This window comes from Perna viridis, chromosome 1 (genome assembly GCF_037379345.1).
Source record: "Perna viridis isolate PV_CMFRI_1.1 ecotype Kerala chromosome 1, ASM3737934v1, whole genome shotgun sequence".
Lineage (NCBI taxonomy): Eukaryota > Metazoa > Mollusca > Bivalvia > Mytilida > Mytilidae > Perna > Perna viridis.
The window spans coordinates 42454861-42526621 of record NC_142445.1 but is presented as its reverse complement, the minus strand read 5'-3'; the positions used below and the strand labels follow the sequence as shown (position 1 = coordinate 42526621).

General features: G+C 32.1%; 1 protein-coding gene across 1 annotated transcript; it reads left to right on the top strand.

The window, feature by feature from the left end:
• The first annotated feature begins 14711 nt into the window (after positions 1–14711).
• On the top strand, positions 14712–45213 carry LOC148628842 (uncharacterized). Its single transcript, XM_088595471.1, has 14 exons — positions 14712–15342; positions 28350–28491; positions 29285–29352; positions 31528–31608; positions 33719–33898; positions 36861–36967; positions 38287–38395; positions 39196–39466; positions 39766–39830; positions 40122–40196; positions 42335–42493; positions 43065–43162; positions 43580–43685; positions 44057–45213. Exons 1-14 carry the CDS (start codon positions 15282–15284, stop codon positions 44254–44256), a joined length of 1722 nt encoding a protein of 573 aa, XP_088451597.1. The 5' UTR covers positions 14712–15281; the 3' UTR covers positions 44257–45213.
• The last annotated feature ends 26548 nt before the right edge of the window (positions 45214–71761 follow it).

The following is a 71761-nucleotide window of genomic DNA, read 5'->3' as shown; positions in this document are numbered from 1 at the left end:
GTCCGCCTGGCCTGTTATTAGATAACAAAAGACGACTTACTTGAGGGCGGCCCTTGATTAAGTGTAGGTTTCCTCTGTCATGTCATACGACAGTGATCCTTTCGATCAAATACAGTCTAGACAAGGTTATGTTGGCACAAATGCGATGTTATCATGTTACATACCATTCCTTGAACAAAGAACAGAGAACATAGCACTCAATATCATACTATTACTGTTGGTTACGTCTCTGGTAAGATATGAAAAGGTCGTCTTGATGTTGGAGTCTACTAGAAGCTTAAGCTTAAGATGGATAATTATCCAAAGTTTGAACACTCGAAAACAAACCCTTATCCTAACTGTGTCTAACCTAATGCGCTATAGACGGCACATTGACAAACATGTCGCACTAGAAGCCTACAATGTACGGCGCAAAATGCATACTGACAAGCAGGATACGGCGCAATATACGCATTGATAATTAGGATACGCAAACCGTACACTGACAGCAAAATAGACATGTCTGGGTGTACAGTGACGTCCAGGTGGGCATGTAAATAGCGAATTAGAAGCATTGAGAGGGAGAGCTCGATCCTGGGCGTTTCATGCTTTTTAATTGATATATTTCTAATCATTAATAGGTTCGTAAGGAAACTTGTGTTCAAATGATATCAAACCCAAAAACGAATTGAACAATCAATGTGAACAAAAGCAAACACATCGAAGAAGGCAAGACAAATATGACTATATTTAGACAAAAATGAGAAGGATATAACCTGAGTAAAAAGGAAATCGGCGTTTTTTTTCGGGAATGAAATGGCTTCCATGTTTACAGACGGATAAAATCAGAAAGAAGATATACAAAAGCAAAAGAAAAACAAACAACAACAAAACAAGCTAAAAAAACAAAACAAAACAAACAAAAAAACCAAAATAAACCGGAGAGACCAAAACAAAAGAAAAAAATTGGAAAGAGGAAGGATTTTAAGAAGACAAAGAAAAAAATAATAAGTGTTAGAGCTGATTATAATGAATACTGTGCGATATCATGGTTACTTGTCCATCAATAGACTTCCATACAATCACATATGGAGTCATTCAAAAGTGTTTTGTTGTCCTGAGATCGCTAACATACCGGAACTTTGTAAGGCAGTGAAATCGCCATATGAATGGCGTAAACGGTCGCCGTTTGTACGACAGTGAAATCATTATAAAACTCACCTAAACGCTCATTCTACATGTGTAACGACCTCATTGTCTTACCAAGAATGATCATTACTTATAATATTGGTTCAGTGATAACAAGAGAAAAAGTATTTGTCATCTAAATAGATATTTGATTATTTTCTGGATGTATTGAATTTATCTGAGGCATGAAATACTAAACTGAGATTAATGGTGTGCATTGCATGATTCTTGCACAGAACGGTGCTTAAAAGTATTTTTAAAATGCAATGATAGTACAACTGCCTGTGTGATCCATTTATTGTCTGTAGATAAACGAATTTGTCAGCCAGCTAACGTTTGTGAATATGCGAACATGAGCCATCCACCTATGCCATCAATTTTAAACATTTCCATTTCAATCACGTGAGATGTCTAATTATGTTCATGGTGCCTTCTTCGGGGTACCGTATCCATCTATATATTCGTCTTCTGTGTCGACTTTTAGCTGTATTTCAAAGAACAAAAAATATAATATTTAATTGATTGCTGGATGCTATTTCAAACCACAGAAATGTAAGAAAACGTCTTTTCCTTCTCAAAAGTATTGCAACGAATAAGGAAGTTTATAGTTAAGCAGAAATACATTTACATGTGAACTAATCTCCGGAAGACTAATATTTCAAGAATCAAGGCAATTTATTAGGAAAACAGTATTTCCGTGAACATATAAACTTACTTAGTCGGGAAACATAACACGAGTTCAAAATCAGGGCGAAACAACAAACACATTCTTCATATGAAAGAAATTAATTTGATTAATGTTGTTATGTGAACGAAAATCTAAAAAAAAAACCAACTACTGGCTATTTCCTCATAAATTCAGAAGACGTTTGTTAAGTGCTGTTGACGAGTTTTTTAGGGAGGGCACGCTGGCATCTTTGCAAGTATATAATTAAAATATAAGAAATACAGAAATGTTCGAAGCAGTGTGGATCAGTAGATTTTGAAAGGGATGAAGGTCATTATTTGCTTAATTTTGCCTAAATTTTGCACGAAAGTAAAAAAAATTCCAACAAAAATGGGAAAGGGGGGCGGTGGGTTTCTTACCCCAGAACCATGCCATGATGCGGCATTGCAAAGTCAATTCTTATCTAAGTGATGCTTACTTAGGTATATCTTTCTTATAAGATAAGATTACTTTTGATGATATGTGAATTTACATTTATGTCACAAAGGCGATATACGAGATAAAAATAAAAGTATGTAATGCACTTAAACTATCAAATACATATTCTGCAATATATAACACTTTAAGTACCATCATGTGTAAGAATCAGGCAACGGTTGGCACATCATTGATCCCAATTTGGTCTTTTATGACTAAAATATATTCAATTTATCTAGAAGGCTGATTATACAGGGAAAAATTGCGGGAAAAGTCATTTTTCCATAGTATATATCAACTAAATTCGACCTATCGATATCCTAAAAAGGCTAAGTATACAAACACTTTGATGGTTATTTGCGGGGGGGGGGGGTTGAGGTATAAATACTTGGATGATATAATGAAATATCTGCGCTCATATTATTCATGTGCCAAACTTTAAATACGCACATTTTGCCTTATTCTTAGTCAGAGAAGTATTTTTGTACTTTAAAAGAGTCTATTATACCATATGATATAGTAATCTTCAATAATAACAAACGAAATGTCATTATTTTGTAAAAATTTAATCGAACATGGAATTATTTTCGCAAAATAAAAATGACTTGAATATCAACAATGTCGTTTATTTACAATTTTTTCCTCAGAGGATGTTGGAAAAGGTGTGGCTTTCTGTTAGTTTTATGAAAAGAAATATTGATGACATCTAATCTTGCGGCTAAGACCTGAAAACAAAGTTAGAGCTAAAATACTGAAAGCACCAGATTTAACTGTGTGTGTTTTTGGTGAATTTATATTAAAAAAGTACAAATAAAAACGATTCATCTTGCGGAACAAAATTAAGATTTCAAAAAGTGACAACCTATACATTTATCATTATTCATACCGTGAATAATCTGAAACCGAGAGTATTCTCTTTCAAGATACTTACGTTCCGTAAAAGACTTTCAATAGGATCAATTTAAATGAGCAAACATGATCCTCCATTAAGGTACCGAAGAAGACTCGATGACTGACATTTCAAGAAATTGATGCATTAGGATATAATAAAGGCATATGAATTTAAACTTGATTAATGGAAGTTAGATGAAAAATCATATCTACAAGACAAATTAAAATTTGCAGTTTTCGAAAATTCTATATCAAGCATTTATTTAACCATGATGTTTTAAACCAGTAGAAATATTTCTAGACCATTTACCATGCATGCGGAAAACAGAAGTTTTCATTTTCACTTATATTAGACGCAATAAGATCAGAATCATACACAATAAAGAAGCATTTCAGTATGCTTCAAAACAATTCTATAGAAATTCCTGGAAATTATTAGGATTGTGTTTTAATATTCCTACAGTCACTATCTGCAAGTTGTCGGTCAATATATGGCCTTCTACATCATTTTGTTTTTGACGTTCGAAATTTATTCTGGACGCAGCAGACCAACCTCTGAAAAACGTCTGACGTTCGAAATTCACAATAGCCGCAGCAGCCAGTCCTCTAAAAAAATGTTACAATCCTGCAAAGTCGGGGAAAAAGTGAATGATTTTACCCGATTGTTTAGCGACGTTTGATTTGAATAATGTTCGAGAATTTCGAAAGGCCTGTCTGCAGTGGTTTGTCAGAGAGGAAACAGCGTACAACTGCAGCTGCGTGAATCTTGGGGTTTTGAATCTTATTTTATACATGCACTCCAATGGTTTTATTTTTTCTTTCAACCGGTTGGAAAACAGTTTGATTTGAAGTGTACTAGATTAAGATCCTAATTTACCGTTAAAAATTAAAAAGTTATTCTATGCCTCAACGAACGTTGACGTCATAATATAGACTAATACATCAACCAAAAATTAGCACCTACTTGTAAAATACATTTTTACCACAAATGAGGCATATATTTTAAAATTAATTTCACCCTTCATACGTTAAAGTGAACTGTTTTGGAAAATTTTTGTAATCCCGCCAGCGATGTAGAATAGCCAATTAATGTTGAAACTGATGAAACGTTCTTGCCGTTAATTTTTATGGAAATGATTAAAGTTTGAGTACTTACATTCTTTGCAAGTTATGCACAATTACTGATATAGTAGACCGATTTGCATTTTAAAAAAATTTCGTCGATCCTCTTTACAGTATTTGGAATTTACTTTTAATCGGGTGAATATTGTTTATGAATAATGAACGATCGTCTGAACTTTAAATATTTATATCCTTTGGTTACATATTATGCGAATTCTGGAACAAAAACATCAGCATCACAAATCCGTTCACTCAAAACCCTGGGTATTTTCTCGATATAGATCTAAGTACTCAATCACAAACAAGGTTTCATTGGCACACGAATATTTATCACCTTGAATTTTTATTTTGTGAAGCCTTGTAGATCAGGGACAAAGCGGCTATGAATGGTTTAGAATAACAATAAAATGTCTGAGAAATACAAAGAGTATTGATACAACGATACATCAAATTCAACTACGCTGTTCATAACATGATATACACAAAGTGAACTAAGACGAGTCCAGGTTAGTATAACATTTACGAAATAGAATGTCGCAGGAAAAGCGGTGTAAAAAGAGCCAGTTAATTTACCAAGTTCGGACATCAAATCAATCATTCAACATGCCAAACTCAGGTATCAAACACCTTTCGATATATTTCACCCAGTTTTCCAAATAACATTCAACATACTACACTAAGACGCCAACAAAACAAGCCTTTAATGCACAACTCTCAGGTTTTAAAGCAACCCAATATATAACATTCAGGTATTAAACAAACAAACAAAAATACAAAATAGTAAAAACTTTATAAGATCTTGAATAGGTCGTCAACAAGTGTAAACAAACCTTAAAGTAAGCTTTTACAGGGCATGGAAACAAATGTTTTAAAATCCACCATTCTTCGAAATCAAACTCAAAAGTAATACAACGACACAACCAACATCTTGAGTTTGGACAGGCGCATGAAATCTGCGGTGCGGTGGGGTTAAATTTGTTTTATAAGACCTTAACCATCACCATTTAAGGAGGTAGACCTAGGGTAAGAGACATAACCCTTGAAATCAGTGATATGCTTGTATCATATTGAATTCACCAAAGCCTTTCAAGCTTTCATTTGAAACAGAATGAAATGAATCCACGTCACTTTGATGCTTAAATGAGATTGATGTAAAATGCTGGATACAAACGTTCCATTGATTTGTAAGAGTTGTGTCCCTTACCCTAGGTCCATCTCCATAATGTAATGTAAAAAATGAACCGAAACGTAAAATTCATCAAAAAACATTCAATTCTCTCCAAGAGTATCTCAACGGAAGATAATGCTAATTTTTGGTAATCTATAATTTTGTCTTTCGAAAGCGTTGTAGATGTATATATTTTGTATTGCCTAATGACGTTCCAATTTCCAGTTCCTCCATCGTCTCTTGTTTGGTCCATTTTAGCCGTCATTTGTTACTCAAGTAAATAGTACATTTTTACCTCAGTGTTGATAATTGCATTATGTTATTTACATCAGTGTGTTAAAGTAAATAGTTATGTGGCTCAAATAGTGTCGAGCATGAATCGTTGTATATTATACTTTAGTGTCGTAAATTGAATGAATTCTTTTTGAAATATGTATGGTATGTTGCATGGTTGTATTGATATTTGGATCCAATAGTGACGTGATCTGAATCGTTATTTTTATACCTAAGTGTCGTAAATTGAATGATTTTTTTCATCTACGTATGGTATGTTGCATGGTTGTTTTGAAATTTGTGTATGGTATTTTGCATGGTTTTGACATCTGTGTATGGCATGTTGCATGGTTGTTTTAACATTTGTGTAAGGAATGTGACATAGTCGTTTTGACATCTGTGTATGGTATGTTGCCTGGTTGTTTTAAGATCTGTGTATGGTATGTTGCATGGTTGTTTTAACATTTGTGTATGGAATGTGACATGGTTGTTTTGACATCTGTGTATGGAATGTGACATGGTTGTTTTGACATCTGTGAATGGTATGTTGCCTGGTTGTTTTGACATCTGTGTATGGTATGTTGCCTGGTTGTTTTGACATATGTGTATGGTATGTTGCATGGTTATTTCACTTTAACCTGGGTTCCCTTGATTACTCTTTAACATTTGTGTATGGAATGTGACATGGTTGTTTTGACATCTGTGTATGGTATGTTGCATGGTTGTTTTGACATCTGTGTATGGTATGTTGCATGGTTGTTTTGACATCTGTGTATGGTATGTTGCCTGGTTGTTTGGACATATGTGTATGGTATGTTGCATGGTTGTTTTGACATCTGTGTATGTATGTTGCATGGTTATTTCACTTTAACCTTGGTTCCCTTGATTACTCTTTAACATTTGTGTATGGAATGTGACATGGTTGTTTTGACATCTGTGTATGGTATGTTGCATGGTTGTTTTGACATCTGTGTATGGTATGTTGCATGGTTGTTTTGACATCTGTGTATGGTATGTTGCCTGGTTGTTTGGACATATGTGTATGGTATGTTGCATGGTTGTTTTGACATCTGTGTATGTATGTTGCATGGTTATTTCACTTTAACCTTGGTTCCCTTGATTACTCTTTAACATTTGTGTATGGAATGTGACATGGTTGTTTTGACATCTGTGTATGGTATGTTGCATGGTTGTTTTGACATCTGTGTATGGTATGTTGCATGGTTGTTTTGACATCTGTGTATGGTATGTTGCCTGGTTGTTTGGACATATGTGTATGGTATGTTGCATGGTTGTTTTGACATCTGTGTATGTATGTTGCATGGTTGTTTTGACATCTGTGTATGGTATGTTGCATGGTTGTTTTGACATCTGTGTATGTTATGTTTCATGGTTGTTTTAACATTTGTGTATGGAATGTGACACGGTTGTTTTGACATCTATGTATGGTATGTTGCCTGGTTGTTTTGACATCTGTGAATGGTATGTTGCCTGGTTGTTTTGACATCTGTGAATGGTATGTTGCCTGGTTGTTTTGACATCTGTGAATGGTATGTTGCCTGGTTGTTTTGACATCTGTGAATGGTATGTTGCCTGGTTGTTTTAACATTTGTGTATGGAATGTGACATGGTTGTTTTGACATCTGTGTGTGGAATGAGACATGGTTGTTTTGACATCTGTGAATGGTATGTTGCATGGTTGTTTTGACATCTGTGTATGTTATGTTGCCTGGTTGTTTTGACAATTGTGTATGGTATGTTGCCTGGTTGTTTTGATTCATATGATTATTAAAATTGACGTTTATATGGATACTTAAGTGAGGTATATTGAATGATTGGTCGTTTTGATACCTGAGTCTGGTATGGCGCATTATCATTTAGATACCTGAATGTGTATATTGAGTATATTGAGTAGTTGTTTGATAACTTAAAGTGAAAAAATGGACTACAAAATTATTGTCTGTATGAAAAGGAGACAGTTTTTTTTTCACTGGATCATCAGTAGCATTATAGAAACATTTTCATTTAGATGTCACCATGTAAAATCGGTAGAACATTTTCCCTGAGTATTATGAGACCAATTTGAATAATTAGAAATTATGTATTTTAGGAAAAATACAACAAGATACACAACCAAAAGAACCATACATGATAATCATATGATAATTTACATATGATAGTCATATGATTATTATAAGATTCTAATATGCTAATTTTGGTTTAATCACATGCAAATTGAATCATATCATAATCAAGGCATTCTCGTTCCTTATGACAAAAATGGACTACAAAATTATTGTCTGTATGAAAAGGGGACAGGTTTTCTCAATGGATCATCCGTAGTATCATAGAAACATGTCGTTCATTTAGATGTCATCATGTAAACTCGATAAACGTTTTCACTGAGTATTATGAGACCACTTTGAATGATCAGAATTTACGTTACTCGGTAAAATTGAGAAGTTAAAGCATTGTGTTTGTAAGCAACCACGCTTCGCATAATCTGTGCAAATGTAGAATCATCACTTTTCACTTTCCTAAGACCTATGATTCTTTGCTATGTGCTGAAAGACATTAAAAGTAAACAAAGGGCAAAAGAATACCAAAGCATCAAAACAGAACTACAATTCAGACACCAAATCCAAGCTTGAAATAAGTGAAAACAGGAAATGGAAACAATCTTCATATATAATGTAGACAACATAATAAATCACAACTACATATAAATCCGGCAATTAGAAAAAAAAACAAGACAGCACACAAAAACCTAATTCATTCGCTATATAAATTCCAAAAATAAACCGAGAGAGACATCAGGTCTTCCTAAATGGTAAACATGTCTTATTTTTACCAGCAGCACTTTTTACAATTTATAAAATCCTGAAAAAAACATGTTTTCTATATGCTTCAAAACATATGGTAATATATGTTAAGACGAGTATGATAAATATATGTTTTTGTCCGTTTGAAAATAATTAATTTCATGTATTTTCGAACATCCTATCAAAACCATACTTTTTTCATATACGAAAACCTTTTTAAAACAAATAAATACCTTATGATTTTTATTTACCCATTTTTTAGTCAGAATCATATGTTTTACATATTTTTATGTTGATCCTAAACATATGAAAAACATATGATAAACATGTGCTTTTTTCATGTGTTTTTGAAACATATGAAAACATGTTGCATTTTTTCATGTGTATTCAACAACAGAGCGTTAAAAAAATACCATCTTTTACATAATTTGGGTACCTCAATATTACATAATCAAGAAATAAACTGTAAAAAAATCCCAAAAATAGTTACAGTACATTCGTATGAAAACATAGTATGTAGTGTTAAATAAAGCGTAGTGAGATATGTCGATTCACCCCTTATATTTTAATAAAGTTATGCAAAGTTATGATAGTGTCTTTACCACCAAGGCTTAGTTTAATATACTATTCACATTCTGCTATGCTCAAAATACATTTTTATGACTCCCACAAAATACATCACTTCCCTTCATCTGCAAAACATTGTGTAATAAGACAAACATTATTTGATCATTTTGGGGAGTTTTGTACTCATTACCACTATAATGTATGATTATTCCGAACATTAACCATACGCATTACGCAATATTATCATAACTAACGCATATATTACTCTTACGTTATCACACAACGCTACATTTGACTCGAAAACATTCATTTTGGATCAGATAGCTTAAATTTTTTTTAAAATAATTTAGACTAGTACATATAAGTTTATTTCATTCTACAAGAGAGTAATCAAGGGAACCAAGATTCTAGAGAAAATCAAAAGAATGTAATCTAGGGAGAAAAGCCAGACATGGAAAACAGACGACAACAAAGTACATATTATAAATAAAGTAATACATACAAAGTAACAAAAGTAAATGAGCAACTTGGACTCCACTAAAAACTGGAAGCATGGACCAAGTGCGCCGGTAGGATAAGCTTTCTCTACTTTTCTAGAAACAACCGCCAAGTTACTCATAAAAACTCACGTCTGGGATAGACGAAGGGGAAAGGAAAACAATGACACGTTGTATAAATCAATTTTCATGGTGCAGATGGATACACCGTAATGATCAACGAATTCATGATGACGACCATTAAGTTTCTGTAGAGATGACTTCAATCTTATAGCAACAGTAAAAAATGTTTAAAGCAAAATGAAGTATTGAAAGTCTATAAATGCTAAAAAATCATTGAGCCGAAACTGACACCAATTCTTTCTCTTAAAGGTTATCTCTGATTTATTGTGTGTTAATACGGAAGTAAATTTTGCAATTTCGATGTATTTTAGGAAAAAATACAACGAGATACACAACAAAATGAGCCACACATGATTATTATATGGTAATTGTCCAATAATCCTATGATGATTTAATTATGATAGTCATATAATTATCATATGATCCTGATATGTTAATTTTGGTTTAATCATATGCAACATATTATTATCAAATTATGCTCGTTCCATATGATAATCATACGTTGCAAACCATATGATTGCCTGAGTATAATATTCTATTTTGCATTTTCTTCTTACAACTAATCCCACTCAAGTTACATTGAGCTGCATTAAGAATAAAAATACAATTACAATTAGTTTTGTATGTTGTTGCATGTTTTACATACACGTTTTTAACAGTATTCCACGTGGTTTTGGCAATATTTGACCTCATGTCTTTTCGGCGGATGAATATTATAAGTATGTCCCTGTTCATGAATACTTTCACCATTACGTACATTTAAAGGATACATTTTTAGCAAACGAATACATAAGAGGCTGTAAAGTACTCTATAAGTGACATCAGTTGCAATCTTTAGCTACTTGCGTCATCATTTAATAATCAGTTTCCATAAACGTCACCTAGAATCATCTACATCATTACCAGGAAATAGCAGTATTGAGTATACTTTAGTATTTGTATATATATAGTAGTTTTTGATAAGTAATAATTCGACATCCCTCCCGATTTTAAAGTCCATAGAATGTTTAATACCATAGAATTTTCTCTTCTGTTTAAAGTATGAATCATCATCTCGAGGTTTGTCGTCAGGATGAAAATTCCGCTTGACAACAGCGATACCCACTTATTTAAATGCAAATCTTCTAAATGAATCGGAAACTCTACAAAGACCATGACAGCAATTATTACCTGAGGTATCAAGTTTTAGTACAGCGTGATAATCATAAAGTCGGGTTTCATAGAACTCTGGGATGATGAGTACAAGTTCTTTCAGAACAAATCTGGCATAAACAGGCTCAAAAGAAAACGAATTTTAATGAAATTAGAGATACAAATATAATCTTGCAAAATGTAATGAGAGGAAAAGAAACGCAATTTTATCTTTTGTAAAATCCAATCAAATGTAAGTTTATACTGGATGTATCATGTTCTGTAATCAGTGCAGATACAGTTTGTTCTCAGAATTAAACTGTATGATGTGCAGCATTTTTTTTCCATTTCGAATTATTTGCATGAGAACGTAAAACGTAACACTCGATGTAAGGTAAGACAAACAATACCATTTTGGAGATTAAGACTGATTAAAAAGATTCGAAGAGGAACATGGAAGAAATCTTCAAAAAACTAAAAAAAAAACAAAGATATCCATTAGACACTTAAATAAACTAATAAAAGGCAAAATAATAAACAATAGATGTGGTTAAAAGCTATAACTAAATACATTTATATCGGAAAATTACTGGAGCATGAAAACAGAAGCTCAGGACATTTCAGAAACCTTAGAATCAAAAGACAAGGCCAAAAAACAATGTAGGCATCCAAAATAAAATAAAATTACATGTAAATACTGGAAATAAAGAAAACAAGACAGCATTCAAATATAGTAAAGCACAAATTAAAACACGGAATGCCATCAAGTGCTCCGGAAAGGTAATCATGCCCTGTTCGGCCATCGGAACCTGTGTCATTGCAAATTAGTAAAAACAACATTGCTGGTTTGTCAATCCGATTAGACGAGAAATCCCAGTGAAAATATATTTTGTCTTTCTTAAACGGCCTAAATGATTTTATTTTGTCTAGATGAAACGACGGGCTCACCTTTCTAGTCACCGTACGTTTTTTCATTCGTACAATACCGAACACTTTATTGGGTATGTTCGCCATTAAGGTTCTTCTCTACGTTTTTTACTCAATTGTCTGTACTTTCATCATAGAAGATTCGTTCTATATCTATGCCTTGGTTTTCATTGTTTTCAACGACTTTGAATTTTTGTTAATTTTAATGATATGTTTATCCGACTTTTTTGGACTATCAATATGAAATTTTCCAAAAAAAAAAAAAAAAAACAGGTAAAGTCCATTCAGTTAATCGATAGCTCAATTTTAATAGTTAATATGAGATATTATTGGCACACATCTATCCAACTTTTTCATATGTGAACTACTGAATACTTGTAGAATAGCGCAATAAAGAGTGCCCATGGAACTAATATTTTACATGATATAACGCTAATTTTTCTTCAAACTGCGAATATGCTCCATCGAGAGAATCTGCGAAAAATTGCAGCCGCGAAAAGCAATACGTTTACAGTACCAATCTTAAAATATGATACGTCGCATAATCTTGAAACATGTAGTTGTTGTTTGTTTGTTTTTTTGCTGACGTTTATCGGTAAACACGACAGTCATACTCCTAAATATAAATACAGAAAAAATAAAGTATTTTAATTATTTACTGTAAACATTCACATACTATGTCTTTTTCACAGAGAAAAGGCGTTTACTTTTGTTTTTTTTCGTTTTAAAGTGCTTATGCTTTACATAAGGTGATGAAAAGACACAAGTTTCACGACAGGTATGGGTATATTGCTGGTTCTGTCAAGAGCACAAAAATTCCCCCTTTTAAACTACTAAGTGCTTTCCGCAACAGTATAGGCGATCAAGGATTTATGGGTGAGGGACGATAATAGACAAATAGTCCCAGCGAAGCGATTCTATACAATATATTTATATAATTTGTGAAAAATCAAGATTTCATGCAATTCTCGATGGCCACGACTGATAAACCTTCGTCTACCTCATCCCTAGACCTTCACTTCATAGGTAATACAGGGCTTTTGATATTGAAATCAAAACATTTTAAGTAAGTTAATGGTTTGGATTTTCTAATTGTATATGCTCTTTTTTTTATTTCAATTTATACCAACATCATCAGCTCATGCAGTATACATTTAACATTTAATCCGTTACTGTCGTGTATATGATTTATACACTGACGTAGAGCGATTGTACCACCAAATAATTTTGTACGACAGGGTGACTTCGGCCCGTGTTGATATCCTCACTACAGAGGTGTTATGGTTGGCATAACAATTCGATTGACCAATATAAAGTTTCTATCTCATAGTTGAAGCAAGATATTTTAATTAGATCTCACGTCGTACCGGATTGCGGATTGACAACCTTATCAACAGAACTTGACGCTGACCTTACTTGTAATGTGCTAACTGAACTTTTTGGAGCACCTGATATCACTCCCGTTTTTTTTCTCGAAATTCATATTGCAATTCTTTATTGTTTTGTATGCTGTCTCCTTTTTCCGACTAACGAGATGATTTTTCATTCAGAATTGTCAACTTTCCTTTCATCTGTGGCAAAATCCTTTTAGCCGCTGCGTATGGAGTTTTCATATCACAACTCATACGTTATGCCAGAGCATGCCGTAACTACGCAGACTTTTTGTATCGCGCTAGGACTCTTACAGTTTCTGGAACAAGGTTATGTTGCTACAAGATTGAAATCATTACTTCAGAAGTTTTATGGTCGCCATCATAAACTCGCGAATCGTTATGGTGTATCCATCTGCACCATGAAAACTTATTTGTTCATCGTGTCATAGTTTTCTTTTCCTCTTTCGTCTATCCCGGACTTAACTTTTTATGAGCAACTCGGTGGTTGTTAAAAGAAAAGCAGAGGACACTTACCCTACCGGTGCACCTGATCCATGCTTCCAGGTTTTAGTGGAGTCCGAGTTGCTCATTTGCTTTTGTTATTATTTGTGTATTATTTTAGTCACTTAATGTTCTTTGTTGTGTATTTCTGTTTTCCATGTTTGGTCTTTGTACTTAGATAACTTTCTTTTGATTTCCGCTAGAACCTTGGTTCCCTTGATTACTTTTACCTTCAATCATTATATGCAGTTGCATTTTGTTTTGTTATCTACATTGTGTATATTACTTTTAATGCTGCAGACATTTTATTTTAATTCTTTTTAAATACGACGGATATTAAGAAATAATTACGAATATAATTTAAATTTTCACTCTTCTTATTGATGTTTGAATTTGAGAAGAAGGGGATCAGCAATTTAAAGTAATCAGGAATGGCGGCTGGAATTTTTACTAGCTTCCTTAGATTACCCTACATTTTTAAATTTCTTATTGGCATTTCATATTAGTATATAAAAAGAATCTTATTTAAAGTTTCTTTAATAAATTTTGTTTTTTTTTCAAATTGTTGCTATGTTTGTAATTGCTGAAGGAATAATGTCTATACTTTCAGGTTGATGTGCCATTTCAAAGTTGTCTCGCTTTTCACATAGCTTTCTAAGTATATAATGTCGATTACCGCGTTGCTGTATAATCCAGTAAATTTGTTACATCATTAAAATAAAGACAAAATCCATCTCAAAAACCTTTGTGTACAACTGTGTACAATTCAGAATTTTTAAAAACTAGAAACCTGTCGAAATTAATAAAGCAAACCAAAACTTTTACTGAAGCATAAATGGACATCAATCGATATTTGCTTCCTCAATAGTTATCGAAGAAAAACGTTATAAATATACACTATTTCGTTGCTAACAGGGATAGAATACTTGTTCAACAGTGAATTTATTTAACAGTTATAATAAGATACGCAAAAAAGAGATATTGTACCAGCAATATATAGAGTCAAAACAATAAATGGTGAAGGTATTGGAGAGGATGAATTGATTGACATTGGCATTCCTTTAGAAGTTAAAGTATCTCTAATCAGTACCACACTGATTGGATAATTGAAGAAATCTATTAGAACCAATACGCTCTGAGCTTGGTAACATTCTGTACATCAATGAAGAGAATGCAGTTGTCTTCTCGTGGAAACTATGGAATCGAAACGTTCCAATATAGAAAGGACTGACTACTGGTAGATCGTTCCGCCCTCCGTCATCACAATATATCTACATTGAAACTCATAAACATCAGAAAATTAGTACCTCTTAACATAGCAGAGTTTAAGGGACAGACTTTCTGAAAAGACTGGACTATTATCATATACCCTAAGCAGCACACATTTTCGTATGAAGTGATTACTCAGAGAAATTGTTATATAATATGACTAAGAAAAAGGGACCAGTTTAATCAAAGGAAGACTTGAAACTAACAAATCTTCACAGTCATGTTACGCTCAGCATGTGATCAAACTTAGAAGTATGGGCTAAACAAAGTTATGTGAAACAATTAACATTAACTACAGGATTGAAGATGGAAGTGTATTTGATGACATTATGGAATACTTATCTAGCATGTATGATTGTAACGGCTGGTAAGTAAATCATAGGCTTGGGAAATATATTTCACACACTCACTGTCACGTCTTAGATACAAGTGAACGAGTATGATGGTTATTTTATAACGGTTCATATGTACAGTCTGCGTACTCCTTGAATAATTTGTTCCTAACAATTTGGCGTAATTAATATGACAAAATGAGTTATTTTGCATTTATTGGAACCTGATTTTATATCAAGTTCTGATTTTGACCTTTGTGTTAACATTTATAACAAAAATGTCTTTTTCCTGGAAAATCTTTTTATACTATTAAATTATGAATGGAGAGAGTCGTACTGTTAGCATATTAAATATTGATTCTAAGGAATTTCATAGGGTTAATATACATTTATATGTTAATATTATTAACTGTTGGTAATGAATTTCAAATCAAATAAAATAATGTAATAAGTAATGTAAATATCCAAATTATCTCCCAGGGATCATCTTGTTTCGTTTGTAGGTTGATCGCCATTATTGTCGTAAATAAATGTACACCAGCTTTAATATTTAACACATCTTGCATCTTTTCAAATTTATTATCATTAAATTGAACATGGAATAAGTAATTTCATTATACCAGACTTTAGATATGGCTAATCAAATATCGGTCTTTTGCACTATATTGAATTGATATAGATTGAGCCTCATTTTTTCACTGACCTTTTTTTGTTCTACTAATATATATCAGAACATTCAATGACCATAATTTAGTCAAGTTGATTTAATCAATGTCATATTTTTGATAGAATTAAAACATGGCATCCAGACATTTCAAATAAGTAGAATAAATTAAATGCAACATTATAATAATTTCCGAGTGTGCACAGTTACAGAGTTGATGGTTCATCATAACCGAATTATTTTACACATTCTATTATAACACCACCATTAATCCCCAGCTTGATGATGCACTTGATAATATACTTCGATGACTTCTTGTTTTCACGTATTATCTCATTTTATGTATTTGAATTCCTAAGAGTAGATATAATTGACTACATTTCCATTTACTCTGCCCATCTGTTCAATAATTCTCTGTTTTATGTTGCCTTTTCAAGTAAATTACTCAATATATATATAGACGGTATTCAGCTTTGTCATGATAAAGTTGTATTAAGTGACAAAAGTTACTGACTTTATTCCCGTTAGTTTTGTTTATGAACAGTGTAGTTGAGTAGAAAGCGAAGCTTTAGAAGGAAAACATATTTTCCTTGTCGCTGAAATGCAGAATACACTCTACTTATCCTTATAAAAATATACAACGGCTGGGCTTTCAAAATTTCATTATATAAAGTTGAGAAAACTACTTCAGTTTATTTGTTTTTGATCAGAAGTAATAAACAAGATAAGCAGATTTTAATAATTCTCAGCTGGGTTCATTGATTTTGTTAGTCAAGCATTTGTCTGAATCTCAAAATCCATGCTTGGGAATTAATTAAATTTTTAGTCATGTCAGAACAATTTTCTTCAAAATTGAAAAGGAAGATTGAAAAAAAAAGATATGCAATGTTCCCTTCGGATATAGATAGTGAAACATCTATTTACAAGTCTTATGTCATGTTATCGTTCTAACTTTGTTTTTTTTTTCGCCAAAAACCTGCCATAGCGTTAAATGAACAAATCAGGTTTATGAGACATTCTTGTATTTGATGAATAAAGAAATAATGAGTATATTTTAATCAAAACTCTCCTTAAAAAAATATGATACGTTATCTTTGAAAATATAAAATTATTTACCTGATATATCAAGCAGGTAACTTATTTTTTGGCCTATGATACACGCTTTCGATAATTACATTTGATTACTTATAATAAAATCACTTGTTCTACACGATTTGAACAATAAGGAAAAAGATCATTATAAACATTCACATTAGATATATAAATTGTTTTTTTAACATTGATAAATTTAATCACTAATTTAAAAAAAATGCTATTTAAAACTCAGATGGTAACTTATCATCTTACAATCTTCCTGTTTCTGATGCAAAATTCGTGTAAAGCTCGTGAATTCAATCTTAAAAAAAAACTAAGTAGACAAATATGAACGTAGTGACAATATTGATTTACCCATTTTTTTTATATTTAGCTTAAAAGTTCCTCGTCTTTCAAATAAAAAAACCGAATTATTTTAAAGGAGACTAGTTTGTTTTAGGATCTAGTGTATCACTTATGGTAATTAAACATTCTGATATATATTTAAAGTATTTCAATCAAACCTTGAGTACCTCACACTATAAAGAGTAATCAAGGGAACCAAGGTTATAGCGGTAATCAAAAGAATGTAATCCAGGGACAAAGACCAGACATGAAAAACAGACATACACAACAAAGAACATAAAGTAACTAAAATCATATATACAAAGTAACAAAAGCAAATGAGCAACTCGGACTCCACTAAAAACTGGGAGCATGGACCAAAAAAAAAAGTTGATTGACCTTTTAAGTACCTAATGAGAAACTAAGGTCATCCTGGAACTAGTCTTTTTAATAGATTTGGAAAAAGACCAAACAATTTGATAGTGGTTTAATTCTTTCATTCCTTGTTTCTCTGGCATTTGATATCCTTCAATCATTCTAGAAAACATCGATAAATTGATCCAATTCTCAATGATGCGAGTTACTATTACCATGCATACGCATTCAATCTACCTGACCCTGTAATCCTTCCTAATGCGTTTTTGATGAAGAAATTTCCGATATTCCAGCTAGCAGAAAATAATGCTATGTTGTCCTTAAAGTATCGTTCAGACATAAATGTTCTTATTCGAAGAAATTATTACAAAACCGTAGAAAATGATTGTTTAGTAAACTAAGTAATTTCGTTCACTTATGTTGTATATGCAAACTGACTTTTGCCTCATGAGGCGTCATCTTGAATTTTGTCTATGTTCATCAAATGTATCAATTAATTGTCATTGTTATGAAGTAAGTGATAAGAAAACAAACCCCCAAATACATAGTTCAAAGATAGAACAGTTTTCAGTCATAGTATTTAAATCTTAATTTAGATCATTTTAATCAACGTCTTAAAATACGGCTTCTGGAATAGGGTTATGTTACTACAAGATTGAAGTCATCACTACAAAAGTTTTATGGTCGTCATCGTGGATCGTTACGGTGTATCCATCTGCACCAGGAGAACCGATTTGTTCAACTGTCATAATTTTCCTTTCATTGAAGCTGTTGCTTCAAGATAAGCAGAGGGCACTTACCCAACCGGTACACCTTCTCCATGCTCCCAGTTTTTAGTGGAGTCCGAGTTTACTTTTGTTGCTTTGTACGTATTATTTTGGTTATTTTATGTTCTTTGTTATGTGTGTCAGTTTTCATTGTCCGGTCTTTGTTCCTGAATTATATTCTTTTTATTTTCGCTTGAATCTTGGATCACTTAATTACCTTTATGACCGATTCGATGATCTTGAAAAGCTTGAATTGATGACTTTTGGTGAGGGTGCTTGATATTTTTATCTTGTAGTAAAGTTTAACAGAAAACGCACACACAGACACACTTTCGACGATAAAAGAGATGATTTTATATTTTCATTAATCTATTGTTATACCTTAACATTCTTTTCATATTGTTCAGGAAGATTCAAATGAAACATCGGTCAATTTAAGGAAAACGCCGTGTCCCTTTGAAAACGGAGTAGCCTTTACACTTAGTGACAAGCTTCAATCGCCTCTTTTGATAAAATAAAGTCCAAATGGACAAGATTAAAAGTCGCTTTAAATAAACGAAGTACAATTTCTATTTTGAAATAGAACTTTTTCGAAACAAACGAATTTTTAATTCGCAGCATATTACTTCTTGTTGATGTATTGTTATGCATATTTTAAAACAATACACATATCAATGAAACTTATTTTTTTACTCTAACTATCAAATAAGTTTCTATTAGGCGGATTCTAAAGCGAAACTGTTTCAAAAGAAAAAATGGCAATGATCTGGTCTCGATTTCACAAAAAGTCGTAAGTGTAAAGTTGATCGTAAGTAATGACGTCATAAACTTAAATAGCATTGTGACGACATGATTCACGATCAATTTCACATTTACGACTTTTTGTGAAACCGACGCCTGGCCTTTTCCTTGAATTATTGACTTTTTGGCAGTCATAGCAAGGAGTCGGTGTTCAAAGGCATTTTCACATTACGAAAGAGAATAATAATGGATGATATCTACTGAACACGGAAGGGAAAAGTTTTTCTTTTTATATCGTCGTTTCGAATTCAGTCAAACCACAAATATTTCATGTCATTTAAGCCTTCTATATATCATTTATTCATTAGTGACACATTTAAACAAAACAAAGTGCGAAAACCAACAGATGAAGGTTAATTGACGCTGTATTTTGATTCTACAACAATCCTCAACAGCTAGTGAATTCATATAAACAAATTCTATTTACATATTTTGCTTAAATCTCACCTAGAACTCCATAAATTGAATGTTATTATGCATCAAAACACCCTAGGCAAAATCAATATATAACAGTGTCTTTTCTAACAAATAATAAATTCTAATCAATAATTTAGATTAAAATAAATTGTTTCAGGTGTTACGATTAAACAACGAAACTTTTCCAAGAAATGAATGGGTTACCATGGTGATGGCTGTCTTCTATAGACATAAATATTACAAAAATCACAGAACACACTCTTGTCACGACAATTCTGAGTGAATTACAATGTAGTAAAATTAGAACAATTGAATTTTACTCATAAATTCCAACAACTTTCCTTTGAGAGACATTCAATGAGTAGTATGCATGACATTGTGCCAGTTACAGAAGGTACTTTAGTGCTGATCAGATACAAGACATATAGCTAAAATTTCGAAAGTTTACCAAGTCAAGTCCAACAAACATAACTTGATAAATAGAATCTTGAATTTAATATTCTTCTTTTTATATTATTTTTCATCATTTAAAAAGTTATTTGAAGTTAATTTTACGATCGCTGATTAATTATTCACACGCAAAGACATGAATCCAATCACTCTTTTGTATTTTATAATGTTAATGACAATCATTTCGGTTCACAGTCTATGGGCTTCATGTCAATGATAATCATTTTTGGTTCACTTTCTATGGGCAACATGTCAATGACAATCATTTCGCTTCACTTTCTATGGGCAACATGTCAATGACAATCATTTTCGCATTACTTCCGATGATGAATTCGTTATGTTACGCTGCTTTTTTTTCATATTTTGGCAGTACCTCTTATTTATTTCGACGATGATCTGTTGATGAATGCAAGTCTCGTAGACGCAAACTTTGAATTAAAAATTCTATTACGGTTTCTTTTGATCTTTCAAGATGTGTTAATTTTTATATTAACAACAAATATCTGAGTAAGCATCGCTCATCGCAAAAATTTAATCAATTTCTGTAATTTTGTGTTGGTTTGGCCATGTATCATAGCCTTGCAGTTATGCTTAGTTTAATGACGTTATCAAGGAATTATCATAAATGTTATGATTAGTAAACGTGCGGTGTGGTATGGAGAAGATATTGCAGATAAATTACAAAACGTGTTGTATAATTAGGAAACAAATAATTTAGTAGGTGGTAAATCTTCGGAGCTGCTAATGTCATGACACGACAAAATGACACAAAATTACATTAGCATCTTGCCGTTGATAATAATACAAGGGAAGTTTTGTAATTAATGCTATTAACTTTAAAATGAACATTGAAAGAAGTTTGTGACTAGCAGCTTTATTGGTATATCATCTTGAAAAATCGCTGTTTCTTCTGAAATTTCATTTTACAATGCTTGTTTTTTTTTTTTAATTCTGCATCGTTAATTTAATATTTAAGAAATCTAGAAATGTGTCCACATACAATAAATCCCTACAATATATTCTAATGCATCAATGCATGTTTTTTAGGTAACGTATTATGACACATCTGTTAGATGTTTTAGGGACCTTAATAAAGCATCAATTAAATGCATTGTGGGTTATCTACAATGAACAAAATGAATCCTTTTTTCCTAACGAAGCATCAGTTAAAATGCGTTAAAGGCAACCTACATTGGACTGCTTTTATATTTCTTATTGAGGTTTCCTTAAATGAACTATCTGTAAAATGTCTGCTGGTTTATCAATGATGTATTGGTGAAATGTGTTCAGTGTAACCTAAAACAAAGCCTAAGTAAAATGTACTCACGGTAATGAAGAGTCACTGAAATGTATTCTAGGAAACCTAAATTAATAAGATGTATCATCGGTAACCTTACATGAAGCATTATCGAAATGTTTAAAGGGTAACTCAAAATGAGGCATTAGTGAAATCCTTTCCAAGTAACTTAAATTGATGCATAAGTGAAATATATGCTAGGAAATCTAAAATGAAACATTATGGAATGATGTTCTAAGCAACATAAAATGCAGCTTTGGTTAATGCATGATAGATAATCAAAAATGAGCATTCAAGGTTACCTACGATGAAATGTCAGTAAGATGTTTTCAACAATATCTAATAATTTGACTTTAGTGGTCTATCACCATGTCACAAATATTCATAGACACTTAACTCATCATCGATAACTGCAATCAGTACCAAAATCTGTTTAAGTATTCATTGCCTTCCTTGATCCGGTCAATCAAATATCTCTACTTAAAGATACAAAGTGGAATTTTCGCTGTTCGTATCGAAACATTATATTCTGACATGGAGACAATAACTTACCACAACATTCGACATGTAAACGACCTTACTCTGAGAAGTTAATCATGCACTTCAAGCATTTTTATGTTCGTTTAACCGCTATCAGAACATTGGTGTGATTTGAGCTTCGCATATATCATTTATATTAATATCGTATTGAAGATTAATCATGTGACATCTATATACATTTATGAGAGGTAGGACAAAATATTGAAAGAGAAGTGAAGTCTTGGATAAGTATATTAAGAGTGATATTCACAACAGTGGGAGGATAATAAAAAGTCTATGGTTCTTCCAAACATGTATATAAAAAATAATGAAAAAAAACCAACACACACAAAAACAAAGTTGTAAATAAAAAAATCATATCTCACTGAAGCTAAATAAACGTCGTAAAGGGAAAGACCACCTTTGCATTAAATTAGGCTCTTATGATAAATCATACCCACGTAAACAAAAATAAATAACCTTTAATGCAAAATGCGCTTTTATAAAATGCTCAAGGCTATGCAAAGTTCGAAATTTTTGAAATATAAGTGGATAGCCATCTTGCCAGGCGCGTAGCTGAGGCCAAATTGAAGTGTAGGCAAAATTACGGCAAGGGGGTCTGGGGCCGCTTATGGCCCCCAGCAGGTCCAGAGGGGCGAAGACCCCCCCGAAGCTCCGCGGAGATAGCGTTTTAGAGCATCATTTATGTATTTTATCTAAAAAAAACCCAAAAATTGGCAAAATTAAGTGCAGGCAAAAGCTTTTTTGCCTAACGGCAGCTACGGGCCTGCTTGCAGAACTCTCCTATCTGAAGGAAGATCAAAACCAGATTTTATTGATTTTTACCGACAGCTTCCGATTGGCTCGTGACGTCACTAAGTCGGTTTGGTACTGATACAAGTACTGCAAATAATATGAAAACAAAGAATATTCCATAAATATTTCTATGATCAAGTTTATCTAATCACCAAAACACGATGACCAGTCAAGCTTACGATTGCACGAATGATAAAAAAGAAATGTTCTAAAGGTTTTTTTTTGCCAACAACACGAACATTCTTCGGAAGTAGCCAAAAGATTATCTTTACAAATACTAGTCATCTGGCTGCCAATCCCGTTGTTCGTCAATGATGTCTGACATTTGCTTACATGCTGTGCCTCAATCTCTTCTTCTATTTATTTGTGTTGAAATTATAGGGGAAAAGTCTCAAATTTGCGAATTCTTCGGACATCGTAATCAATTATCTATTTACTTTCACTTTACAAACCGACTTCGTGACGTCACAGTTCAACCGATCATGGAGGCGTCCATTGGCGCGGGAAATTCAAATTTCCTAATTCTCGACTAAATAATTAAGAAAAGGAAATTATTTTGTTTTAATTTACTTTTCATGAATATTTAACAGATTAGATTCGATTATATTGACTTGCACAATAACATGGTCTTCTCCTTTAAGTATATCATAAGAGTTTCAGGTACTTCCACTTTTATATATTAATGTTGATATTATATTATTATATAAATTAATATAAACTGTTTTCCTTTTCCATATACATGTCAATTTTCTTTGAACTATTTATCCTAATGTATTCTGTGGCATAAACCATCAAACTATAAATGAAGTCTTTTAATATTCAGTCAACAACTGCATACTCTTGAGACAAGAATAAATATACAATTATCTACAGTTTTATTACCTCAAAACTTATTACTGAAACACAAAATGACATTCCTGTATATTACCCACTTGATGAAATGGTACATGTTTGTTTTAAAGTTTCAAAGGATTTTGCCTGCAGTAATAGATATATACAAGTATGTGCATTTCACAAATCCATCAACTGTTAAAAATTGTGCTTTGAAATGTAGCTTAGTAATAATAAAATACATACGATAATTGCATATGATGTCTAATTTGTATTAATGAGTTGTTTACGTTAATTAACGCGTGGGATTTAATTAATAAGAAAGTTGACAGTATTTTATTAAAAAAATAGTACATTGAAAAAAGAGAAAACGTGTGGTGGAATTCAAAGATACCTGGTTTTACTTAGGAAATCATTATAGAATTACCTGGATCTACAAGGAACATCCAAGTGACTGATTGACAATAAAGAATTACCTGGTTCTAACAGAAAAAAATCAAGGTGACTGATAGAGAAATATAAAATTATCTTGTCAACTACAAAATTCGGATGACTGATTAAGAAATATGAAATTACCTAGTTCTACAAGAAAAGCTGAGGCGACTGATTCAGAAATATAAAATTACCTTGTTTTACCAGGAAAACATGGTGACTAATTGACAAGTATAAAATTATCTGGTTGTAGCAGGAAAATCCAGGTGACTGATAGAAAAATATAAAATTACCTTGTCAACTACAAAATTCGGATGACAGGAAAATACAAGTGACTGACTGGCAAATATGAAATTTTGCCAAGAAATATAAAAATACATCTATCTATATTAAAATCCAGATGACTATTTTGGAAATATAGAAATGGTTGGTTGGACAAGGAAAATCCAGGTGATTGATTGACCAATTAAAAATTCCTGTTTCTACCAGGAAAATCAAGGTGACTGATAGAGAAATGTGAAATTACCTGGTCTACCACAAAATTCGGATGACCGATTGAGAAATATTAAATTATAAAATTAACTGGTTCTACCTTAAAATCCATAAGACTAACTTAGAAATATAGAATTGCTTTGAAAATCCTGGTGACTGTTTGACAAATATGAAATGGCCTTGTTATACCAAAACAATCCAGGTGACTGCTGAAGAAATATAAAATTACCTGGTCCTACCTTAAAATCCAGATGACCAATTTAGAAATATAGAAGTGCTTGATTCTACTAGGAAAATCCAGGTGACTGATTGGCAAACATAAAATTACCTGTTTCTATTCGGAATATACAATTCACAATAAAAAAAATGATCTGGTTATACTAGATTACTTGAGGCGACTGATTAAAACAAAATATTACCTGGTTCTACAAGAAAAATCCAGGTGACTGATTGACGAATATAAAATTATCTGGTTCACATGGAAAATCTAGGCGACTGATTGACAAGTTTGAAATTTCCGAAGATCATTAAATATCTCATTCAACACTTGAGACAACGTGTAATGTCCTTCAAATTGTCGTCTTATTACCATACATATTATGATCATTACAGCGCACATTAAAGCAGTTATGTAATTCTATTTTTATAGGGATGGTTTCGTATGTTTGCTCTTATGTTTATACTTGTCAACGATGTAACGAGTCCGATGTTTCCGTGCAAGCAACCATCAGTGTCTTAAATGTCAAAGAACAATTTTGTATCGTTAGAGATGTCATAAAGACATGAATAATGTCTTAGAGATGAGTTTAACGACTTGATTTTGTCTCATAACACAGATGATCAGCTGCTGTCTCATTCTTGATAAATAGTGACTATGCACGAAAGAAGAAGAAATATGATAACTAAAAACATTTGTTTTTGAAAAAGTCTTATAAGATACCAAGACTAAACAAATACTTGATTTTTTTCTGTCTTTGTTTACACATTTTAAAAAGAAATGTTATAAAGTGACATTTTACGACTAATCAGCTGATATGAAGAACACACAGTTCAACAATATACTAATGACACCTTTACTAAGTAAATTAGCTGAAAGGTTTCAATATACTGCTACGAGAAAAGACTAATAAATTTAGTATGTCTACTAGATAATCTTCCTAAAAGTGAATAAGTCAAGGCCATACTAAGGCTTTACAAGACTGACCATACGTATAAATCTTTCATGATGAAAAGATAAACGCCCATCCTATACAATCAATGCTACAACAAATACAATTTCTGTAAGTGTCATCAACACAGATAAACCCTATTGACAGCCACTATAAATATTTATGTCCGGATATCTGAATAGCAGTAGAATGGTCATCCAAGGGTATACTTGGCAAGTTGTGGATGACAGATTAAGATATACAATGTTTGTGGGTGAACTAAGCAAAGAGAATGCTTTAGCACAATGATATATCGAAAACACACACACAACATACACACACAATTAGCAGTTATTGTAGTAATGTTTGTGTTAAGATGTTTAAAGCATCTGTAATGGTTTTTGAGTAACAAAGTACGAGCAAATAAATGAAATACAATTCCCAGTAGGAAAATGGTTAAGCTTACCACAGAAAGCTATTAATTGTTAGTCTTCTGAAGTTACATGTATGTTTCGCCGAGGTTTATTTGTAAACATTTATGACTGCTATAATTTAAATTTCAATAAACAGAAATAAAACTTAAACTCATCTTTTTTTTTTTTTAAAAGCTACAGGATTTTTGTAATATCGATGTGCCTTTTTACAGAAGAAAATAGCTGTATGTAGAGTTCAAAGTTCAACAACAAACGAGATTTTAATTGTACTAATGTATGTTAGATTTGTTTTCATCATGACTTCAAATGATACTTTCAAGAACTTGAAAAGTTGACTGACATTGATCCATTCTACTCTAAATTTTAATTTCAGAACCATGTCTGTATTCGTGACAGGTTTTAATTGAGTCTAGATCTTTTGTCTCGGGCAAAATGAGAAACATTGATATAGATTTTTTATTTGTTGTGTATCGTAACACAGTTTTACGCCAGACCGAATCAAATTTCATAACAACAAGAAATGTGTCAAAACTTTTATTCATACACCCCTCAATGTCAACAAATGGTTGTCCCTACCTTTTTAGAAATTTTATAGCTTTTCCATTTTTGAAATAAGCAATAAACAAGCCTTTTACAAATATGGTAAAGGCATATACTTTGTGTTTGATACGTATTTACTCTAACAAGCGACAATTAAGAGTAAAACTAAATAACTACAATAAAACGCATCGGGAAACATGCATTCAAACATTCATAGAAATAACAATTAAAAATTATAAACAGGTCAGGCATGAAATAAACAATTAAAACAAATACAACAGTCTATGAAGAATAAAATAATTATTGGAAAACATCCCGTTCATGTCCATTTTATAAGAATTGAACGATACACACATTGAAACACGTATGTTACAAGATGTTGGCTGCTCATAACATGTCTATATTGACGACCAACGTCCATCAAGGTTTTATCTTTAGATTATCTATAAGACTAATTATATACAGAAATCAATGAAGAAAACCTCTCTTGAGATGAAATATTGATGAACCCATAGATACGCATTCATCTCCATTCGTCAATTGGAGAGATTCTCCTTCATGTGGCGTGATTAGAAAATAATTCAGTCGGAATTTGAGAGTTCCAGCGACCGACGTAATGGAAGGCTTCACCGTGTCTGCCCGAACGGAATACCAATTACCGAGATACGTTTTTCCCTTAATGAAATATTTATAGGATTAATTTTCGATGATACTACACGAGTAGTAATTTTTGACATCAAGGCTTTTCCTTTAAAAAATACTGGATATTGCCACTCTGATTATTTCAGTGAAGAAAAGAAGCCATTGAAATCTTAGCTGCTACTTACAACCTAAAGTAAAGGAAAGATGATTGTAAACTTCCTTATACTATCTCGGAAAAATAATACACATATCTACTTTCTAAAGTCATGCTATATCGTAACATGGAGTTTTCCATTCTCGTCTTATTTATGTTCCAAGAGTCGAAAAAAATAACTGGTAAATATACTAATACCTGACAAAAATTTGATATTTCTGCTTCTGATATTGCATGACTTTTAATATTACACTAAACTGGAACAAAATAAAAATTCCTGCGTCGAATGAGTCACTATTTTAAACGAAGTATATTATAAACATCAACCGATGTTCACTTTTTCAAAATCTGTCAAATTCACTGTCTAAAATATTGAATAAAAGTGCATAATTGTGTCTCTTCCATGTTGTGTGACGTAGGAAATCTGATTTAAGTCCCAGTGTGCATCTTAATGATTTATTTGCAGCTGACATTGACAGAAAATTTATTTATTAACCTTTGGTCGATATCTCAATACTAAAGCAAATTGTTTTGTTCGACGGTTGAACTAAGGGAATATATTTCAATGCACACTTACAAAAATGTGGAGGAGATCACTAGGATTCCTTCAATTTTAATCCATCTGATTTAGAGAACCTATTAAAATGGTCCAACCTATGATATTATAAAATGTAGTTTTAATTTTTTCAATACAATCTAAGATGAAAGCAATTAATGCCAATCGTTTTAATTTTAACATATTCTTAGCATAAATAACGTTTGTCACATCAAATATTGTTGCTGAAACGTCGGCAAATACAAAAAGAGGAAAATATATGTTATATGTTTTGTTTTATTTTGACAGCGAAAGCTTGTGTTTTTCCAAATGGTATGAGAGGACGTTGGTACCAGAGTCGGTATGGCGAACTTGAAATATCACACAACGAAATTACTAAGAAAGGGACATGTGATCAGAGAGAAGACAACAGATACCTCCTATATAATAGGTACTGAGGGTTTTATACATTAATCAAACACTTGTACATGTTAGTATAAAAACATCGTCATCCATTGCTTTAAAATTTCTGAATAAAGAATCTTATTTTACATTAATCTATTTATCAATAGCTAATATATTTATTGAAGCAATATTCCCTTATGCAAATAGCCATCAGTAATCTTTTCTTTTTACTACTACTTATCAATGCGGCAATTGATAAGGGCGGATCTAGGAGATTCCGGACTTCGGAACTCACCCAAATGTACCATAATTTGTTAATTTTGTGAAAATTTGGTCAAGAAATACAAATACATATATGAACATCGGATATCTCTGGTCCCAGTCCTTTCTCAAAATCTCTGGTTTTGCCCCGTCGAATAGTAAAATCGATGTTAAAAATATCGAATATCATGGTACATCTAATATAAAAAAAGACAAGAAGAAAAAAATCTTAATATTAGCAATTGAACTACTGATAGATATTTATAGAAAGAAATGATAATTCAACAGGCTATACATTCAATTTTCGATAATATAAGAAAAAAATGACAGTTTAAGGAATAATGAAACATTAAATCATTATGGATATTATAATATTGCATATTTAATACTCTGGTTTCATTTTGTCATATTAAAAAAGGCAAAGATCATCAATCGTTAATCAGACATTTTATTGCGTAATGAATATATAGCTCTACAATATGTATCAAATATTTATACAGCCTGCCATCGGGTTAAACGCATGCGATGTTAATATTACAATTTAGATTAAAATTAGATTTTTACCCATCTTCTTTCAGACTCAGAAACTGTTACACTTGTGTCGTCCTTACAATGTGGCATGAAAATATAATACAGTATAAAGAAAGTAAGTTCCTTACAGTCATTTTATGTTTTGTTGCAAATTTCCCTCCGAAATTAAAAAAAATAGAACCAGGGGCGGATTCACGCGGGGGGTGGTGGGCGTGCGCCCCCTCTAAAATTTGCAAAGCATGGGTTGTCAGGGGTTGATTTAGGCGGTTTTAGGATGAAACCTTAATTTCTCGCTAATTTTACCACAAAGATATATACATTGCACCCACTCTAGAAGAATATTTCAAAATTTTAACCTAAAAAAAGTTTTCGCCTCGCTCTGCTCTCGAAATTTTAATTGTGCGCCCCCCTAATCTAAAATCCTGGATCCGCCCCTGATAACGACATTTATCAAACTTTGCAGCGATACAAAATACCTTAGTCATTGAGGCTTCATTCCTTGTATTGCACACGGTAGAACCTCTTGGTGATGGATTTGGCTTCCTGTTTCGACATTTCTGGTTTTGAGTAAATCTTTCTAATAAATTAAAAAAAATGTTAATACAATTAATGTTTGGATTAAGATCTTCCTATTTATTTAATTTTAATGCTTCTGATGAGAGGTAACTTCTTGAAACACGTGTACAGCACATATAAATTATGCAATACATATAATTGGTATATTTGAATCTTATTTACCCATCCCTTTTCTACTTTTACCAATACCGTAAAAGGTATTTGAGTGGAAACCACCCATAGCGTTCTTATCTGTGATTTGAAAAATCAAGCAAAAACAGATCATTATCTATAAAAAAAAATAATTGAAATTTACATTATCATCAATCAGATAATCTCTCTATAACCTTACAATGCTACTTCCGCGATCCGATATAATTATCATTGTAAACAACCTTTATAAAATGTCCAATAGCAATGAAAAATAAAAGAAAAGTTTTCATAACACGCATAGCATAAATTCCCCAAGAGTATTAACAATTGGAGTCACAGAGACCAACCCCTAGTTAACCATTCATCATATACATAAGTAAATATTCAGCGATATTGAAACATATGCATCAATGATGGACATTCTTCCAAAGCATGTCAAAAGGCAAACAAGAATCTATTATACCGAAAAGACAGAAGTAAACAGAATAATCCCACGAATCAAGTCGTATGTAAAGACATCATTCAATTCGTTCCTTAGTGATGAGTCTCTTGGAATCGATATTCTCCCTGGAGTCAGCTTTGCCATAGTGTTGGATTTAATCCAATTAGGCATGCTGGGATGATGATGTTTCATTTACAAACTCACTTTTGGAATTCAATTTACTACAAAGATTTTAGTAAATTTAGACTTTATTTTCTGCAAAATTGACAAACGAAATGAAATTTTCTTATAAGTGGAAGTTTTACGACATTTTATTATGTGCAAGACGGGTGATTATGTATCGATGTGATTTCTGAATGAGGGTTAAAAGGCACACACAAATTCTGTAGCATTGAAAATGCGTTCGCGTTCGAGATTTTTTTCTGCTTCATTTGAGTAAATATTTTAATAGGTCCATTAACCGAAATGTGGCTTTTACTCATACAAATTATTTGATGACTAATAAGGAGAAGGACAAACCGAAAATATATTTGTTTGTCGCATAAATACCAGTTGAACAACACTTGTTACGTAAGGGTTTTTATAAGGCTTTAGGTTTACAAAATGGAAATACAATGAATTATACCTAAACTGAACCCTGGGATATCAGAAAACCTGTCTAAACTAGACACATTTAAAGCATCCTTATATCAATGGACCAAATCAGAAATTCAACTTCTGTTTCGTTAACTGTCGCACTGAAGTGGTAAAATATGTCTTGACCAATCAGGGACGCCGTGAACAATACAATTCCAGAATTCCATACAGTTTCTGAATCGGTTCATTTTGTACCTTGGTAAACCCTGTCTATACTGAATTATTTTTTCTTTAGTCTAAAACGGATCGGTTTAGTCAGGTTTCACTGTTCTATTGAAATGTTGCAAATCAGTTCCATCTACTGACATCCTTCATCACAGTAACATTCTATGGCATTTATGTGTTGTTACAGGCAAAATGTCGTTAAAATGTTTACTGATGGTTTCATTTGTTCCTCTTTATTGCTGTGGATTTTCATCTACATTAAGGTTTATGAGAGTTTTATTTGCTTTCGATACTGTTCATTGTTTTTTCCCGCCAGTTATACTTATGTTTCTTTTGTAGGCTACTGTTTAGTAGAAAATGATATAGATATCTTGTGTAATAGAATACACGGAGAGGCTCAGTTACACACAATAGTAAGAGGTATGTTTTGAAAAAAAAATTATATATATTGAGAGAGGTATAAAATATTGACACACTTTTATGTTCTTGGCACTTTGGTAAGAGGTATTTTCTTAACACAAGAGTAAAAGGTATATTCTTGACACAATATAGTAAGATTTGTTATATTTACTCACCACAGATTTAAGATGCACAACTTTGATGCACTACAAGCAAAAGGTATTATTTTTACACACTGTAGTCATGGGTATGATATTGACACACTTTAGTCAGAGGTATGGGACTTGACACACTGAAGATTTAGGTATGACCATGCCATTAGAGTAAGCAGCATAATCTTGACACTATGTAGAGAAGTATGCACTTAGAAAAATAATCTTGACACTAAAGAGACAAGTATGCACTTAGAATAATAATCTTGACACTATGTAGAGAAGTATGCACTTAGAAAAATAATCTTGACACTAAAGAGACAAGTATGCACTTAGAATAATAATCTTGACACTATGTAGAGAAGTATGCACTTAGAATAATAATCTTGACACTATAGAAAGAGGTATGCACTTAGAATAATAATCTTGACACTATAGAGAGAGGTATGCACTTAAAAAAATAATCTTGACACTAAAGAGAGAGGTATGCACTTAGAATAATAATCTTGACACTATAGAGAGAGGTATGCGCTTAGAATAATAATCTTGACACTATAGAGAGAGGTATGCGCTTAGAATAATAATCTTGACAAATAATAACAAAAATGATCACTTTTTCATATGTATAATATTTTCACCTATGTTTTCATCAAAAAGCGTGTTATTTATTTAAAGCAAGATTTAATCGTGATGAAAATGAAACTTTCAGAGACCAAGATACCGAAAATAAATGAACCCCACAATTGATGCGTTCAATATGATTAGACATTTGAAGCTTTCCCACTTTACGTTTGTTAAGACAAAATTTTGTAATTACTTTTCATTAGAATACTTGTACACTAAATAAACCTGTATAAATCTGTGTAAATGATATTTAATTATAACTCCCTCAATTTACATGGGAATTAAACAAACTTTGATCATTACTACGTCATAAAAATTAACAATTCAAGTATAATTGGGGCATATTACAGCTAATTAAAGTTATAACAAAACGACTGAAATCATACCTGCAAAACGTTTGGACATTTTAAAACAAAATATGAACTTGCTAAGTCCACAATAAACCGAGAAAATGAAATGTTCTAGACTTGGTATAAACATTTCAAACTAAATCTGTGGGTTATAAACAAGGTATTATGGCTTGCCAAATTTCCCGCTTCAAAAAGCCACACCGTTGTATATAAATTTATAAATATTGATGGAATAATGTTTCCTTCATAAAATATCTTGTTATATTTCAGTAAAAAAAAAAACCTATTTTTAACATGTATTTGCTTTCAATGCTTTGTTTTTGACATCATTATAGACTATTCGTCCTTCGATTCTGAGATTTTGTTTTCTATGGTGTGATTTTTCTGTCAGGAAAAGAAGAAAACATCCAATTATGTGCCTACTGTCTTGATGCTGTTTGGCGTAAATTATTGATAGATTCCAGTCCGGTTTTAGTGGCAACTTATTAAATTTTCTTGTGTAAAGTGTCAATCATATCTTAAACCTATCATTTGGAACTTTAATCACTAATAAACTGGCACATGCTGAAACCATAATTATGCTTCTTCCATCTGTAACGAATTGGAAACCAGAAATCAATAGTCAGGATTTTTATCAAGAAAAAAAAACAACACCATATACGTACTTTGATCAGATTCTCTCAGCGATCACTGGGAGATCAGACAGAAATCAACAGACAATACAGTGTTTACATATCTGAAGCTAGACAACAGATAAGAAGTCTTCTGTAAAGATAATTTAAATCAACTAAAAAAATTACCATGAAATATCAGTGAAAAAAAATGATATGTTTCAAAAGTTTCTGATGAAAGGACCTAAGTTTTCATTACATACTCTCCTCCAAATTTTGATAAACTAAAGTAATTGGCACGTGCAAAAGCGAAAAGCTACATCAAAACATTACCATAAAAAACATACTTTTTTATGTTCATTTATCAGTTTGTCTGGATCATATTTTCCTTCAGTTCCAAGTGCTCCAGTTTCCTGTCCATTCCAAGGATATTATTCCTTCAAATATTCTAATAGTACTACACACAACAGACAGTGTTTCTATCCATTGTCAGAGATCAGGGCTTGTGCTGATGATTCCAGGTTTAAATTCATATACCGCAAATGCCCTGGTATGCCGGAAACAAGTGATAAAGGTAACAATAACAGTTAATAAATGCATGTTTCGAGTTAAACTGTGAGTAAATGTCATACTGGAAAGGCCATAAAAAATTGATTGATAAATGAATACAAGAAAGTCAGCCCCGTTTTTAAACAGTTGACACCCAATGTCTACTCAAGTAGTAGTTTTTGTAAGAATCATGTAAATTCTATAATATATGGTACACCCTAAAAATTTTTTTGTCATTATATTAACTTATAGGTCTTTATTATGAAATGTATAACAATTCATTCCAACCCGTGTGGTTTTAGGAGATATTCCAATTTGAAAATCCTATAGTTTCTACATTTACAGAGTTGTCTCCATTATTTTCGAATTCTTCAATACATTCTATATATTTGTATCTCCTAAAAACAAGGTTTATATGAAAAGTCATATGTAAAATCCTGTTCTTCTTCAGTTTTTAAAGGAGTCCGAGTTGCTTATTTGCTTTTCTTACTTTGTATGTATTATTTTAGTTACTTAATGTTCTTTGTTGTGTATGTCTGTTTTCCTTTTGTTACTTTGTATGTATGATTTTAGTTACTTAATGTTCTTTGTTGTGTATGTCTGTTTTCCTTTTGTTACTTTGTATGTATGATTTTAGTTACTTAATGTTCTTTGTTGTGTATGTCTAACATGGAAAACATATGTTATTTATATTATTTACAACTATATCTGGCAAACAATAAAAGTGTTAAAATATCAAATTTTATAAAGACAGCTTCATCAGAATAGAATTTTGTTTGAAAATTTCAAATTCTATGTAGCCTTTTTAGAGTGTAAGCTAATAAAAAGAATGCCCAATGAAAGCTTTGATAATTTATAGTTATTCGAAATTCATTCTGAAATTGAAAGTGAATGTCACGCGGAAAAATACCAAAAATAATAAAGTTACAAAATATATCACTGAATCCTATAGTTAATGCTACTTAAGGATCTGGTAGAGAATAAATGTAGTAAATTATATTTGGAAATATTTTAGTCATAATCTCAAGAGTGCATGTGATACATGCCTGAAACTTTTTCGACTGCATTTGACGCATAACCATATAGAAATTATGTTATTGCAAGTATACTTAACAAAAAAAAAAAAGAAATAAGATATAATAAGATCAAGTGCAATTATGACATTTTAAAAGAAAAAAACCTGGAAGAGTAATCAAGGGAACCAAGGTCATAGCGGTAATCAAGAGAATGTAATCAAGGGACAAAGACCAAACATGGAAAACAGACACAACAAAGAACACAAAGTAACTAAAATCATACATATAAAGTATAGATTTATTTTTTTTTAAATTTGGTGGAGTTCAAGAAACCGCTAATTTGTAATAAAAGTACCAGCTATGAATGAAAATTTCGATCTATTGTAATTATTGATGCTGGACGAAAATTAAATATTTGAATTTATATAAATTTGAAGAAATGAGAAGAAATATTAGTTTGCATTGCAAAATGTATTTAGGAACAGGAATAGAGAATTTAGGCTTTCAATTTAGTTCCTGACAGCTGTAGATTTATTTCAAATTAAATGGCTTACAATTGATGTTTGTGAATTATAAATATTATTCAATGTTTTTTTCTTCAAAATTGAAATGTGCTTTTGTGTTGAATGACATAAACTGATGCATTCAGCTTTTAGGAGCTATACGAATGCATGAATGAAATTGTGACTGAAAACATTTTGATAAGAAGTGTCATAAATTTTGACTTCAGCGGAACGTTAAAGTATTTGATTCACAAATCCTAATAAAATTAATCATTGACTGATTGATATATCATCGATTTGACAATAATTGAATTTGAAAGGTCGAGAATAGAATTGTTGCGTTTATGCACTGCACAGGTGCTAGCTCCGACTATAAAGTAAGCATTTCGACTATTATATAGGATATATACTAGAAGAGCTGCATAGTTAATAGTAAGAGCACATTTTTGTGTTGTATGATACATAAAGTAAAGAATTTTTGCAAGTGGCTTCTTAGGTCTAAAGACAAATCAATCTAGATCATAGCACCGAATACGAACTAAACTCCTACAATATCAACATATCAAATAGGGTGGCATCAATGTAATTTGCTCAGCGCTCCTCTTATTTTCATTTGATAAGCTGCTACGACGGAAAGACTGTTGTACACATTTGCGCGCCTTTCGTATTTGATAAAAATAGCTAAAATAATGTCGTGTTTAGGTATTTTTTTTATCTTTATCGTACAAAAAATCATACAAGATTTACCTCATAATTTATTATTGTTTTGTCGTTAAAACACAATGTGTTGTTTATATCAATTTGCACCAGAATAAGAACAGTGACGTTAAACATAACAAATTTTATACATTGTCTTTCAAATGTCAGCATATAGAAACGTGACTTAACTGCATTTGCCTAAAAAGTCGTCTGTTAAACAGAGTGACAAAACTATTTAAATTCGCATATTAATCTTTGTAATTGGTGAGTTACACAAATGCAATACACCCAATCCTTGACCGATGAACTTTATTTTATTTTTTATGATAACGCGTAAAATACAAACAAAACTAGCTAATTTCTTATACTTAACAACATTAACATTCGACTCTGCATCCTAAATAAAAGAAATCAAATTACACAGAAATAATTACTTTTAGATGTTTATCACAGTAATTAACGACTGAGAATAAATACAAATCTACAAAAGAATAAAACGCCAATTATTATCAAAATAAAGCAAAAAGTACAGTGTCGCTTTAATGGAATAAATAAATTGAACTGAGAAAATATGAAATTACCTTTAATGGAAGATTTAAAATAAATATAAAGAGGCGAAGTTTTGCGCGTCGCTTAATTTATGAAAAAAAATACCAATCCTTAAAAGGTTTCCTTCATTGAAGTAGACAAAATGTCTTTAAATGTTTTATCCTTTATTAAAGGACCAAACGAATCAGATGTAGTCATCTAGATAATTGCTCTTTTACAGAATTGGATTTTCAGTGCCTAGCGACTTGGGAAAATGGTGAAAAGTTTCTTTATGGCAAATTCACCAGTCCCCAGCTGCCAAGCAGGGAACAGCAGTACCGGTGTTTTGTATGTACTAAAACGTATAAAACCTACAAAATTCGTTCAACAGTCATTTAGACAATTTTTTTAAGGATAAGACATACACCAAATATTTATATCTCAAAGTTCAGTTTTTTTGTAGGGGAGGCAGTCATATTGAAAATGAATTAGAAATTAACGTCTTCCATGTTTGTAAGTCAACAAATTTAAATTAAATACATAAGCTTTGTATAAAAGAAATTCTCATTATTTTGTTCTATTCTCAGGTTTATGTACTTACTTTTTAACTGCAATGATTACATTAGTTTTATTTTTGCAAGGTGTTTTCAGAGTTCATACTCATGAAAGCACATCAATTATAAGACAGAACTCCTACATGTGTCATTATTATAACTCTCAAGATCTGTTGTAATAAGATTTCGTATTAAAATTGATTCTCTTTCTCTGTTTTGAAACAAACTACTTCTCCCTCGAACTAAAAATGACCTTTTGCGTTCAAAAATAGCCTAAAAATGTCAAAATACTCTGTCAAAAGAACAATTTTAGTGCAGTATCATTTTAAAATTGCCTTGAACCTTTTTCACAAAGAAGGCTCATGTAAACAGGTCAAAAATGCAGTTGTTATTTCAGAAGGCCGTTTCATTGTATTGATTATTACATTGCTCTCAAACGGGTTAATTAGGCTCTATGAACACATGCTTCTTGGTAGTCTAGGCTAATGGATGATATAGAACTGATGCCGGTATCGGAATTTCCAACTTTTATCAACTATATTTTTTGTCAGATTGTTGAAATAACATACGATGTCAGTTAATCGATCAGAAATACATGTCTGAGTGGAAATTTTATCTATCAAGATATAATGATATGACTTGTGACTTTACAACTATACTTGCACTCGCCTCTTTGATCTCTCTATCTTTTTTGCTTTGGTTTTATAAGTTACGTAGAGTTTCGTAATAATTTAAAGTGAGCAATTATAGATATGGATCGTCAAGTTGATATTTCTGGTAAACGTTTGTAGGATTTCATTTCAATCATCTTACAACTTATACCACATTTCCTAGAGAAGCAAAGATATGTAATTGTATCTGATTTACATAATAAACAAAGAAAATATTTTTTTTGTGTCAGAGAACATGTGTCTAAAATTTAAATGTTGCCGCACCTGACGTTAGTATATTGGCTAAGCACTTTCATTTACTTTGTTTTGAGAATTATGGAAACGATTGTCTCTTGAATCTTTCTAACTGTTAAATTTATACATAACATACATAAACATTGATGTTTCAATACGTTGTTGGCATGATCAATGCACTAAGAGTGTTAAATATTTGTTATTTTAGATGCATAATTTCTTCAGTATGTCAGGAGATATGTCGATATCAGCTGATGCCACATGTCAAGGGCTTCAGAGTCCAACTGTCGGGGTTTCTACAATGAAATTGGATAAAGGTATACAATAAATTTCAAAATATGATTCTCTATTATAATTCTAACCTTCCTGGAGTATTTTAAAATGAAATTAAGATGGAAATGTTAATATCTGCAAACCACTAAGATGCATCCGAAACATTCCGAACATCCCCTCTCCCAAAAAATGAAGAAGATAAATACAGTGATTTCCAATATTCTTATCAATTGTTTGTAAGTTTGCACATTCTTTCCTCAAATATGTATTTCATTAAAGCAGAAAAACAGGTGATATCCCAACTATAAATACATTAGGGTTTTAACATAGAGAGTAAAATGTAACAAGCTCATAGAGTAGGACGAGTAAAAATGCGAACAGATCTCATATGAAACCAAATGCAGAAAGTACTGCATTATATCAATGAATTTAACATTGCGGTGCAAAAATAGTAGATGATGATAGAAGAAAGATGGTAATCAGCAGTAAATTTAAGAATATAGGGGGAAAAATCAATGAATTAGATGGGCGGTGTTATAATTTTCAATTACAGTTGACAAATACAGGAAAGAACAGGCTAAACAGACACACCTTATATGGTAAATAAAAGGAAATAAAACGGATATCATGCAAATGAGAAAAAAAATCCACACATACATAGTATAGACACCTCATAAGGGTAAACGTTAAAATTGTCTGAATTATTGGACGCTTTCACTCAGAAGGTATAAATTTACTTCATTGGATCCCCCAAATGGTATCTAGGTTACTTTCCAGGCCAATTAAACGACATGATTTTTTTAACATTTTGTTTTCACTAAGATAGTAGTCTGTGTTATTGTAGATCCTGATGATTACAGATGGCCCTTGCCGAGATGTTCATTTCCAAAATATTTCATTCATCATAAAAAATGGCGGGATTTATCTGGACATTACGAATTTGAAATTGATTCCCAGATATTCAGAATAAAAGATAAACATGCACAAGATACTATTATATTCGGTGCCGATAGGCATCGTTCTGATACGTGGTTGATGTTGCGATGTATCAACGAAGCCAATAGAACTGAAAAGTTATTGCAACAGTTTGTAGTACATGCTACTGACGATAAATGGTTAGTATGTATTCATAATATACAGAATCGATAATGTAATGATCCATTATCCATAATATTAATGTGCTAAAATAGAAAGAAACAAATAATTTCTTCCAAGTTTGAACATCAAGAAAAACACTCGTTAATAGAACGTAAAAATAGGATAACTATGCCCAGCTTTGAATGAAACACGAATACATGAAAGAACAACAAGTAATATGTACAACACAACGTTCCAATATAACTGGATAACTCATGACGTATATTCTTAAAGGTATCAGTCGTTTTTTTAACTTGAATTCACAAATCTATTGTAGCACATCGAAGTACAGATGTATTCGTCTAAAGAAACGCCACAGTAAAGTTGTAGAATTACAAATAGGTACAATTTACATTTTCAATATTGATTCAGTTGCAAGAATTACAATTCTTAATGTACATCAAATACAAACAAAATCTTCATTTCATTCATGATTTGGATTGTATTTCGGTTAAAGCTGAATAAACATCGCGGAACAATTTTACTTCATGTGTATTGATTTAAACCCGTTCTTGATGTCTTCAAGTTTTATGTGAATTTTTATTGTTTGCTATATTTAGATTAAAAATTTCCGTATGATTGTTTGTTTTACTTTCTATGTCAATTCCACTTTTTCGTGATATATTTTTCTAGGCGAAGCTGTAGATGATGGCAATAATGTTTGTAGCGATAAACATTTCTCACCGGGATTGGTTTTTATTTTAACACGTAAGTTTATTTTATTCCATATTCAAAATAACAAGCACAAAATGCACAAAATAAACTAATAAACAGATAATTAAGATTGGAGATTTAACTTTCTAATTAATGAACACCTGTAAATACCTTTCTCAAAATAGCAAAATAAATACACAAGACCAAATAATTTCTCTATACTTAGTAAATGAATTATTATTTCAAATGATATGCAGTATTCCAAGCACATATTTTATCATGAACATTATATAATATGGATTTCAAAGAGTGGGTACATCTATGATGATAAAAAAACATAACCTATTAGTCATGCTTTGTGCAACTCTTATTTCATCGCTTTTGCGTTATGCAGATTAATCTGCTACACGAAAGGTAATTCATTGTCGGTTCTGTGCAATATCTGATAAGAATTATTTTATTTGCGTGTATTTTTCATTTGTATTTTCCTTATTGCCAGTTCAAACATGCATATTTCATATTTTTATATTATTGAATTGAATAAAAAATCTTCAAGAGGATATTACTTTCTTTTCCATTTAAAGTGGTTCCTGTAGCTAATTGTAACTGCCGTGTAATTTAATCAATTACAAACTGAAGTGATTTTTGTGAAAGATTATATAATAAGTAATGCATAACATGCCTTTATCAGTTAAGAAAACATCTGGCGTGAATGCCCGTAGACGACACTTAAGACAGAAAATACTGAAAACGTTTTCGACAAGAATGCACTATCAAGCTTTTAACCTTGGTTGTTTTTCTCGAAGCTATCTTGGGATTAGGGCGTGTCTTAAGACCATCTTATGATACGTTTATGTCCTTAATCGCTCTCTCGATGCTTTTTTTCACCTATGAATCGTAGCATATTTTTCATTTAACATTGGAACACATATTTGGGAATCCCTTTCATTCTTTCTTCGGAATTATTTGAAACATAAAAATAAACATTCAGTGAAACGCATGCATCGTGTAATTTGCAGCTAAAGAAATCATGAATGATTTAAAGGTTCAAACTTCGAACTTTGTGTTTTATTTTACGACAAAACATATTCAAATAATTTTAAAACAAATGTATTTGAATACAATACTTTTTCAATATTACTTTCTTTATTGTTTCATTTGCATTTGATTATATGCATGTTTGTAGATTAAGGAGGTAGACCTGGGGTAAGAGAGAAAAGGGACAAAGGGACAAACTCTTACAAATCATTGGAATGTTTGTATTCATCATTTCATATCAATCTAATGTAAGCATCAAAGTAACTTGGACTGATTTCATTCTGTTTCAAATAAAAGCTTTATAGGCTTTGATTAAATTGTAAATGATACAAACATATCATTGATTTCAATAGTTATGTCCCTTATCCTAGGTCTTCTTCTTTAAGTTCGATAGCAACTTTAACTGGTTTTTCAATCAAGGATGTTTTATCCTAAACTACTTGAAGGGTTAAATTGTTTGCACTTAGGGTATCATTAAAATTCTCAATATGATTACGCTTCAAGAAATAAATTAACAATATCTTTAGATGGTTCTAAAATTGGGATTTGACTTAGAACAAGTCTTAGCATACTTCCTATTTCACCGCCACAGTGTAGAATTTAGGTATATGGACACCCATTCGAAAAATGATATATATATTTAAAACGTTTATACTGGAGTTTTGAAATTGCTTGTATCGTGTCTAATGTAACAGATTTAAGACAAATGAAAATGGACACACCACATTGGTTGAAAGTTAATGATAGTGAATAAATAATTTTAATTCTTCACTTATAACCCTGGCCATCCAAAATTAATCTACATTGGGACGGTCTGTGTTCTTTGGGACTCTATAAAAACATTAACGTGAAAGTTGAAAAGTTCTTACTTCTTCGAGTAAATGAAATGTTACCATAAATAAATAAAATTTATGTTTACAAAATGAATGTATTGCGATTTTTCGTTGGGTTTTCCTCTTTTATCGATTTCGAATATTTTGTCAAATACGATTCAATCTTTTAGAATCTTTGGAATTTCTTATTTCATCGAAAAAAAATTATGCTATAGATATACCAATTTAACTAACTTAAGTATGAACTTAACCTGTGAGAAAAAGGTGCCAAGGCTAAAACTGAACACTTTCTTGACTTGTAAAATAGTGATTTGATTACAGAAAAACACAAACTAGTAAAATCGACAAATTGTCCCCAACCTGGATCTTACAAGTTTATGGAGAAGAAAACAGAATGCCAGGGCCAGTATATTAGTGGTTGTAGAGTCAGTGATGAGATAGAAATACAACATTACTGTCCTAGAAAAAGTCGACGTTCAGGTAGATATAATTTTCTGAAAAGTAAACTCGACAGATAGATTTATATCTAAACTCAAAGGAAGCAACTTGGCTAGTTTAAGTTTTACTACGTGCTTGCATGCTGATGTTGTGTGTTAAGGTATTATTACAGAGCATATTTTCATTGTGATTGTTCCAGTTAAAAAAAAACCTTTATTACTTTGGTTCTTCTGTTACCAACCTCCTATATACCCGTTAATATTTTTGGGGATATGTATGATGTAAAAAAATTACCGAACTTTGGATGCCACAGAAAGGGTATGCTATGAATGAATGCAAATTATGATTCCGTCAATTTAAATACAGAAAAATCTCTTAAAATATTTCGATAGTAAGCAAACTTTCTTACTAGTCCTGCAGGAGCTTAGCTATTAGTCTCATCTTTGCACTGCTGATCAATTTTTAATGTGTTTGGGGACATGTTTACCATTACAGCTTTACCTAAATAGCTTTTTCATGTTCTACTGAAGTCTGGGGACAAAGGATAAAAACAAAGTTTAATTATTTTTTTAATCTAACAAGGCATAATATAGTTTGATATTTTCTCTTGTAGTTGACATATTCCAGTGTTTAGTTTCATGGACTGAGGATAATATCGGATTCGTGATTGCACACCATCCTGGTAGTAGTAGAAATGCTGCTAAATGTCTGGTATGCAAAGATTACTTTAAATTCAGAAGTTATTGCAATATTTATTATTGCGAAATCGCGACCGACGTATAATCTCATTGATAAAAAACTAAAACAAAAATATTAAAAAATCTAAATCGCATTTTCGACTAAAATGACAAAATTGCAATAATTAATCCAGGCAAAAGTTTCTTAATTTACAGTTCATTTTCTTCATCATTTTTTCTCTGTCTTAAGAAAAAAAATTATTAAGAAAAAGGTGAGGACAACATATTGTACTTATGATTTCACTGAATACCTACTGTGTATAGGATATACTGAACCAAATAAGCAATTTATTATCAAATGTCATTGTCAAATTGTCTTGTATTGTCGAGGATAGAGAAACACTGTACATAGATTAACCAATTTAACTTTTATCATGCGTCTTTTCCTTAGGTTTACCATAATATAAGTGAAGGGATACAAGTTTATGACGATGAATACTGTGGACGATCGGTGATAGGCAACAGAAAAATTAACTATACTTTATACATACCAGCAGGTAGGTCATCAATCGTAATCATAGTTTGGTCAATGGGCATGTCTTTCATAGTAACTTTACTTGATTTGTCTTCCGTCATTACTAGTACTTGAGTTATTGACGTCAGGAAGGCATGTCTTTCGTCGTACCCAAACTTAATACAGACCATCGGGAATTTCTTCGTCTTAAATGTACCTCGTTGTCAAGGATTTTTTTTGGTCTTATTACGAGCAAATGTATCTTTCTTCTAGATGTTTGTATTGGTTACGACTGAAAGAAAGTTCAAGACATGATGCATATATCTCTAAACGCCATTTTTAATTTCCACATTTTGGAAATATACATTGTTTTTTAGTAGGTGTAAAAAATCAATTAAGTTATTGATTTTTTAGATGAATGTGGTAAGCCCTTACCCCCTGGAGGAAGTGCAGCTCCAAGAGGGATAACATCGACAAAAAATAACGGATACGTCAATGACAAAAGCCAGAACGCTGATGACATCATCGATGCTGGTGCCAACAGCTCCAGACAAAAGTCTTCTGCAGCGTTAGTACTGACTTTCTTCTTTCTAGTGATTTATACCAATAGGTGATTTCTATTGTATGCTCAAGTGTTCAAATGTATTCCACAGAGGATGATTACTGGTGTGGAGGTCACTGACTCCGGATGTTAACTCTTTGTATCTTATCAGGGTACATTTAGTTACATTTTCTTGCCTTTTTAGGTACTGTGATATTATATTGTGTCCATTGAAATAGTCCCATAGTGCGGTGCTCAATGATTGTTTTACTAATCATGTTATCCAATAATCATCGTTCTTGCTGACACTGAACTTCATTTGCTTGTTGCTTACATGAGGTAACGAATAACTGGTGCTTCTGACGATTGTGCAAGCGAACTATCCGAAAAACTAAAACAGACGTCTTGCAGTAAGCAACGATCCCATCAAATACTTAATCACATTTTTCAAACATAAACGTTTGAAACCAGACAAATTAATATTAAAAAAGTGTTGTGGTGAACACAAACAATACTTGGGAGACACTTTGTTCATTGTTTCAATGGATCGCACTTGAAAACATTTTATAGTGATATTTGTACTTAATACTTGTAATGATGTGTTTTGTTCAGTTTATGACTTTTCGTGATAAAATGCTGTTATAGGAGTAAAAGCTGTCTGAGAGTTTCTGGGGAAAGAGAATGAGTGTTGCATTTTTGATCGACGAATGATAATTTGATTAATAACAATATTCGTTTTACCGTCTAATCCTTCATCCACACATGATTGTCACAAGAGATAAACATACACTTATTAAAGTTGTCATCAAATCACTTTATAACATAAAATGATAAGCGTGCTCTTGATTGGGCATTTTAATATATATTTCTGTTTATCTAAAGATATGTGCAGATTTACCGGTATTAGTGATTGAGCGATGAGTGTGATAAGTAGTGGAGCGAAATGTTATTTTTTTTTGTAAAGACTGAGATTATATGTTAAACTGTTTACAATGAAATTTTAGGTGAAATAAATATAAGAATATGATAATTATGTTTGTGGCTTGAATTTTGAATTACTGAAGTACTATGAAAATACTTTTATTCGTGGATACCAATTTTCGTGGATTAGGGAATGTATACAAGTTCCTGGATACTTGAATTCATGGTTTTTAGGATTTCAGTTTACACATCAATGGGAATCTCCTTTTCGTTGGGAAACAAATTACCCACGAACACAACGCAAATTGGTACCTACCGCAAAATAGTACTTTCACAGTACTTTATGCATATGGCCACTCTATGTCCGTTTTATATAGATATATGATACGAGCGAATTAACTGTTTTTTGTAAAATATTTTGCACTGAAACAGGCATAAAGTAGGCAGAATTTGACTGCAGAGATAACTTATCTGTACTACTTTGAATTGGATAATTTTACTACAGTACACTTGACTTCAATTAGTGGCAACTCTGAAGATAACCATTTTGTTCTACGTTATTGCCTTTTAGACCATAATAATTCTAGTAGCCTGAATTGATCGGAGTAATTATTTTATGTCTTCCCTAAGTTTCATCAAGATTCATTAGAGGTCATAAACTGCTGTCGACCAGTAATCATTAGACAAACTTATATGTCAGGAACTACAACAGATTTCCCTGCCAGTCCTGATTAGATAGCCAATGTATAATATCACTTGTAAATCTTGGACCGGATCAATCAGAGTGAATATTGTCTTCCCCAAACCACTAATGATCTCAGATAATCAACGTCACGAACAGGACCCAATAAAGGCTTCATATGTGCATATTAACAGCCATTTTAGTTTGATATGCTTATCTATGTATTGCTTGTGCCAGTAGTTAAGCCTGGTAAAATAAAATGTCCTCAAGTAAGCAGCAAACAAAACCTAAACGATTTAGATAAAGAAAAATAGTTTTACACTCCATAAGGTATCAAATCAAACAATACTCATTTTTTGACTTTGTGATCTGTTGTTATCGGATAAACTGGTTATTTTCAAGGAACCACAAACAAGTGAGGTGCCATTAACCCGTCCGAAGGTTAAAATATCGGAAGCAACGTATTATATGAATTTAGTGTTTTGTTACAAGATAACCAACATCCATAATGTAATTTCATTAAAAGTTTATTCAACACATGTAACTAGTCGTGAGCCCTATTTAAGGAGGTAGACCTTGGGTAAGGGACATAACTCATGAAATCAGTGATATGTTTGTATCATGTTCAATTTCACCAAGCCTGTCAAGCTTTCATTTGAAGCAGAATGAAAGTAGTCCAGGTTACTTGGATGCTTACATGAGATTGATGTAAAATGCTGAATACAAACATTCCAATGATTTTTATGAGTTGTGTCCCATACCCTAGGTCTATCTCCTTAATGAGGTGATAATAACCATTCTTTTTTATAGTTATAGTTGCTATCACATTCATCTTAACAAATCGCTTTAGTTTTAGATTTTAACTGAGAAAAAAAAAGAATACTAACGAAAAATATAGAAAAGATATATTTGAACACACGCGTAAAATTGTATTTTGCAATGTTCGGACTTTGATGGTAATGTAAGGACCCTTTAAATAGTCCGTGACAGCAATTCCAATCTACTGTTTTAGCTGCAGTTGTACTGTTGTAATTTAGCAATATCAGTGGTAAGGGTGATTGCGCATAACATTTTCATAATACTTTCCGAAGATTTATCTGTTTCTGTTTGGAAGAAATGAAAAGTTGAAATGTAAATTTAGAAATATTTTACATTACACCCGGCAAAAAAGAAATAAATATATGAATAAATGAATAAACAAACAAACAAATATATATATATATATATATATATATATATTTGTTTGTTTGTATATATATATATAGATAAATGGATAAAAAACGAATACTTTACATCGAGCAAGACATCTTTTGTTTGTTACATCTTATTTTAGGAGTTCATGGGTATATATTAAAATATGTTGATGGCATATAGATAATGACTGATTATCATTCCGTCGTAACAGTAATTGTTTATATTTTGAAGGTTGACACATAATTTAGGTAAAGTATTTTAGAAGTGTGGTCAATAACCCACATTATTTATTTACAACATTATCATTTGTATAACATTAACAATGTCACGATTTGTTCCCTTTTCCACCTCACTAAAATGTAGGCATTCCTGATTAGCAAATTATTAAACAAGTAATAAAAGAGGTAGCAATACCAAATCCGTCGACAAGACAATATCGGGTAGTGTAAATAGACCAAAGACAAAGAACGAAACACAGTTAATAAAAGGTAATACCCTTTTATTTACAATGCAAAATAAGATATTTTGATGCAACTAGAACTCCTTAAAAAGCAGTCTTTTTAAGAAAAAGAATAGGATGGTTACCCTACCGGTACACTCGGTCCACTCTTTTTGCTTTTAGTGGTGTTGAGTTGCTCATTTACTTTTGATTCTTAGTGCGTGTTTGTTTTGTTATTCCTTTGTCTTTGTAGTGTGCATCTATTCTCTTTAACTAATCGTTTTCATACTTTCGAATCTTGGTTTCTCTTTGAGAACTTATGATAAGATATAATAGTATTTTGGAATGAGCAAGGGACACTGATGAATAGGAATAGAAATATGTCTATGATAAATTATACATGTGTATAATATATATATACAAAGTTTTCAAAGTATTTGGTATGATCAGTAATGTTTATAAAATGTTAATAAATTGTTTAAAAATCTGTTCGTGCCACTAGTTAATGAAAAAAAACTTTTATCCATTATTTCCGAAAAAAATTGTTTCTGACAATAATTTCCGGACTTAACACTTTTCAATGTTTATGAAAGACTAGAAACACTTTGTAACTGCAAATCCTAGAGGAAATAATGAAAAAAAATCACATTTATTTTCTTTAATGCTTCTTTGTCATGACTTAATCAAAGTAAGTGCCTTTATTGTTTATTTTTATTGAATACTTAGCACAACATTGAAGACATTGTCATCCATTGTAAATCTTTTTATCTGTCTTTGATTTGTATCGAACTCTGATTGACTTTAAAACAATTCATTTGATCCATTTTATGTTTGATATACTTCTTATGCTAAGCTGATTATGACACACGAAAATATTTATGGTACACATACTTATGGTAAAAAAAGAAGTATATACAATGAAACAAAAAGAGGTTTTTAATGATACTAATAATGAACTCCATTGCACAACACCTAACGGTTTAGTAATGAAAATTAACTGGTGATAGACATAATTAAGATATTTTGGATTTTATTTGCATTACTTTACTAAGTAAATGATTTCCTTGCAAAAAAATCTTTGTAGTAAAATAATTAGTTTATTCATATCAAACTATGTCGATTTAGATTAAACTCCAACACTTACTCTCTCTATTTTGCTTCTGTTTTTTATTCCTTTTCTTAATTTTTACTGGTTTTGATGAAATTCGATGCATTGAAAATTGATCATCAACTTAAAATATTGTGTAATACCATCACTTTTCATAGGAAATAGGCAAGTTCAGAAACTGATGCAAGTGGGAATCAATCATTTGTCTTATTTGAATGTTATTCATTCGAACAGTTTAATAAATTGTTAAGTATATCTGCATTTATGACAGTTATTGGTGTAATCGTTTTGACAGTTCAGTAGACTAGATTATGTCTACCAAGAAAAGATAAGACAATATAATAAAATTGTGAATCAAAACCCTAATTTAATCAGAAAAGCGCTATAATTGTTTATCTTGGGAATATACTCTTTCTTGTTGCATATATAACTCTATGGGAGAAGAAGTCTAATATATGCATGTAACACTTTGAGGTGGAAATACCTATTATGGCAAGATTCTTCACTTTAGTTAATGTTAGTTAAAACACGCAAGTTTCAACTGATGTAGTGACGTTAACATATTGTTTAAAAAGTGAAATCCTTTTTACGAAACAACGATAGTAAAACTTAAAAATAACACATAAACACAAACACACAAATAGACAATTCAGTGAGTATTTTTTTAATAAAGTGTTCGATTTATCAATTTATTACTGCTGTTCCTAAAGCAAGAACTAACGAAAATATAAAGCCATCTTTTTTAATAAATCTTTTTGCGCCAACTGTGGGACAGTCGATAAGCATCCGTGGAGCATGCTCAATATACACTTATACTTATTCTCATGTTCTACCCAAGGCTTATCTCGCCGAAGTGTATATTGGGCATATTCATAAACTTACCTCAAAAGGTTCTATTAACGTTAACTTCTGAATACAAATCATTATATTTATGTATATTGAATTATCGCCAGACCTGATGCCAACTTGACGTTTGAGTGTACTCTCTCCTTTTTTATAGTGTTGTTGCGCGACTTCGAAAATCAGTTATTAACACCATAATGTCTGTACACAGCTTCTTGGTGGAAGAAAACAGTTAGACTGGAAATTTTCTTGACGTGGACTTTTTGGAAGTATGTAATACATTTTCTCTACCGTAGCGCGTCTAAATATAAATTAATATACTCTTATAATGGGCTCAAGTACAAGAACAAATTAATTCTACTAGAATTACTTATATAAGATTTAAACAGCAAAACAATTACTGAAAAAAAATTAATCGACATTTTTTTACAGATGCAATATGGGATTTTTTAATGCTTCTCGGACTTAGAGTTTTTTTTCGAACAGGGTAAACTAACGACAAGCGCATTGAAAAAGAAAACAAAATAATTTAGCTGTAGTTAATCATCCCTTTTTGAGATGAAAATAAATTTAAAACAGAGATCAATCTCTTTGCCACAAATACCATCAATCCTCACAGAACATTCATTTATTATTTCATTTACGAACGGGCGAAAAAAATCGGTAAACCGGACATACTTACGCCCAATAGTTTGCTATCATGATAATTCTGTATTAAAAACAAACAGGCGTATTTCAGAAAAGAGAAACGTACAATTAGATCGGTATAAACATATCTAGGTGCAAATTTACATCTATCGAAACAAAGGAATATTATTAACATAATACATTGATTTGTTAATACATTCAAACTGCGCCAAAGTAATACACGAGAATCGCGAGCACATTTTTGAAAAAAATAGACAGAAATGGTAGCAAACCCAATTTTCCCATGACCGGTTTCTATGTTAATCTTTTTTAATGATGGCGGCGCCGCCATTGACTGTTCAATGTCGGCTATGGCCGTTTTTTAGGCCATACCTTTTTTTGTTGTAAGGAATTTTGTTTCATCTCTGACAGTGACACTCCAATTTAATGTACATATGTTACTTATTTTTACTGTTTGATTATCGTCATTCAATAAATGACATTTATGGGATATTTTGTTTTATTTATGTCCTTACCAAAAAACTTAGTGGAGTAGCTTGCGCAGTTGTTCTCCTCTTTTTCTCTAAAGGAATAACTTGGGAATTGGTGCAATATAAATCTTTTTTAAAATCAAACTTATTTATCAAAATTACAAGTCAGCATAGGTATGACATTTGGAAATATATTTCATAAACTTTTTTAAATGAACAAAGAAATGACACTTTTTATGATTAAAAATAGATCGAGATACACATCTCAATTGTGAAATAGATTCAATTTTATCGAATTAGAATATATTGATTAAAGGGACGATCGAAACATTTCTGTCTGCTGTTGCAATCGAGATCCCAAACCATCAGCTATCAACATAGCAGCAAAAGTAAATAAAGCAAATTCGCCATCAAGTAATGGTATCTTTTAGCGAATCAAATGCATTCCGTGGTATATCATATACATTATTGAACATTAGCATAGTCGTGTGCTGTGTCAATGACGTGTACAGCATCAACTCGAAGGACAAAAACAATTGACCTGTGAACGTTCGAGTTAAACGGTCTATAAGTTCGTTCTTCGGGAAGTGCGTGTAAAATATAGGTGACAAAATGAGATATTTTGGATTTCCTTGAAAAGTGATTAGTATTCATTAGGAGGTAATTAGAACATGTTTCACGTAAAGAACAATTGTGAATTCATGCATATTTTGTCGGTTTATGTGATATTAACCCTTAAACTCTGCGTTTAAGAAAGTAATGACAAGAATGCTCATTAATTCAAACGATGGCATCACTTCTGTATCATGATTGATGGCATTGCGTAATCCTGCTACAGTACAAAAATGGCCAACATTCAAGAGAAGATTATTATTGGTGTATAAAGATATTATCTTATTTCAGTATATGATGAAAGTTTCTACTTTTTTCCCGTTATTCTGAAGAAAGTTTTATTATTCATATTACTTACGGTAACTGAAAGACGTCAATTTAGAATGCCAAACGTTGACGTGTTCCTAGAAAGACAGAGGACGCTTACCATACCGGTTGTGTGAGCTTGTTTTTCATGTCTGATCTTTGTCCCTGGGATACATTCTTTTGATTTACGCTAGAATCTTGGTTCCTTTGATTATTCTTAATTGAAAATTACAATATCATAATCATTCATATCTCATCATATCTCATCATATATTTAAATTTTTCTAAAGGAAAAATTAATGTGTTCGAATATTGATCCAACACTAGTAATTTTACTGCTAAAAGTATAGTTTCACGTAAATTGATAACTCTCAAAGAAGCAAAGGGAAAACGACCATGTCGATAGCTATGTCGGAGACATTACACTCGATCCTGTAGATGAATGTATCCATGGACACATTATGACCACGTGTATGGGTGTCTCCATAAGGGCATTAAGACTGTGTAGATTGATTTGCCTATGAAGATATTACACCCATGCTAATTGTTGCACCCATGAAGACATTACGACCAATGAAAATATAATTAACTACAATGAAGATGAATGTGCCGAAATCGCCATTACTTCCCATTTATCATGTATTGATTGATGCATTTATGATCATGACGCTTGATTTGTTAGTCACTTGCTATTCACCTCTATTTGTGGTATGTTATCCAGGATACCTAACTACTAGTTTACTCGGAGTCTGACTTAACTTTAATCATTGATCTCATCATAGTTTCCTTTCTTCCACATCAATAGACAGGATACAGACTTTATCAAAGATTATCACTCATATGCAAAATGCCTTAACAACTTCCTTTCCAGGGATGTGGAACTTTAATTGTACACAAGGAACTTGTATTAAGAATTGAAAAGATAGAACACTCTTGAATAAAGCATGTTTGAATATTGATATCTTGTATGCAGATGTCTGGGAGAGTTTGACCTTAATGCATATAAGTTATTCATACTTTCTTGAGATTGATTATAATTTGTCAATAGAATTGTTCAGCTGTTAAAATATTATTGTAAATCGGTCAAAGAGCTTTATTCATTGGTATAAGAACATTTGTGTTCAATGATGTTGCAGTAGAAACAACCTCCAACTCCCGAAAAAACAAACAACAAAAACAACAAGAAAAAAAGAAGAAACAGTTCATCGCCCAATTAAAATCGTTTTTACATGCTCTGGAAGAGTAAATAACATATCAGTTTCTAGAAACAATTATTAAGAAAACAACAGTGGTACACTGACAAAAGGAACACTTGATTATTTTTAAGGATCTGATGGAGGCACCATAACACACAGTCATATGAACACGAAAATGTGTGTGTGTTTTTTTTCCCAAATCATGCGGCCATTTTAAAGCCTGTTAACCCCCACGGGAAGAATTGGGATTTATATTACGTACGATGAGGGCATAACTTTTTGAAGGTTTAAACTGATCCGGAGCTGGTATGTCAGTTCACTGCATGCAGTCAGTTTCTTTGTTCATGTTTTAACAAGGAATTCAGACTTTTTGTACTGATATTTTGGCATGTTTATTTGTGTAATATTTTTCCACAGTGGCAAGATTTCAAAAATGGTGAGGGTTGTGAACTCGTCGCATTTTTTTGCGTCTGTTGGAAGTCAAGAATTTCTAGCCTATAAATGCTTTGTATCGTTTTCGTTTTCTGTTTCAGTTGGTGTAGTATATCGAAGCAACTATTTCACAGTATCTGTGTATTATGTTGTTTTGAGGCCTGCTGAAGTTGTCCAATGGGTGGAATGAGAATTCCGCCGCTGTAAATTGAAGACTCTAAGGTGGCCTTGAGCTGACTTATTTTAGTTTAAGCAAAAAACACTATGGATCAGTCACAAGTAAAATAACATACTTGCGAAGTCTTTTTCTGAAATAATAATAAATGCCATACAAATTCACTAGTGTAATTTAAGTTTTACAAAGCTCAGACGAGACAGTAAAATATAACTTTAGGTGATGTATTGTGCTGTGATGTGAGGTTGTTGTCTCCTGGACTTATTCACCATACCCATTTTCCCTATGTAAATATTGTTAATCAAACAGAATATGAATAAATAAATAAAATACATATGTTAGTTATAATACAATGTAAATTCATACACAAGTTAACGGACGCCAACGACGACGGCCGACGAAAGGGTGATTCTATTTTACGACCGAAAAAAAAAGAATTTTGTCTATGTCACTATGCATTCGTAATTTGTGACCTAGTTCAACCTTACCATCATGTCCAACAGTCAAACAGCTAACTATGAAATTTAAATATTGAAAGAACAATGCTGTTACTTATTATTATACAATTGTTCAATTTGAATGATAAAAAGCTTTCATGACACGATCAATATGCTTGAGTTTCTCCTCGACAGCATATTTGTCAATTTTGGAGGGACAATTTTTTGGAAATCATCGGCATTCTAAATGGAACTTATTGTGCACCTTACCTAGCAAATATGTTTCTTTATTCTTGTAAATCGGAGTTCTTTCAAACTCATGTGAAAGACAAAAAATAAATAAATGAATAAATAAATAAATAAATAAATAAAGAGCTAGATCCTTTAATTTCACATATCGATACATTGACAATGTTATCTCCATTAGTAATCCTAAATTTGGAGAAAGGCTTCCGTCTTTTTATCCACCACGACTAGAAATTTAAGAGAGCAACTGGTACAGCGTCCTCAGCGTCATCCTTAGATCTTCAGTACTAAAATATATGACAAAAATAATAAATTTCCTTCTTCTTGTGCAGTTATATACCAGCATCCTCTTTATATGATGTTTATATTTCTCAGTTGTTAAGGTATGTTTATGCTAGTAGCGACTATTCTGTCTTCTTAAGACGCCACTGTTGCTTGAGAGACAGGCTTTTGGACCAGGGTTATAACAAAATAAGCCCCATACGCTGCCTTAAAAATATTTTCGATATCCATATCTTATTGAAAAATGATATTCTGCTTCTGACAATTAATTATAAATGATTGCTTTTCATAATGTCTACAAAACTGATTTACTGTCGTTTTCACTTGTATACTATTATTTCATCTTGAACTTGACGCACTTACCCTCAAAGTTCAAGATTATTTGAAACTCGTGGATTACATTTTTTTTATTGCATTTAGTTATTTTTATTTTCATTCATTTATTGTTAATGTTAATATCTTCTGTATTGTATCGATTACTGTTTTTGTCGATTTTGACTGGTGACAACTTTATGCTGCCCATTTATATTAATATAAACCCGAAAAAATGACCGTAATGGATGTGGGAGCGAGCTTTAAAACGTGATTTAACCCACCTTTTATTTTGAAATGCTTTCAGCAAGTCAGGACCGTATTGGTGGTTTTCATTTATACCGGTTTTTACCCTGACATTGCCAACTGGTATACAGACTTTCCTTTTGAATATTCCTTTTCACATCTGCCTAGTTTTTATCACTTAGGAAATTTTGTTTTTACCCGTCGTTTGACTTGAAAAGGCCTAACTGACCTAACTTTTCCTATATTCATTATATCAAGTTCAAAATGATTCTTAATCAGTTAGTTCAGAATATCATTGCGCTTGACTGGAAGGTTTTTATCGTTGATAGGACACCAAGCAAAACAAAAAAGAAATGCCGAAACAAATCATCAATACCAGATCGTAGTTTGAGTGGTAAAAGGATGCATTATAATTGATTGTGACGTGGGCTGCTTCAATTCACTATTCCCAGACTTTCTCGTGCTATCGCAGGGGAAGCTTCCCGGCCTACGCGAGTCCCAGACCTTCTCATGCTATCGCAGGGGAAGCTTTCCGGTCCCCACGAGTCCCAGACTTTCTTGTGCTCTGTCATAGTTTTGAAAAAAGGCAGCTCCCCGTCCTAACTACAGACAAAGCCATGTCGAGTTAATTTCATCCAACCCTCATCAAAAATATGGGGTGAATGGAAAGATTTTATTTTCTATTTTGTCATATTCTTGAAAGAAAAACTATAATTCATTTGCTATTGAAAAAAAAAAATTTTTAAAAAGCGCAGAAAAAAATATTTAGCAACATTGACAATCCCATTCCCCCTCAGTATAAAAATGGTCAGTGTCTTACCCTTATTTTGACCTTAATTTATGATCATGCACTAATGCATATATCCAACATGTTATTTTTTTCAGAGTGTTCATTTTCATCTGTAAAAACAATTGTAGCAGTCAATTTTTATAGTTTTTTTTATATTTAATACGAAAATCAAATTTATTTTAATTCATTCAACCCTACCATATTATAAACAAGTCAAATCTTCTAAACTGTGGTAAAAATAAAATTGGGACACTATGCAATATGACACAGTAGGTTATAGACACCTATTCGACCAAACCATCAGTGATGATTCAAGATGTATGATCTTGCTTACTAAAAATCCTCGTGGTATTCTCTTTTAAAGAAAAAAGGGGATTTGAATTAAGGAGGCGACTCGCACATTTTAATACATCAGCAGACACGTTTACCCTTCCAGAGCACTCGCTATCGCTCTCGTTTTTTTCGGAGGGGGGAGGTCATATTGCTAGTATATTATTAATTTAGAGTTGTATTTTACTTTTCATCAGTTATAATATATGGCTCCATTTTAGTCTGTTCGAACATATAGATCGTCTTTGTTTCTTGTTTCACGTTTTAGCCTTGTACTCGAATTATGTCTCTGAATTAACCTTCTACGCTTGACGCTTCAGTATTCTTCTCGATATATATACTAATTAATTGCCTGAATACTAAGGGTAAAACCGTCTGTTGGACATCGGGGATATGCCGTTATATCAATCATTGATATGAATTGCTTCTTTCTTAACCACAAACTAATTGCTGTCAAGATAAATATCCCTACGTAACACCGAAGGCATGCAAACCATAATTTTAATATGGCTGTGTCAAAAAATGCATCCGCTAATTTTGAATTTATTTGATTGCAGGGACATTTTAATCAAAAAGGGAATCCAATTTAATTAATTTAAAATTCAATTCATCAGGTTTTAATATTATCGTTCTTTCCAATTCCACGTACCGTTAGCGCTTCGATAATCTGCACTGATTATTCTGTAAACAATTCCAACAGTGTCACGACATCTATTTTTTACAGATAACTCCTGCTAACGAACCATTTCATTCTATTGCTTTCTGAAATTTAGGAGGAACTCGATCAGATAATTAAAACGAAATCTCTTATTTTATTATCTTTACTCAAATTCATAAAAAGTAGAAGAAAGACAAACATATTGTTTCTTTTTCTTTTTCTTTTTTTTTAATTTGTTTGTCTCATTGAAAGAGGTTGGTAATCATGAAACAGCGAAAATAATAAAATATAAAAAAATATATAATTAATACAAATTGCCGAACATTTAATCATAATTCGATGATAATATTTAATTTCAAGTACACAAGAGATCACGATGGAAATGAAAAAAAAATCTTAGATAACTAAATGAACTGTCCTTAGACTTTTAACTTTTTAATGATACACACCACACAGTAAACGTGATATTATCTTTCTGAAATGATTAAATTCGGAGTAAACACGATTCTGGATAGACAGGATTTTACGTCTAAATTAATAAGCTAATTAACTGAATCTGTATGTCCGTCTGAAAACAGATTTCTTTAAAAATGTAAGGCTTCTAACCTTTTGAAGTACCGTATATAATAAAATCCCCGATGTTTTTTTATACATAGTTTAGTACAGCTACTATACAAACATTATTTGATTTTTGTGGAAGTTTTCGTGGCTATGATCGTTCATTATGGGGAATAATGAAACACAAAAAGAACTTATTCGTGATAGTTTATTTTTTCTTATGATGGGCCACAATTTAATAACATATTTGAAAATAATTCCAGTTGTGTTCAAAAGGCGGTCAAATGTAGTGAAAATATCTTCTAACCAAATGGTCCATGTAATATAATTTAACTCCGATTCAAGTATAGCATGGTTTATATTTTTTGTGAGTAAGAAAAGAGTCTATGTGACTTTCTTTGGAAATCCCACCTAGCTCATTTCTTCAACAAAAAGATTTTGCAATGTTACAGGATAATTTTGCATACAAGGCTACTTTTGCGAATAAAAGCGAAAAAAATCAAGAAATAATGCGATGCTTTCACACACATAATGCTATACTAGGAATGAAATACAGAAACTAAATTCTAAAAAAAATACCCAATGATGAACATAGAAAAATATAACAATTCATTCCTCAGTAGCACTTTCTCAGAAGAAGCCAAGGAGAAAATAATTTTCGAAAATATGAGACATGTAATAATCTTTGCCTGTTTTCTGATAATAACTTAAAAAATACAATAAAATTTCATTTTATATTTCATTTTAGTTTGATTTAAATTTTTTTTCAGTTGGATCTACTCTCGGTACGTATCTGCCATCTTATTAAAGTTTACTTTGAGGAGATCAACAAATTCATGGACTTTTAAATTTTTCATTGTCATTCCTATGAGGAGACCAGGGAAAAGATTCGTCTTATTTTGTTTTGAGATTGGACCCGATTTTAATGAAAATCAAAGGACACCTACAATAACACGTGGCCCTGACTACTACAGAAAAACAATCCACCCTATTGCAAAATCTACGTGACCAAGAGATGATTAAGATTAAAGGGAAAGTTGAAAGAAACGCTTTATGCTTGTAGGAAACAAAAATGTTAAAAAAGACAGTCAAGAAATTAATTTATGTAGATATAAAAATCAGGAAGGTGAAATTATCAGACAAGAGATCAAGATGGGATGTATAAGAAAAATGACTAGATACCACTGAAAGGTATTTCGAAAAGGAGAGTCAAGGCAACTTGTTCCTATTGGGAGTGATATAATAACGTAATCATGCAGTGTGAATTTCATTATAATGTTTTATATGATCAAAACAGGAATTTGAATGAAACCTCAACCAACTGTTAGTCAGATATATAGAGATACCAACATGCAAAGTCTGAGACATTAAGTAGTTTAAATTAAAGCCTTGGATAGACAGACAACAGGTAGCCGATACTGATTCGGATGCTATATCTTATCTGCACAGTCAAGCTACACATATGATTTAAAAAAAAATCTTCTGTCGACAAAATATGCGAAATAATACTAATAGCAGGAATTAAAAACGACCAATATTTGGTATTTGATGATATGCCAGATTTATTCAACAATCAAGAGGAAAACTCAAATCACTCATTCGCATTTGAATATAACGATGGCAACACAAACATGGCAAACAACGATATGGCTAATCACAAAACAACGAAGCATCTCCTGAAACTACATGCCGACAAAGTAATGGAAGAAAGGATAGAAACCAAACACTGAAATGGAGGTAGCTGAAGATGCTGGTAGAGTAACAAGAGACTGTATAAAAGAGAAATCTTATTGATAGTTTTCATGATTTTTCCATATTAACTATTGTTGTCATATCTTAAATGGAAATTTTGTTTTTTAGAAAATAATAGCAGTGATAAGACCTATACTGCTACCACACTACACTCTCCAAAGAAGAGATTGTGGAAAACCATAAATCTGTGCTGTTCTCTTTTGGTCTCTCTACCAAGGACGATAATTGTGATTTACCGTCTATGTACTGGATTTCTAAACTCCATAAGAATCCATACAAACAACGTTTCATAGGTGGATCTGCAAATTGTACCACCAAACCTCTTCCAAACTTTTAACTTCTATACTCACAACTGTCAAAAAGGGTCTACAGTCCTACCACAATACTTGTTACTCCCGTAGTGGTATTAATTCAATGTGTATCCTGAAAAATTCGAAAGATCTTTTGGAAACAATCATTTCAAGACTATTATCTGAATATAATAGCATTAAAACCTATGATTTTTCAACACTGTATACTTCTATTCCCCATACTAAGTTAAAATCCCGACTTAAAAACATTATACATCGTTGTTTTTTCCAAAAACGATGCTACACTTAGATACAAATATATAGTTCTTGGTAGAGATTCCTCATACTTTGTAAGAAATAATTCCAAATCATCTTCCAAATATACAGAGGAAGATTTTTACAAAATACTGGAATTTTTAATCGACAAGATATTTGTCCAGTGTGGTGGACGTATTTTTCAACATACGGTCGGCATTCCAATGGGAACAAATTGCGCTCCTTTACTTGCTGATCCTTTCATTCACTCTTATGAGACTGACTTTATAGCTGATCTGATCCGAAAGAAAGAATATCGTTAAGCTAGATTCTTGCTAGGGATTTGATACATCGCATATACCCCAAAGAACTTGAGATAAAGGATACTACATACACTGTGAAGTCCGCCTCATATTTTGACATACACTTAGAAATCAATGGTAAAGGAAAACTATTGACCCAACTTTACGACAAACGTGATGACTTTTCATTCAAAATTGCCAACTTTCCTTTCATTTGTGCAAAATTCCTTCAGCAACTGCGTATGGAATCTTCATATCACAACTGATACGTTATGCCAGAGCTTGCCGAAACTACGCAGACTTTTTGTATCGCGCTAGAACTCTAACAAATAGGCTTCTGGAATAGGGTTATGTTGCTACAAGATTGAAGTCATCACTCCAGAAGTTTTATGGTCGTCATCATGAACTCGAGGATCGTTATGGTGTATCCATCTGCACCATGAAAACTGATTTATTCAACGGGTCATAGTTTTCCTTTCCTCGTTTGTCTACCCCGGACTTGACTTTATAGAAAAGCAGAGAACGCTTACCCTACCGGTGCACCTGGTTCATGCTCCCAGTTTTAGTGGAATCCGAGTTGCTCATTTGCTTTTGTTACTTTGTATGTAGGATTTTAGTTCCTTTATGTTCTTTGTTGTGTATGTCTGTTTTCCATGTCTTGTCTTTGTCTCTGGATTACATTCTTTTGATTACCGCTATAACCTTGGCTCCCTTGATTACTCTTAGATGTTCATGGTTTAGCAGTAGGGGTAACAGAATAAAAAGCTAATACTAATGAGGGTAAACAAATCTTACCCTGCTTATTATCAATGCCCAATGACATCTGATCCATGACTTAAGTGTTTTGTCCTCTGTATTACTGACTACTTTACTTCCTTTTGTATTTTGACAATGTAAATACTGAGACTTGTTTCTAGAATAAATAAGCGGAAATATTTCTTCTCGCGACTGCTCTTTTCTTAGTTTTTTTGAGACTGTGACAACATATATTGGATTATGTCGTCAATATTTTTGACCCATCCAATTTTTTACATTTGCAGACATGCCATTTCCATAGATTCCCAGAAAAATCAGACGTTTACATTAAATGTTAATCTTGATTTCGTGTTTGAAAATACCGTTTACTGGCACCGCTGACACATCGTAAGAAAAAAAATTGCGACAATCGAATTCGCGATTTTCAATTCAACTATTCAAAAGTATTGTATTTTAAGCAAAGTCATGTATAACGTAACTGTTGTTGAAAAATTAGGATCCCGATTTTTCATGCGGCTTCTTGAATGTTCTTCTAGGTTATAAATTTCTTCCCTCCTTTAGAAAACTTGAATTCAGGAATTGTTTGAATTTTTTAGAGAGGTACATTATAAAAACAAAAAACAAAAAAAAAACAAGATAACATATTCAAGGAGATATACAAAGTAAAATATTAATCGTATGTTTGTAGAAAAAATATGTATTACCATGTGTTTGCAACTAAAATAAATGTTATTTATAATTAGGCTGTTAGAGAGTCATCAAATACGCGTTATTCTTAAACTTTCTAATTAGCAACATGTTGAATGGTTTTGACTTAATTGTGGAATTGTGAGAAGAAATCATGAAGCAATGAATAATACCCTAGACCGTCATACACCAAAGTATGTAAATATATAGATACATACATACATAGATAAATATATAAATATATATATATATATAAGTCTAAAGGATTGTACAATGATACCGATAAAGATGTTAACACACTATAATAAAGTATATAATGGACAAAATTTTCAGTCAACAAATGACCTTCTTCAGTGCCTTAAATAAATTGAGTGTGTATGAAAGTAAATGGTCTGTGAACACAGCTCACTACCTAATCAGGTGAATACCTGTGATGTATAAAATTTTACCGACAGTAACAAAGATCTTGAACATTGTGCTATAGACACACGTTGTGTGTTGATCTTGAATACTGAACTATAAAAATAAAAATATTTACAAACACTGTTATAAGAAACTATACAAAATAGGAAGAACTTAGTGTTTTTTGTTAATTCCGTGTGGGTGTAAAACACGGAGTTCTTTCATCCAAAATCCCTCCCGCTTCACTCTCTGTAGATCGCTCCAGATCGTGTTTTGTTCCACGATGAAGATTTTCATTTTGTTGAAATCATCGAGGCAGTGGTTAGGTAATCTGAAGTGTTGACTCACTGGGAGTAAAGACTTTTTTGTAAGGTTGTTCCTGTGACCGTTCAAGCGCTTGTGAAAAGGCTGTTTAGATTCACCAACATATTGAAGGCCACAGATGGAATAGTGGAGCAAATATATTACATTAGCACTCTTGCAGTGTAGCGTTTCCCCGTGACTGTGCTGGTGAATGATGACGAATGGTGCATTTGGTTGCAACATTTACACCTTTTGTCACCACAGGAGCGACTCTCGCCTGCAGTCAAGTTGGGCTTAGATATTTCAGCCCTCACAAGTAGACACCTGCCTTAAAAACAGCCACAACACCATTCGTGAGCACTGGGCCTCTGTCGAGGTAAACTCAACATTATCCAAAGTCTTTCCCGAACCACCTATGATTGCTTTCAGACAGCCAGACAGTTTGCGTAGTCTACTTGTGAGGGCTGAAATATCTAAGCCCAACTTGACTCCAGGCGAAAGCTTATATATATACATAAATTTGATCCGATGGAGCAGTGTAGCAAATAGAGTCGTCACATTCTGAGACGTTGATGGAGCAGTGTAGCTAATAGAGTCGGATCAAATTGATACAGGGAAGATATGTAAACGTATAGAAAGGTCTGAAAAATTCCCAACGATGTTAGAACTGTCAAATTTGCGATGCAAAGTTTTGGTCGTTCCCTCCGCGGGACTCGAACTCGTACCGCTGTGACATCTATGGCAACACCGCCTGCACAAAGTCCAGCGCCCTAGACCACTCGGCCAGCTAGGCTATATAAAAAGATAGCTTTCGCTGGCCGGGTCATTCCTCCTCGTAGGATTAATCTAGGGCTGTAACTTAGTACACGATGTATGGTAGTACGGGACAGTTCATTTAGATGTTATTATGTAGGATAGAGGATCAAATTAATGATGTATGTCACAACAAATTAATATTATACAACGTCTCAGAATGTGACGTGTACTGTTACAGCCCTAGATTATTCCTACAAGGAGGAATGACCCGGCCAGCGAAAGCTATATTTTTATATAGCCTAGCTGGCCGAGTGGTCTAGGGCGCTGGACTTTGTGCAGGCGGTGTTGCCATTGATGTCACAGCGGTACGAGCTCGAGTCCCGCGGAGGGAACGACCAAAAATTTGCATCGCAAATTTGACAGTTCTAACATCGTTGGGAATTTTTCAGACCTTTCTATATATATATATATATATATATATATACTTGGTGTGGCTGTATTTGTATACTGTTACAGATCCTCTATTGTCTTACTCGATACCATCAGAGGTTGTCCTATTCAGTTACATCATGTGCTCAAGTTCGCGCTCTAGATTTACTGACGAGGTGGTATCACTCGATTAACGAAAGCTATATCTTAATATAGCCTAGTTGGCCGAGTGGTCTAGAGCATTGGACTTAATGCAGGCGGTGTTGCAATAGATGTCGGAGAAGAGAAGGGGTTCGAATACCTCTTAGGGAGCGACCAAATTTGTATCGCAAATTTGCAACCTCACATCGATTTTAGAGTGTAGTTAAGACTTGATTATATATATATTGTTCTTTTTACAGTTCTTCCCTAGACAGCTTCCGTCACAGAAAGATTTCTGATAATTCTATTTATGACAATTGTAGTCTAGAACGATTTCGTCACAGAGGTTTCTGACAATTCTTCCTTAAACGATCTGTTTCAGTAAAATTTCTGAAAATTTTACCCTAGAATGATTCCGTCACAGAAAGATATATGTATTAACCCTAGAACGATTCCGTACAGCGGGATTTCGAAAATTCTTCCCTTGAATAATTCATTCACAGAAATATGTATGACAATTCTACTGTTGGACGCTTTCACTGGGCCAAAGCGAGCTACTGTTGACTAAGCAATGACGTTGTGTTGTAACTAACCAGCCTATTCTTTGTTGCATTATGTTATTGTATGAAATTTCTGCACATTTGTTTGTTATTTGTTGTGCCATGAGTGTTTTACTAAAATTTGAATTTGTCTACTTTTTCTAACTGTGTTAATAACACGTAATTGGAACTTCAAAACCTTCCTTCACAAGAAATTAATCTCAGAGGATGGTGGGATAATTGTAATTATGAAGTGCGATGAAAATGTCATCTAAGGATAATTACTAACAACATTCTGCCTTCTGAAACCTTAAATTAGGGAAGGGAGGCAACCTGTCTTTTGACAATGGTGATAACGAGAGTTGAACTTAGGACACTTAGGTTTAATTAGTATATTTCAGTAAAAGAACGAAAGTTCACTTCCTTTCTTAACATGTAAATTAATTCAATTATCTCGACAGAAATGTTAATACCTTACGCCCTTCCTTTGACAATGTGATAATTTACTGCTCTTCTTTCTACTTATATTAACGATGGGCAAGATGTACTCTGAAAAGAGGTCTTTGAGCCATACAAGAAAATAAACTTACTTTTTTTTCTAAAAGATGAAACAATTTAAAAAAAAATAGCCATTTTAAAATTATAAACTCCCAGCGTTACATTTTTTCAAAACTACATTTCAATTTAAAATTTAAAACAAGTACTATCTTTAAAAAAAGATAGCCGATGAAGTAAAATTTCACTTCTAATTTTCTACATTTCTTTGAAGGAAATAACCTAAGGCACGCAATTTCAAATTTTCGATACGTTTTTTTTTAAGCCACTAAGTTATCAGTAATTGGCCAATCGGGAAATAGAAATGCGATCAGGTGACTTGCGTTTCCATGAAGGAGCGGTAAAAAGGGTAAAAGGGTAAAAAGCGAAACTATAACGACTGCGTCGGAAAAATGTGGACATTAGAGAGTATTTAATAAATTGTTTGAGTAGAACACAATAACATGTGATTCCAGATTCGTGGATATACATTTTGTAATTTCAACAAAAGCATAAGAAAAGAAAAGATTTTTTATTACCTTTGTAAATGCTTGAGTTTGGAAAATTTTTCGTGACACTGAACTATATTTTCAATATTTGAAAAAACCTTTCTTCTTTTCTATGATATTTTATTTTATCTGTAAGTTGCTGGTTTAGGATTTTTCAGCTTATTGCCTGAACCTGTGTTTTAATTACATGGGTTAAAATATATCATACCAGACCAAATAAATCCTTGCCTGGAACAATGAGTCATTTATGAATGGATTATAAAATGTGGAAAACGCGTGTCCACTCCAGATAGGTGGCCAATAATTTGTGTTTGTTGTGTGGACCAACAATGATACAATTTAAATTACCATTATATTGCCAATGAACGTTAAACTTCAAATACTCTTGCGTATTTAAAAAAAAACGGAATCAAATTGTATTTGTTGACGGGAGAGGTGGGTTCCATTCATTTCCTTGTTATAACTATTACGAACAATTTGAAGAATTGATAATTAAGTCGCAAAAGGGCAAGCAAGATACAACTAATAACATATTTTGGTATATTTACATCCGTATATTATTACCAAAAAATTGGCTTGATTCATCGTACCGTGTTTAAATTCAGTTGTCGTACAAACATGCAAATAAATATCCATCGCTTTTATATATATGAATGCTAAAGTTGGCTGCGATCATTTTTTATGATGAATCAGTATTTGAAGGTTCCATGACATATCAATTACAATTTGAAGGTTTTGAACATCACGCAATAAATAACAAATTAATCAACAAGTCGCAATATTCAGTTGAATTACTCTTTGCCACTTGATGTGAAAAATTACAAAACAATTTCCATATTTGGCACGAAATTAAGATATTAATCATAAATTTTGACATGATCTCTACAATTTGGGTACGAACTGATCCTGGAAAAGCCCCTTTCAGACGAAATGCGATTTTCTTGCTATTTATCATGATTGGCTGGATTATTTTCTGAAAACGGGACCCTAAACGATTGATCAAATCAGTCTGACAACTGTAATACCAATATAATCTCTTGGTTTCGGTACTATTACCAATACTTATGTTCGAATTGAATTCGCTATTTGTGGTCTAAAAACTATTTGAGTAAGTACGGTTAAGTGTACCCTAATTTACTAGCAAAACATATCCATTTTTTGGTCAACATATTTCAACGACAAGAAAAAACTAGGCTTTTGGATTTTGTTGAAGTTGACTTTCTGAGCCTTAAATCATATCATTCTAAAATTAGAAGTGAAAAAAAAATATTTTGATTAGTCTGAATTGAAAAAGATTTCAACTTTAACTTCGCCATAAGATCTAATACGTTATGTTTGTTACAAATTCATTTCATCACAACATTAATTACGAAGAAAGCTAAATTTGTTTTGTTTTTCTTTACTTAATGTTAATGATTTCCTAAATAAATAATCAACACAATTGGTGTATGTAAAAAGGAACGAGGCATGGATCTTTGTAATTAATCTATAATGGACTTGCAGGAAATTAAAAGAAGTTCCATCACGTCTTATGGCTTATAAACTCAAAAGATAAATTCCGATTTCATGTTTTATTCATGCGACACGAACAATATTCTAAGGTTTATATCACGAATATGTAGATTCTAGCCAATTTAATCTAAAAAAAAATAAATAAATGCTGTATTTGAAAAAAAAATCTTCTTTGAATTTAATCCAAGCTTTATTTCATAGTTTGAAGGATCACAATAAGGGAAATTTCTTTAGGTCTCAAAGTGCATCTTAAATCGGATAAAGAGTAATACGTTGTACTGAAAAATATAAATACTCTTATTTATAATGTCTTCTTCAGATGAAAAATAAACAATGAATGTAAAAGATTGTGACGACGACAATCGAGATGAATTCCAAAGAAAAAAATATTTCGTAAATACACAACGATATCAGCATGGTATGGACCAAGTTCGATAGTACAGTACCTAGAATATAACACGAAAGCGTTTAAAATGTGCTACCGTCAAAACGATTACTCTTGTAATCTAAACGTTGTAAAATTTAAAGTCGAATTATCTCGCTTTGTTCATGATGAAGTATTATTTGCGTGCTAAACCAATTCGTTATAAAATGATATTTTTAATCGCAAAAAATACAAAAAAAAACCAAAACAAAAACAAAAATTAACAAAACAAAAACAAAAAATAAACCAAACAAAAACAGAAATCACACCCCCCCCCCCAAAAAAAAAAACAAACAAACAAACAAAAATTAATCTACAAGACAACTTTGATTATACCCCATTTTATGGTATTAAAGTGTAAAATGGGTTATATATTGTATGTGTGTCTGTTTAATCATCTGTATGCCTTTTAATGTCAATAGCTTCATGGACAAAATGTATTGAACATATAGTTACATTAAATACCACCTATGTAATCTAAAAAATATATATGAGAAAGGCGATACCTTAAATGTCAGAGAATGTTTTTGACAGGTTTAATCAAATCTGTCTTGTTATTGTATCGAAGTAAAACTGTCCAGAGTTGCCATATTTGGTCATGTGATCAACAAGATATTTCGAAATTAGGTCACTTGACAGACAGAATTCTTTTTTTTTTTTTTTGATTTGACATTTTGGCTGTTTTACAGAAAGTTTGAATTTTTACAAAGGAGCTAAAAAAACCTGTCAACAAAAGGGCCAAAATAACTATTTTCAAGGCATACAATATGTTGATTTTTATCTTACTAAATATAAATTAATCAAGGTTCTCTAATCTTATGAAGTCATCACTACAGAAGTTACATGGTCGTCATCATGAACTCGTGGATCGCTACGGTGTATCCATCTGCGCCATGAAAACCGATTTGTTCAAAGTGTCATAGTTTTCCTTTCCTCTTTCGTTTACCCCGGACTTCACTTTATATAAGCAACTTGGTGGGTGTTTCTAGCAGAGGACGCTTACCCTACCGGTGTACCTGATCCATGTTTTTAGTGGATCCCGAGTCTCTCGTTTGCTTTTGTTACTTTGTATGTATTAGTTTACTTACTTTATGTTCTTTGTTGTGTGTGTCTGTTTTACATGTCTGGTCTTTCATTACATTATTTTGATTACCGCTATAACATTGGTTCCCTTGATTACTCTTTTCCACATGATAACGCGTTGAGTAATCAAATATCTTTCACAGCATATCTATCCAGAAGATAGACACCACAAAGTCTGGTAGATTCCTAGACTAAGTTTGAGACATTCCGTCTTTTGTAAGAGTGCAGTGCATTAGAACCAGTAAAAAGATGACGAATTTCTCTCACAAATGTAAGAAATAACAGGGTTTCATTTGGAACCAGTATGAACACTTTTTTCTTTCGTAAAACGCTGCAATTTGTATGCAAAAAAATCTATAATTTAGGAGAATACCTTAATCAATTATATCAACTCAAATTATGACGTTACGTTGCAAAATAACTAGTCGCCTGTGACGTCGCCAATGTCCTTGGTTTGATTACAATAAACAACGTTTAACACAAGAGTGCGTGATTTCGTCTTACACTGGTTGTCGTAACTTAAAAACGCTCATTTATGGAACAATGTAATTCTTTGAACTTTGCTTGAATATACGACAACGCTATAAGTAGTACTGCACTCAGAATCAATGTGATTCATGGATAGAAAGACTACACATTTTTATTTTTGATATTTCGTTTAAAATATTATAGAAAGCTGAAATCAACACGGGGCTTTTCCCTGTTTATAAGAGATATAAATTACAAAGAGTGTACTATAGAATTCACAATTAAGGGAGATAACTTTGTAAATGACACTGAAATTCAATAGAAACTATTGAGTTTTCAATTTGGATTATCTCTAAGAACAGACAAATTGGAGTGAATGATTATATATTTCATCATATGGACCCAGAAAACAACTTCATAACAAAAAAAATGTGTAGCCTTTTTTTAGGTGTATTACATATAACAGAATTTACATGATTCTTACAAAAAACCGTTACTAAACGTGTTATATAGTCTGATAAACTTTCATTTGTCTGCGGTATGTTGCCATCCTGTCCGGCATATAGAATTTCACATTTACTCATCATTTGTCAAGGGCTTGCTGAAATGAAATTGACTGTAAGTATCATTGTAAAATTTTTACAGATAAAGCTTTTTGGGTGGGAATATTTTTGACAGTTTTTATAAAGTAATCAATTTAAAACATGAATGGCGTTTTGCTTCTACTTTACCATTTGAGTTTCGAGTACTGAGTATAATCAGAACCTTTCTGTCACTTTAAGAGTTAAATTGTCGTGAATTGTCAAATAATGAATATAATCTTACACTCGATATACATATACAAACAGAAAGTTAAAACATAGTTACAACTCTATTTTAGAAACCCCTTTGATACATAGTTCAGAGTTACACCCAGGCCATATTGTCCATCATGTATTACGTATCTGACCAGTCGTCCAGTGATGAGATATCGAACACAATATAACTGTCAAAAACACTTGTAATGATGCTGCTTTTAATACCAAAATGCTAGTAAAACATATAACTATAAATTATCCAAGGAGTTACTGTATTCACCACTGAGACTTGGCCGGGGTTAAAAGGTTGTTGTTAATATTGGATGACCATAAACAAGATTGACCACTGGATTCCAGATAGAGATACAACATAAAAAAAAATATTTATATACTTGTCAGTCGTTGGTGACACTTACATTTACTCCACTATTAAAACCAGAATATTACATTTCTGCATGCTGAGCAAAGAATGATGACCAGTCTCTCTGTTATTTCTTAATGATCAATAAGAGAATTTGAGTATTAATGAACCAACATACTCACCATTATTCATTAAATAACTACATTGTCCATTTATTCTCAAATCCATATAAATATGTGTAAATGGAGGAACTACTGTGTAATTTTGAAAGTCTAATTAAAGAATGACTATTATAACTTTTCTGTTATGAAGACATATCCTAAATAACTATGCAGGTTATTAAGTTGCAACAATGGCGTTGAGGTCATTCCATATAGACAGAAAACATAATCTTCAGTGGTTCCGTGTAGTTTAATTTTACTATCAAAATTTAACCTGTAGGTCATAAAAAATAGATGAATGACTTCATTTATATAACAGAATTTGATCTTCGAGATGATCGAAAAGAGTTTTATCCAATCAAAAAGCGTATAAAGTACAGAATGATAACAAAACAATAATTAAACTTTAATACTTGGTATCTGACCTTTTTCTAGTGTTGATATTTTTAAAAATAATGACTGCAAGAAAGCAATAGGTTTCGAAATTATTCATACTACAACTTATTTTACATATTAAGGAGCTTTCTTTAAACAAATCAGACAAACGTTGACTGATGCATGTCAAAAACCCACATTTTGATTTTTTTTAAATTTCAGAAACAGTTCTTAGTTTGTTATTCTGTTGCTGCTCTTTTGAGATAAATATTATACAGATTTTGTTTGAAATTTACATTTTTTGAAAATTATTATTGTTGACTGGGGTAATTTAAGCGGAAAATGAATGTAGATCTGTTAACAGGAAAGACTGTAGAAAGTAAAAATATAGCACACGAAAATAGAAAAAATAACATGGATTGTTCAGTGGGGTTTAATTGACATTCTATATTGGTTGGTATTTATTGGACACTTGATATACATGAACCGTCGTTCTTTGCATTGCCGTTGTATTTGTACGACATATGCAGAGCGAACTAAATCGCCCACTTAACAAAACATTGAACCTTTTCATAAAAGTTAAAGAGGCCATCCTCATATACAGGCATGTACAATACGTTACAGAATCAAATACCACACGTTTTTCTTCTGTAATTAGATTTGATTTTTACAGAAATGAATATTGATTGTATTTATGAATTTATCGAGCTGGTTAATAAAATGATGTTTTTATAGAGACTGACAAGGCCCATAACACTTGTTCTGTAGTGATTTATTCCGAAGAACGTATTAAGTAGTCTTAAAAAGGAAATTAATTATTTGTGTATTTTCAGTCATGTGTATGTGAATTTTGATGGATTTTTATAATCATATTCCATAGTGAATGACAAGGCTATAGAAATCAGTAACTTTAGTCACTGGTCATTCAGAGCGACAGATGTTTGGTATTTAATTAATATTGAGTTAAAAAAAGGAGTGAAAAATCCAAATATTTAAGTATGTAGTAATACAAGGTCCTAACGGTTGATTTGACCAGTGCATGAAATACAATTATTCACATGGATTCAGTGAATAACTGTCACATCAAAATTCTTAAACATGCGATTCAGTAATTACGGTGTAGCAAGTCCATATTCGTTTATACATGTACGTAAAACTCGCTAAAATATATTTTAGACAAAATTAGCATGTTTAACATGTTAATCATTGTTGTTCCAGAATAAAAAAATGTATATACAGGTATTTATAACAATAGAGATTAGTGATAACTTCAACTAATTAACGTTCTTCGTCAGTCACAAAAAAAGTATTCCAATTCCAGTGCTACTAACTTCAAACTAGCAATTATGTCGTGAAGTAATATAAGGTTTATTTGATTTTTCTATTATGACACCAGGAATTTGACCAATTACTGACAACATATGAGTCATTGTGCTATCGACACTCATCATTTTACTTTGCAGGTCTTGGGCTTCTCTGTAACGAGAAATATGGTCTTAAATATTAAATCTCTTAACTTTTATTTGAATAATTGACGCTAAAAGGTTTTCTAGAAAATGAAACGAAGATAATTTCATCCTTCCTTGTAAAATGCTGCTTCAGGACAATTTCAAATGGAGTAGAATCCCTTCAAGTCTTCACCATGTGCATACGTGGGACATCTGTCTACAAAAATATCAATGACATATTTCTTTGCGAAAATATGGTCTAATAGAGTTTTGTTACATATGCACAAAAATTCATTAACTGCACCACAAGAGACGCTTAATAACTCATGTTATCTTTATAACAGCTACGTGTTAATTTTCTTCGAAGTTCTATTGATTTTTACAAAACTCATTTTCAAATTTAAAAGAA

Excerpts from the sequence above, each read along its gene's own strand:
- LOC148628842 (XM_088595471.1), top strand. The coding sequence starts at position 15,282 with ATGGAAGTGTATTTGATGACATTATGGAATACTTATCTAGCATGTATG. Across the intron at positions 15,343-28,349 it reads ATGTATGATTGTAACGGCTG|CGAAAGCTTGTGTTTTTCCA; the intron begins GTAAGTAAATCA and ends TTATTTTGACAG. Across the intron at positions 29,353-31,527 it reads TATAATACAGTATAAAGAAA|GCTACTGTTTAGTAGAAAAT; the intron begins GTAAGTTCCTTA and ends TTTCTTTTGTAG.